This window comes from Camellia sinensis, chromosome 3 (assembly GCF_055761805.1).
Source record: "Camellia sinensis isolate YWXY chromosome 3, ASM5576180v1, whole genome shotgun sequence".
Lineage (NCBI taxonomy): Eukaryota > Viridiplantae > Streptophyta > Magnoliopsida > Ericales > Theaceae > Camellia > Camellia sinensis.
This window is the reverse complement of record NC_138963.1, coordinates 46,169,640-46,241,728: the sequence shown is the minus strand read 5'-3', so window position 1 is coordinate 46,241,728 and position 72,089 is coordinate 46,169,640. Positions and strand designations below refer to the sequence as shown.

At 35.6% G+C, this 72,089-nt stretch overlaps 4 long non-coding RNA genes across 5 annotated transcripts; all 4 read right to left on the bottom strand.

Annotated features, from left to right (window-relative positions):
- Positions 1-29,846: 29,846 nt before the first annotated feature.
- Positions 29,847-30,582, bottom strand: LOC145820978 (uncharacterized). Its single transcript, XR_014363020.1, has 2 exons — positions 30,409-30,582; positions 29,847-30,304 (listed from the first exon to the last, which is right to left on the bottom strand). It is a non-coding gene; the product is annotated as an uncharacterized LOC145820978 (long non-coding RNA).
- Positions 30,583-32,079: 1,497 nt separating this feature from the next.
- LOC145822515 (uncharacterized) lies at positions 32,080-34,814 on the bottom strand. The gene is made up of 5 exons (XR_014363859.1): positions 34,609-34,814; positions 34,275-34,309; positions 34,094-34,159; positions 33,944-33,984; positions 32,080-32,714 (listed from the first exon to the last, which is right to left on the bottom strand). It is a non-coding gene; the product is annotated as an uncharacterized LOC145822515 (long non-coding RNA).
- A 2,575-nt stretch (positions 34,815-37,389) lies between these two features.
- On the bottom strand, positions 37,390-40,653 carry LOC145820977 (uncharacterized). Of its 2 annotated transcripts, none has more exons than XR_014363019.1 (4): positions 40,560-40,653; positions 40,241-40,382; positions 38,318-38,411; positions 37,390-37,977 (listed from the first exon to the last, which is right to left on the bottom strand). It is a non-coding gene; the product is annotated as an uncharacterized LOC145820977 (long non-coding RNA). The 2 variants fall into 2 exon arrangements; XR_014363018.1 differs by having other exon boundaries at positions 38,335-38,411.
- Positions 40,654-59,385: 18,732 nt separating this feature from the next.
- On the bottom strand, positions 59,386-63,682 carry LOC145820976 (uncharacterized). The gene is made up of 5 exons (XR_014363017.1): positions 63,367-63,682; positions 63,242-63,290; positions 63,079-63,168; positions 60,093-60,351; positions 59,386-59,659 (listed from the first exon to the last, which is right to left on the bottom strand). It is a non-coding gene; the product is annotated as an uncharacterized LOC145820976 (long non-coding RNA).
- Between the last annotated feature and the right edge of the window lie 8,407 nt (positions 63,683-72,089).

Genomic DNA, 72,089 nt, shown 5'->3' with positions numbered 1-72,089 from the left:
TTACACTCCAAAACAAAATGGCGTCGCCGAGTGAAAGAATCGAACTGTTGTGGAGATGGCAAGAAGCATGTTACAAGCAAAGGGACTTTCGAACGGATTTTGGGCTGAAGCTGTGGCAACATCAGTTTATTTATTGAATCTTTCTCCCACAAGGGCAGTCATGAATCGAACTCCGATTGAAGCTTGGCGTGGCACAAAACCATCTGTAAGTCACTTAAGAGTTTTTGGGTGTATTGCTTATGCTTTGGTAAATTCTCAATTTCGTCATAAACTTGATGAAAAATCTAAAAAATGTATTTTCATTGGTTACTATACACAATCCAAAGCATATAGATTATATAACCCTCTTAGTGGCAAGTTTTTAATTAGAAGGGATGTAGTATTTGATGAAAATGCAAGTTGGGATTGGCGTGGAAGTGATGAGAAAATGCAACAACAGGTTCCTATGTCCATTGGAATCTCTCCAAATGAAAGTCAAGTGCCAATTCCTACAAGTTCATCCGGTTCCTCTATGGCATCACCAAGTTCACCAACGAGAGACTTTTCGCCCACTCTTGAAGAGTCTTTGGATGAAACACCACCCAGAAAGTTTAGATCCTTGAGAGACATTTATGAGTCTTGCCAATTTGCTCTTACTGTTTCAGATCCTATGACTTATGGAGAAGCAGCTACAAAAGAAGAATGGCAAAGAGCAATGGTGGAAGAATTGGCAGCAATTGAAAAGAACAGAACATGGGAGATGATGGACTTGCCGGAAGGCAAAAATGCAATTGGTTTGAAGTGGGTGTTTAAGACAAAATTTGGTGCAGATGGAAGAATACAAAAGCACAAAGCTCGGCTTGTGGCGAAGGGATACGCACAGCAACATGGCATTGATTTCGAAGAAACTTTTTCTCCAGTAGCTCGGTTTGAAACTGTGAGAATTATTTTCGCATTGGCTGCACAATTACAATGGCCTGTTTATCAACTTGATGTGAAGTCAGCCTTTCTAAATGGAGATCTACAAGAGGAAGTTTATGTAACTCAACCAGAAGGTTTCATGATTGAAGGCAAAGAGACAAAGGTGTACAAGTTGAGAAAGGCTTTGTACGGATTAAAGCAGGCTCCTCGGGCATGGTATAGCAAAATTGATGGATACTTTCAGCAAAATGGATTCTTGAGAAGTGAGAATGAGCCCACTCTCTACGTGAAGAAGGAAGGTAAAAATGATTTCATCATTATTTGTCTTTATGTTGATGATATCATTTATACAAGCTCCTCTAGTTCTCTTGTGGCTGAGTTTAAATCACATATGATGCATGAGTTTGAAATGTCTGATATGGGTTTGCTGCATTATTTTCTTGGCCTTGAGGTCCAACAAGCAGAAGATGGGATTTTTATTTCCCAAAGAAAATATGCCAAGGATCTTCTTAATAAATTTGGCATGCTTAATTGTAAACCAGCAACTACACCCATGAATATCAATGAAAAATTGCAGTGTGAAGATGGGGCAGAAATGGCTGATGCTAGCAAGTTCAGAAGCTTGGTTGGTGGTTTAATTTATCTAACCCACACTCGACCCGATATTGCATTTTCTGTTGGTATGATTTCTAGGTTTATGCAACATCCTTCAAAGCTTCATTTTGGAGTAGCGAAGCGGGTCTTGCGTTACATCGCTGGAACTATGGATTATGGGATTTGGTACTCAAAAGTTTTTAATTTCAAATTATGTGGGTTCACAGACAGCGATTGGGCAAGTTCTTTGGATGATAGGCGGAGTATTTCAGCAAATGTTTTTACTCTTGGATCAGGAGTAATCACATGGAGCTCAAAGAAGCAAGCCACAGTAGCATTGTCGTCCTCAGAAGCTAAGTACGTTGCAGCCACTTCAGCAACTTGTCAAGCCATATGGTTAAGAAGAATGTTGGCTAAACTTCAACAAAGGCAAGAGGGAGCAACGAAGATCTTTTGTGACAACAAGGCAACCATCTTTATGACAAAAAATCCAGCATTTCATAGCAGAACAAAACATATAGATATGCGTCTCCATTTCATTCGTGATTTGGTTGCGAAGGAGGAGGTAACTTTGAAGTACTGTACCACTCATGAGCAGCTGGCTGATATACTGACGAAGTCTTTATCAAAAGAAAAGTTTTTCTACTTCAGAGCTTTCCTTGGCGTTTGCAACTTTGAATCAAGGGGGAGTGTTAAAGAATGATTCAAAGTCTGACTTGGTCTTTTCAGGTTGTTAGTAGTGTCCATATTTTACTGAGTTTGTTTAGTCAATTGGGTAGTTGTTGCTGATATTATGCTTGTGGCTGTAGTGGTCTAAGTTAGTGCCTTAGTGGTACATAAAAATCTGTTTGGTTGTTTTGGTTGTAAGCCTATATATAGGCACATTTGCTTCAGCATTTAAATTAGAAGAAGAGGACCCAACAGTTCAGTTTTTATATATTTCTTCGCCTCTGTTTTTCTGGTTTTTTGCCTCTGTTTTCAGTGTTATTTTTTTTTTATCTCCAACAAATGCTGCACAGGAAAATCAGTGTATTAGAATTGTGCATGACATGCCCAGGACTAGATTCAAATATGAGACACATTTATAAATCAAAATAACAGAACGAGGAACCCCTTTAAATTCAGAGTAACAGCCATATCAGTCGCTTCTCCCTATTTAGATAAGTATTCCTATTTTTTTTTTTTTTACCTTTCTTCTAGGGGCCATTGCTTGGTGCAAAATTAGAATGCTCAGACTGCCAAGCACAAAAATACAAGTCTGAGAGAAATCACTTTGTAGCCAAAGGTTACGTCTGCTCCTCCGAGCACCCTAGACTATTGAGGACTAGTACTGGGAAATGGTACAAGACCAACAAGTGCCCTCCGTCTTTCTCTATCATTTTTTACCATATCTCTCCAACAAAGCCTAAAATAAATATGGCCAGTCTCCACCATACCTCCTTGCACCCCACCACACTGCCATACCACTACTGCACTATCTCATATATATATAGAATTCCTATACATGTATAAACATATATAGTTCACCATGTATACATAACCTCAATCCCATAAGAGTGTCATCACAACTCAATCTCCAACACCCAATTCCAACTATCACCCAACAACCAATACTATCAATCTATTTTGTCATATATATGTATATAAATGTATATTTCTCTATATTTAGACATACAAACCATACATTTACAAGAAAGAGGGAGAGAGATGGAACCCTGGTGGCGTGAACATAAAGTGAAAGTGGAAGCATATTTAGAGAAAAAAAGGAGCCACTGGCTTCCTCAAAACACAATCCAAGAACATGTCTTCCTATTGACTTTTTGAATGAGACAAACAAGGGAAAATTCATTATATTTCAGTTTATAAATTTGCACACACATGTTCATTCTTTGTTAATCTCACTACTGGAACAATTGGCAGACGAAGTCATAGTTAGGGAATGCTCATGTAACTTTCCCTAGAAAAGGCAAAATAAAAAGACGTAATCTGACCAATCTACAAGCTGTATCAACACCAAGCAATAATTTTATAATTAGTATTTGTTTTTCTCCCATTCTTTTGGCAAAATAAAAAGACATAATCTGACAAATCTACAAGCTGCATCAACACCAAGCAATAATTTTAATTTAGTAGCTAAATGTGGTACCTTCACTAACTAAATTAATTTAAGTTGGCATTTTTGTTCGCCGAAATTAATTTAGGAATCCCTCCAAAATTCTAAGTCCCCCTCTAAAACTTTTAATTACAATTGCCGACTAGATTTAGTCGCTAAATAAAAGTAAAATAAATACCGACTAAATAATTTTTAGAAGCTAAAAATTGTAAATTTAGAGACCAAATTTTTTTTTTTAAGATCGGCAAAGAAAATCTTTATTGATGAAAGCATATAAAAGAGATATAGAACATCAATAAAGAGGAACTTGGAGTTAATTGAAGCTCCAAGCTCCAGTTGGTGAGAAACCAACAAAACAAAACAAGAAGAAAAGCATAACAGAATTCAGGCCATGACTGGAAGCCCAGTCTTCACCCTGGTTAGCACACATTTCTGCACCAAAACTGAACAAAATTGGCCAAACCCAATCCAAACCGGCACTCAATCAAAACAACTTCAGTCCAGCAGCATAGTAAACCAGCAAACTAACTCAAGCAGACAACAGAGGGGCAAGCTAACTCAAGCACCAAACATCCCTGCAGCATAGCAGCCTAGCAGCTAAACACCCAACAGCCAGCAGACACCAGCCAGAATTGGTCATTCAACCTACACCGTAAGCATGGTGACCTGGAGCAATCTGATCAGAAAGAGAAACACCAGCTGGGCTTGAAGCTCCATGCCACTCTACCACTTCTGAGAAACTCTACCAAACCCCACACAAGCTCAAAGAACAAACCAGAATTGCAGTCTTTCACCCAGCTAGACACCACAAACTAGACTGCAGACCCAGCCAAAATACTGCTAGCACTAGCATTACATCTCCCTCCGACTAACCACATAGCAGACCACAGATATGCATAACACTCCAGAGCAGACCCCAGCATGCCATATTTGCAGCAAACTCAACACTGAAGCTGGCAGAACAAAACAGCAACCTGCAGATTAATTTGGACTGAGCCGGTTGCTGATGAACTGCCAACCTACAGCAACCCACCACAGAGATACAACACCTAAGCTGATAAACTACCAACCTGCAGCCTAATGTGATGAACCAGCCAAATCCTCTGTTCTGCCTGAGCCTATTGCTGAGAAGACTTCACACAAGCAACCTGATCTGGTATAGGTTAGAAACTATGTCATGGACTGAGTAATCAACCTTGAAAGACCACTTCACCCACAGAGCAATCTGTAGTTTCATCCAGTCACATAATCCTGCAAAATCTGGAGTTTCTCCCTTAAATAAACACTCGTTTCTTGTCTTCCAAACTGACCACAGCACTAATACTGGGACTGCCTGTCGTGCTATATCTGTCCAAGACTTTGCTATACCCCCTGACCATCAATGGAGTAGGCCTTCAACTGTACCAGGGATGACCAGATTCTGATCCCACCAGCTAGCCATGGCTGCCCAGCACTTCCACACCTGAGGACAAAATAGTAACACATGCTCCATTGACTCCTCCCTAGATTGACAGAATACACACTGGATCTGAGCATTGGGAGGTAGAACCCCTATCCTTTGGAGGAAGGAAGATGTCTTAATTCGACCTCTCCAAGCAAGCCAGCAGATAAACCGCATCTTTGGAGGAGCCAAACTTGCCCAGACCCCAGCTGGCACCTTCAAACCAGGGCCTTTATTTACCAACCACCAACTCCACAGAGATGAAACAGAGAACTTCCCAGACTTTGAGATGAGCCAAGAACAAGAGTCTTCCACTTCCTCTCTGAGCACAGGGGATGATTCCAATGCTGCATACAATCTCTGCAGCTTCTCTTCCTCTCATGCCAGTAGCCTTCTTCTAAATTGAAGCTATCACACCCTAAGGCTCTTCTTGGCACTAATTTGCTGCAAGGATTCCTCATTCTCAGTGGATAGACTATATAATCTAGGGAACTCCTCTTTCAGACTTCTCCCATTCATCCAAGTGTCTAACCAAAATTGGATCCTCCTCCCATTACCCACTGCTAGCCTAAAATTCTAATTATAAAACCCACCCAAAGACTGATTAAGTGAGAAAAGCTGCACTATGTCCTTCCATATGGTAGACGCCCCATCTATGTTGTGCAAAGATGGTAACCAACCCCCACCGACACGACCATACCTTGAGCAAACAACTGATTTCCACAAAGCTTTATCCTCTGCACCGAATCTCCACCACCATTTTAACAACATACAATCATTCACCTCACCCAAATCTTTCACACCCAAACCCCCTTGATTTTTATTCTTAGTAACCTCCCCCCAATTAACCAAGTGAACACTCCTCCCATCTTTAGATCCACCCCATAAGAACTTGGCTTGGATTTTCACTAGAGCCTTATCAACCCCTTTAGGCATCTTGAACAAAGATAGAAAGTACAAAGGCAGGTTAGAAAGGACTGATTTTATTAATGTCAAACGCCCAGCGAAAGACAGGAGTTTCCTCTTCCAAGAAGACAGCCTCTTACTCACCTTGTCCAAAATTGGGTTCCAAGTACTCTTTCTCCTCGGGTTGGCCCCAAGAGGCAATCCTAAGAAGTTAAGAGGTAATTTCTTCGATAGACAATTCAATCTATGGGCTAAACCCTCAATTTCATCAACTTGGAAGCCCACCCCACAAACAGCGCTCTTGTGGTAATTTATTTTTAAACCCAACATCACTTCAAAACACCTCAACACCCTTTTGATATTAATCACCTCCTCCTGACCTCCTTCACAAAACACTATGGTGTCATCTGCGAACTGGAGATGAGAGATGCGCAAATCATTACTACCAACTGAGGCTCCTCTGAACAAACCCTTCTCCACTGCCCTTGCTAATAATAGGTTAAGAGCTTCCGCTGCGATTATGAACAGAAAAGGAGAGAGGGGGTCACCCTGCCTTAGCCCCTTCTGTGGCTGGAATTCCTCTGTCGGTGAGCCGTTAACCAACACGGAAACCCTGGCTGAAGAAATGCAATTTCTCATCCAAGCTAACCACTTCTCACCAAAACCCAAGTTTTTCATCATCGACCACAGAAATTCCCAGTTAAGGGAGTCATAAGCTTTTTCGAAATCCAATTTCAGAATTAGACCTCTCTTTCTAGATTTCTTCCATGCATCTACAACTTCATTTGCTATGAGCACACCATCCAAAATTTGCCTACCACTCACAAAAGCAGACTAAACCTCATTGATCACAGAAGGTAACACTCTCCTAAGCCTCCTTGAGAGCAGTTTAGCTAAAATTTTATAGACAGAGTTCACCAAGCTGATAGGTCTATAATCCCCCAAGCCTATGGGGTTGTCCTTCTTGGGTATAAGAACTATGAAAGAGCTGTTAACCCCTCTAGATAGCTTACCATTTTGATGAAACTCATTCACCATACTTAAGATCTCCCCTTTCAATATAGGCCAACACCTTTGGATACAGTTAAGGTTGAAGCCATCTGGGCCTGGTGCTTTGTTCCCATCACAGTCCTGCACTGCTTCCCAAACCTCCTCTTCAGAGAAACCAGCTTCCAGAGTAACAACATCCACTGGATTAATAATAGCAAAAGGGCCCTTAATTATTGGCCTTATTTTCCAATTCTCCGAGAACAACTGACTGAAGTACCTTACTACTTCAAGCTTCACCTGATCCGGATCCTTGACGCACCTACCCGCTACTACAACAGAGTCAATCAGATTCTTCCTCTGCCTTCTGCTGGCCATAATGTGAAAGAACCTAGTATTTTTATCTCCGGAAAGAGCCCACATCTGCCTAGATTTCTGGTGCCATAATCTTTCCTTTCTTCTGCTAAGCTGCCACACCTGGCTCTTAACTTCTCTTTTTCTCTTCAATTCCGCTTCCTGGAGGGGGCTAGACTCTGCCTTCAAATCCCATTCATGGAGCTCCTCCTCTGCCTTCTTTAGCTGAGTATCAATATTTCCAAACACAGCCTTGTTCCACACCCTTAAGTGATTCCTAAGTAAGTTCAACTTTCTCATTACTCTAAACTCTGCCCATCCTTGAACTTGTGCTTCGTCCCACCTCTTCTTTACTTCAGACAAAAATGATGGATGCGATAACCAGGCATTGATAAACTTAAAAGGCTTTGGTCCCCAATCCCTGCCATCTTCCTTTAACAGAATGGGGCAATGATCTGAGATTGACCTTGGGAGGCCCCATTGCTTGAATGAAAATTTTTCCAACCACTTCACATCCAGCAAAAATCTATCAATCCTACTCCACCTATTCCCATCTAGGGCATTGCACCACGTATACTGCCTGCCTAGCAAAGGCATAGCAGTTAATTCCATATTTTCCACAAATTCATTGAAATCCTTCATCCCCCTATCTCTAGAAGAGCAACCCTTCCTCTCTCCCATATATCTAATCTCGTTGAAATCACCTCCCACACACCATGGGTTTGGGAAATGATAATGGATGCTCACTAAAGATTCCCATAACTGTCTCCTCCCAAGAACCTCATTAGGAGCATATATATTCACAAGAGTACACAGAAAGGAGGTACTTGAGATACCTGATAAAATGATGAAGTTTCTGCCACTGCAGCAGCTCTTGAGCTTGAAGATTTGCGGCGTCCATATACACAAAAGGCCTCCAGCACTACCTACTGAATCCACCACCATAAACTCCACCTCTTCAAACGGCCATATTGACTTCACAAAATGATCATCCATGTTACTCCTTTTTGTCTCCTGAAGAAAGAGCACATCTACCTCTCTCTCCCTCACCAATCTCTTAATTTTACCCCTCTTTTCTGGCCTTCCCAGCCCTCGAATATTCCAAGAAACTAACTTCATTCAAACACACAATTAACACCCAGTCCCCCCCGGAACACCAACTAAACTCCCTTTGCCATTTCTCCTCCTCCAATTCTGCTCAAATCCTTCTCTTCCAGCTCCACAATTCTACTTACTACCTCTTCCTCTTTGCCGAGGAAGTCCATTCCAAACTCTGTGCCCACTCTCACAGTGGCCAGAGCCTCATCAAGCAACTGCCTACTTCTTTTCGGTGCTTGACTTTGAGAAGAAGAAGACTTTTGGGAAGCTGCAACTTCGGCAGAAGCTCTGAAGATAGCTCCCTTCTGAAATCCCAATCTGCCAAACACCCATTTCCTGCGATCCATGCCTTTTTTCCACTGCTTTCCCCTTCCCTGTGTTGCTCCTTTCCTTGCAAAGCTCCCAGCTGCAATCCGTTGGGCCTTAAATATTTGTTTTAGGTTTTGTTTTGTTTGGGCTTCAGCTGTTCTACCCGAAGGCTGAGCCAAATCATCACTTAGCTCCGACCCCAGGTCCTGAATTAGTCCACTAGGCTCATGTCCCTGCTGCACACCCTTAATTAAAACCTCCAGATTTATACTGGGCCTTGCCTCTGTTGGCCCACTCAGCTCCCTCAAAAGACCCGTCCTACATAAAACCACATCACTATTTTGAACTCCACTCATGATTACCTGGTGGGAGTTGACTTCTCGCCCCACCCTATTTACCTTAGTACATGCATCTTCCTTGTCATTCCACATACTGCACCCTACTTCATTAGCAAGCTTCTCATCATTAACCCTATCCTGCACCTCTGAGCTGCCCATCACTGTTTCCATTACCCGAGAGGCCACCTCCAGACCTGCACTCTCCATCCCTTGCCTTCCCACAGACACTCCATTGGCTCTCTTGGATGTTCCGCCATTGCCGGACGACTGGTCTACCTCTCCTCTACCATTGGATTGCAAGCTACCTTGAACTTTACCTATGCTCTCTGGAGAACTTGGAAATAAACAATTGGGCAACTCTTCACAAACTCTCACTGGGATATGACTCCCATTGTGCAACAGATAGATTGTTGTGTTAATCCACTCCATACAACTAGTGACCACCCTAACTCTAGTCTGTTGGAAAGATCTAGGATCATTAAAGTCCTCTTCATATTGAACAACCGTCCCCCAGTTGCCGCCTATGCTGTGTACTGTCGTGATACTCCATAAGTTTAAGGGAATGCCAAAACAATACAGCCAGATACACCTCTCTTGCTGTAAAAACTGACCATTGCTCCACTCATTGATTGATACGCACCATTTCTGCCCCCAACCCTGCAGCTCTCTCTTACCTTCCAGCTTTTGATGTTCAGTGGGGAAAGTTAAGAGGACTAACTTGCCTCCCCCTTTTCTTGTAACTACATCTTTCATTCCTCTACTTCTCATTTCCTCTGTGAATGCCTCGAAAGCTAAGAAGCTGCACAGTTGAACAACTAGACTTTCACTACCCCACCCATTCCCTTCCTGAGAAGCCTTTAACACGACCCTATCCATATCCCTGCCTACATCACTCAGTAGTGCTTCTGCATAAGATTTTTGGGCTCCCTTTCCTGTCTACAACTTCTTTTGCACCCACCGGTTCTCTTCACTACCTATATCACCTCTCCTCGGCTCCCTGTTCTTCTGTTGGCCCACAGACTGGGGCTTCTGATACTCAGCGTGCTTCACCCTCAGAGCCTTAGTCCCACACCACAATCCATCTGCCTTCTGTATCGCCACCCGTGCCGCTACCTCACAATTGTATCTAACAAACCCAAATCTGGAATTTGAAGCCTTCCTCCTCTTCCCAGGGATGAACACATCTTTGACTAGACCAAACTTTCGGAAAAGCTGGAACAAACCCTGGGGATCCATCGATTCTGGGATATTATCTATAAAAATTGTAATCAAAGCTCCCTCCCTCGACTCTGCACTTGGATGTCCCCCCCTTCTTCTTTGTATTACTGGGTTCTAACCCCCCCGATCCATTCCCATTCCCATACACTTGGATTCCATTTCCATTTAATAATAATGAATGGCAGTGATAAGTGAAACTGACCTTCGGATTCCTTCAGGAGGACCACAAGCGTGTCTGTGTTTTACACTATCAGGAACTCGTTTGTTTTCTGCTCTCATACCAATTTTTTTTTAATCACCCAACACCCTATTTTTGCTGACTAAAATTCAAGTAGTCGCCAAAAGTAAAATAAATACCGAAAATAATATTTTTTAGTTGCCAAAACTTTGTACATTTAGGGACCAATTTTTTTTTAGCCACCCAAAACCCTATTTTTTAAGAATAAAACTTAGTTAGTGGCCAAAAGTAAAATAAATACTGATTAAATTATTTTTAGTAGCTAAATATTGTACCTTCGCCGACCAAATTTTTTTTTTAGTAACTAAAGTGTGTACCTTTGCTGACCAAATTTTTTTAGTAGCTAAAGATTGTACCTTTGCTGATCAAATTTTTTTTAGTTGGCATTTTTAATCGCCGAATGTGTATTTTCTTGTAGTGACCAAAAAGAATGAAGAGAGAGAAGATGGGGAAAAGACAAACGCACGCCAGAGAGAACTGGTGAAGAAGAATGATTCCACCCTTCAACCAAGTTTGGAGATTTAAACTAGGATTTTGATTTGGGGATTTCCATTGATAAATTAGGGTTTTATTGAGGAACTAAAAAATTAGGTTTTTGTTTTAGGTTCTGAAATTGTTTTTTTTTTTACTTCTTTGAATGTGAGTTGGGAAAAATATCTTGAATGTGAGTTGCTTGTGGTTAAATTAGGTCCTTTAATGGGTTGAAAACAAATTTTTTTTTTTTAATTTGTTAATAATCTAAAAAAATTAGTGCTTTGTTATGAAAATTAGGGTCCTTTAACTTAGAACTTCATCTCATCTTCAAAACCAATTTCACAAAATTCTATGGGAATCCACCCAACAAAATTATGATTTTTTTCCCCTTTTTTTCTAGCACTATACATATTTATATTTTTGGGAGACTTATTTGTATAGGTGGATTTATTGTCCAATAATTCTTTTGAGAATTAATAGCATTTTTCATTAAACATTGTTAAAAAGCGTCACTAATTGTTAATTTTTAGAGACAGTTTGAAAATTTTGTTAAAAAAAAGTCACTAATTATAAGTTTCAGTGACATTTTAAAAAAATCGTCACAAAAAAAGTCATTGATTTTCAACTTTCAGCGACAGTTTAAAAAATTCGTCACAAAAAAGGCACTAATTGTAAATTCTAGTGATAATTTATAAAAACTGTGATAAAAAAAATCACTAATTGTAAATTTTTAGCGACATATGCAAAAAAATCATCACAAAAATTATTTTTAGCGACAATATTACCAGGATTTGATGACAATTAAGTCTAACTATTACGACCTATTGGTATTTTACCATTATTTTTATTGATTGTCAAGTTTTTTTCAGCATTTTCACTTTTTTCTATACTCGAAACAATTGAACTTTATCATTTTTTTTTTTTTTTTGGAGTTCGCTACATTTTGCCCCTTTTACTTTTTGTGTTGATTGCTTTGACAAGACCCCTTTGTTTTTCTTCTTTTCGCAATTGGTTCCCCTTCCATTTTCTTTCTTATCTCCTTCATGTTTTTCTCTTCTTTTCTTTTATTTTTTTGTTGTTGTTTTCCAATGATCAGGTAGAACTTGAATCAAGGGGTTTAATCTTTCATTTATAGATGGTGGTTTTCTTTTGTGTTTTTTCATACCATATTCGATGGTTATTGTTGTGAGATTCTCAAATAAGAACAATGGTGGCAATGTGCCTGCATCTGCGGTGAGGATGAGGAGTCAGAGTACCATAATGCCACAGATGACTTGAATCCACGGATAAAAATATGTCGGGTATACTTTCTTAGTGGAGTTTGGGACCCAATTAGTTTATTAAAAGAATTTGATTTGGTTTAAGATTGGTTATAATATATTTTTTAAGGGAAATGCTAGGTGTCATGAAGAATTTTCATGAAAACTGTCATGAAAATCAACTGCACCGTTAGATCAAGTATGTGTCTCATGATCCAACGGTGCAGACAGTTTTCATGACAGTTTTCATGAAACGTAGCAGGACTCATTTTTTAATATTTATATCTATCTTTTGTAGGCCTAATAGATATTTTATAATCAATTTAGTAGCAATTAGGGTTTTGATATAAAACTCAAGAATTAACAATATTTTAGGTATTGTTTTTGTTGCTCGTCCCGAAGTTGCGCGGCTGCTACATATTGATACATCAATTTGGTGGAATAAAAGTTTGGGTTAGCTTCACTTTTTTGTTGGCAATTTCGGCTGATTTAGTGAAATTGTTTTGAGTGATTATTTTGGGTCTTCCATGAGTATGTGTCGAAGACTTTTGTTTATCTATTTGGTGAGGTTTTTTTCTCTTCTTTATTTGTGATTATTTAGAATTCACCTAAAGGTGGTTTTGTGAAATCATTTGTGTCTCGTTGGTAATCGTTTAGAAACTCTTTGGGTGATAGTGGAATCGGATTTCGATCCCGTAGACGTACCTCATATTGAGTGTTGCTATTAATTTAATTTTTCCGCATTAATTTTTATTCACATTGATTGATTTACTTGTGGGAAAACATATATTTTTTCTAACAACATATTCATTTGAACTTCACTTGCATATGCAGGAAATAATTTTCTCTGCCAAGAAGATGCACCATCAGATTCACCAAAGAGGAAGTTGCTTGCATCAAAAAATTTGTGTCGGTTAAATTTTCCCTCCTTTTTACATTTCCATTTGATGCAATTCACTTATTTTGAACACACACACACACACACACATATATATATATATATATATATATATTGAAACTTGAGAGTTTGCCTAATTAATATGCATTTTGGTTGGGGCTGCTGATCATAGGATATTTTACTTTTAAATCTTACGTCCTCTTATCTAAATGAAACGTTATGAAATTTCATTTTTGCCTAAATTACAAGACATTGGCCAGAGCTGTTTTGTCAAAGTATACTGTTCCATTCCCTCCGTTCTCTTAAAAAATATATTTAAAGTAACATCTTCTACAACGATACTAATTTACTTTGCTTGCCAATGTAATACCATTGACAGATTAAACATGTCTTGTTAGAGCTAACTTTTTTATTGTAAATACATTCAAATATCACATACTTTTGCAAGATTTTTTTTCGTGTCGGATGAAATTCAAGACATTAACAAAAAAGCATTAGACCAAGAACAATCGAAAAATTTGATCACTGGGCATCTTAATGGGCACTAGCGTGCGTGCCCCGCACGCCACCATCTCACTAATTTTTTATTTTTTTTTAATAAAAAGTCAATAAATAAGTAACAGTCTTGCTAACACAAGAAAAAAAAAAAAAAACAAAATATATATCAATCCTAAGTCATTTATTACTAAATTCAATACACTTTTTAAAAACTTTCAAAAATATTTTATAATCTTTTTATAGTTTTTCAATGTACTTTTTCTTATTTTTTTCTAATATTAACAAGTGTCTATGGGAACACTTGTTAGCATTTGTCAATAAGTAAATGTCAAAATAATTATGAGACATAAATGTTATTTTTTTATTAAAAGTGATGGTCCGCGAAATATCTTTTTTTTATTAAAAAATGATGGCTATAAGTGATAATTTATTAGTCGTGTAGAATTATTTTCAGATCAAATGAGAATACCATTTTAAATTTTCTTCTTACCTTTTTTGTTTTAGCCAAATACTTTTATTTTGTAAGAAATTTAATTTTATTATATATAAATATTTTATTGTAATTTTTAAATTAAAAATAATTTCTTAAAAATCATATTTACATTATTTTATGTCATTACAAAATGTAATTTTTTTAATATCAACTTATTCGATGGTCTCTTTCTAAAAGGTGTATTTTTTAAACATAATAGAAATAAAAACTCTATATTGAAAGAACTTAAGCATATTGCTTTTGCTTTTGTTCTTGTTTATTAATATTAAATTTTTAATTAATCTTATTTATTATTTAAAAAATAAATTGGCAAATAATTTTATATATTTGTATATATAATTTTGTTTCGATTGCTTAGATTATTTGATGTCTCTACCTAAGTCCACTCAAATTTATACCAATTTTTGAATTTTACATATATCTTCACTGAATTAAAAATTATGTTGCCCAATCTTTAACAAATTCCAGACTTGACTCGAGTTGTTTGGATTGAACTCGCCTAAGTTTACAACTCTAACAAGAGAGTTGAAAGCTACATGATTGAAGTTGTAATAAATTAAAAATTAATACATAAATTGTGAAACTTAAATTGTAGGTTTCAATATTTTTTTGTTTTCATAATTTATATAAAAAAAAATCTAACTATTTATATTATTTTATAAAAAATATTTTATTAATTTTTTTATATCTCGTGCATAGCACCAAGTTTTAACTAATATACAAAAATGGCACTTCAGTCCGTGAGTAAATTTTTATATTAAATATTTTATATATTATTTCCATGTATGGATAAAAGTAGAGTCCCATTACATCAATATTAAATACAGATTTAGCTACCAATTAACTAGTTACATTAGGTATGCACCTTCAGCATAGAATTTCGGGTGCGGGGCCCCCGTGCGTGATGCACACGACAGTCTACCGTATATAATGTATTTTGTATACATTTTAGGGTTAGAAAGTAAAACAGAGGTTGCTATAGTTTTCAGTGAGTGAAAATGCGAGGAAGAGCCGCTACAAGAAAATACACTTTTGGTGACTAAATTTTTAGTCGCGAAATGTCAAATTTTCACTTTCTCCGACTAAATATTTTAGTCGCCGGTTTTGTCGCCAATACGTGGTCGCGCATACCTTTGGCGACTAAAAAAATGTTAGTCGCCAATAGACAGGTCTTCAGCGACTACATAATTTGTCGCCAATAGTCAATTCCATTTTTGGAAATTATACCTTTGGCGACTAAACTGTTAGTCGCCAATAGTTAATTTTTTTTTTTTATTTATACATTTCCGGACTAAACCTTTCGTCACGAATAGCCCAGCTTTCGGCGACCACTGACTTTAGTCTCTGAAAGCATTTTTAGAAATATTTTTTTTTTGCCTCCGCTGCTACCAAGTTTCGAACCTATGACCACCAACTTCCCAACATTCTCAACCTTTACCAACACTCTCTCCCCACTACGCCACTACAACCTCACACAAATATTAATGCAACATATATTATTTATATACTATATTCGCCGGTATTAATACAAAACTATATATATAAATAATTATTTTTATTTAATGTATTTTATGTAAAAAAATAAAGTATTTACTAAAAAAAAATATGAGAGCACTTTTGGCGACTAAATCTGAATTTTAGTCGCCAATTCTATGCTTTTTGGCTACTAAATGCTGCATTGTCTCTAAAAACATTAATTTCCGTCCCAAAAAACTACTTCCGGCGACTAAACTTACTTTTCGTCGCCAAAACCTGCACTTTTGCCGACTAAACTCAGTTTTAGTCGCCAAATTGTCCACTTTTAGCTACTAAATATTTTTTAGTAGCCAAAAACCTTTACTTTTGGCTACAAAAAATTTGTTTGTCGGTACAACACCTATATTCGGCGACTAAAGTATTTGTTAGTCGCCAAAACCTATAGTTTTGGCTACTAAATGCTTTTAGTCGCCAAAAACCGTGCCTTTTAGCTGTTAAAATTTTTGTAGTCGCTAAAACCCCTATATTCGGCGACTAAACTGACTTTTAGTCGCTAAAACCCCTATATTCAGCGACTAAAGTCCTTTAGTCGGCAAAAGTCATCAATTTTGGCGACTAAATCCATTTTAATCGCCATTTGTGCAACTTTCAGCGACGAAAATCATTTTTTCAGTCGCCATTGGTGCTTTTTGTTGTAGTGAGCGTCTATAATTACATTATCAATATAGTGAAACAGTGTGACTCCCGAAAAAGTAGGCACGATGCCAAACTTCGTAGTGTCTTATCATTTTTTTTTTTTTTTTTTTTTTTGTGATTTATAATTTTCAAAATCCATAAAAATAAATAGATTTTAGAAAAATTGACCAGTAAATTCCGTTTTGTAGATTTGTAATCTATAAGGTCCTAAATATTTTTTTAGTGACTGAGTGGTCCCTTTAATTATTTGTTGACTGTTTTGCCATTGTTAGTACAGTTGGGAGACAAGTAGCGTGGTTATGTATAGGGAAGGTGGTAGAGTATTTGTGTGTCACGTTGTTCGAAAAATACATTAGTAGCTTTTTATAGTTTGGTTGTTTTTAACACGCAGAGTATGGGACGTAAATTCCTTATTAATTGTTTTTTGGCACATGACGTGAAGACACGCAGTAATTCAATCAAATTGGATCTGTCACGTTGGAGTATCACATGTCACGTTTAAGAAGATTACACTACGGAATTTTTAATTTTTTTAGAGTATCATAACATACCTGTCACGTTGTCACATCTACAAAAAGTACACTAATGAGTTTATTTTTTTGGAATGTCCCATCATACATATTACATTGTCACATTTGGAAAAAGTACACTAAAGATGAGTAAAAAATTTGGAGTATCACATCATACCTTTCACGTTGTCATATTTGGAAAAAATACACTAAGGAGTTTTTAATTTTTTTGGAGTGTCCCATCGTTGGAGTGTCACATTAATACCTGTCACATTGGAGTATCGCACCATACCTGTCACACATTTCAAAAAAATAAAAAAACAAACAAACTTCCCCAATTAAGTAATGAGGGTATATCTGTCTAACCAATATTCATCCACGTTTAAAAAGGGATTTACTAGTCACATACTACACTTAATAAAGACTCATTAATCAACTATTTAAAATGTGGAACCAAGTGGTTGTTTGGCATATGCTAAAATAGTGCATACTATTTTTACACATTATCTTATTTAGGTAACAATCATCTTATTTAAGTCGCATCACTTCTCTACTATATCACTTCAAACTCAACTCATATTTCACATTTTTTCATAAAAAGTCAAAAAGTATACTAAGCTAGCACTTCCCAAACAACCCCCAAATGGTACAGAAGTTCCCAAAATAGGACTTTTCAATAAGTTTCCCTAGATTTTAATAACCAACGTAAGGGAAATAGGAATCCATTATGTGCACATTTTAATAATTGTATAGGAGTATGATTTAGGATTCATTTCATTTGCTTACAAATAACGAAATTGAGGCTACTTAAAGTTGTGTTTGGTTTATGAATTTGGATAAAAATTTGAAAAAGAAAAATGAAAAAAATGTGTAAAATTAGGTAAAATATAAATACAATATACTTATATTTTACCTATCTTTTTTATTTTTCTTTCTAAATCTCTCAACAAATCTTTCAACCAAACACCATCTAAGGGAAGTAGGTGTGTGAGATTAAAGGGTATGTAGAGATGTATGGGAGAAGGAAAAGTATTAGGAGTGAGCGGGGTGCGGGTTTGCTTCTGGGCTTAATTACTCTTGAACATGATTGCTTTCGGACTCGTGTTTTTAGTGTCAGGTTTTTGGTCTCAAGATTGTTACCTCTATGGATTATAGTGAATTTGAGTCTCGGCTATAGATGTAGATGGTTTGTAGAGATTTTCACTAATTTATAATTATTTTTTTAAAATTAATAAGATTTAAATTTGCATCTTAAAGATTCTTACCAATTTATAATCTTTTTTCTTCCGGTTAAAGTAGGAGCATATATTAAAATAAAATTAAAGGTACACAATTTTGGGGTCGCTTCTTCATTCAGTTTGTTTACAACAAAAGAAGGAACATGTTGGAAAATTTGTAAACCATTAAGGCCATGTTTGATTCATAACACTAATAGTGAGGTATTAATAATGCTATCAAATTAGTGTGGTATTAACTATCCCACCCCTACCCCATTACTAATAATCCAACAAATTTGTTGGATTAATTATCCATTGGATTAACAATCCTAAACCAAAATGTCAAAACAAACATGGGATGATTGGGCCCACGGATTAATAATCCCAATTCCATGCTTTAATCCTTCAAATCAAACATACCCAAGTACAATAACCATAATTAGCTATAAGATCTACGCATTTGTTGGCTTCCCAATAGATGTAGCTAACTGTTTGAACTCCCAACCTGTTCATTAGGTACCTGCAATAAAAAATGAAACAACAATAATTGAGACCTTTTTTTTTGGAGACCCCCATAACCTCCTTCGAATCTAAATCATTGATGATGTGGGTCTCACACATATATGAATGAGTCCCACACATGTATTAATAGTTGAGGTCCAAAAGGGGTCGTGGGTTTCCAACAAAAAGGGTTCCAAGCATATTTCATTGTTTCATCAACTGCGAATCTGTTTCTATATCAAGATTTGTGAATTTGTCATCCGAACCTATTCTCAACCCATCTCTAGGAGCCCAAAGTTCTATTTCTATGCTAGAAGTTGTGCCACTACCAGTAAACTTGCAAAAGCCCCATGGCCCATGATCCAACAGCCAAGGGTGTCTGAAAATCAGCCCCATTTAATATTTTTCCTAATTCCTAAATAATTTAAGTGTTTGTTAAGAGTCCTAAATAAATAAATAAAAACTATTTTATTATTAGCAATCAACTTGTGTGGTGCTTGTGCATGTAATTTTTTTTTTAAAAGAAGAAATAAATTTTTGATTTAAATAGTTCATATTTTTATTTATTTTTAACATAAATTACGTATGACATAAACGACTCATATGTATATTATATTTATTAATTTTTTAAATAAATTATAAATATATTTCTTGAGATTTATTGAGCCAGGTCTATCTAATAACTAAGAAGTTTGAATGTAAGTAAAGATGAAACGTGACGTGGAGTCAACATAGATGAAGGAAGGGCCAAAGGCTCAATCAAGCAATGACCCATGAGGAGTCTACAGTGGTGATGTTATGTGAGATAAATAAAATTCAAGACGATCACGATGGTCAAACATATTCAAATTCAAAATGTGGGATACCGTACAATAAAATACACAAAGTGCATCCAAATATTGACTCATTTTTTGGGTCGAATGATAGCACATTTGACAGTAAGACCATTTTTCCAGGTAGGAGTATATTCCTCTATACTGAATTCCATGATTCCAACATTTTCCGGTGACATTATAAACTCACCCACGACAATCTCAAACCAGTTTCCTGCCAGATTTTCTTTTAAAATTGCATGGCGTGATAGCCTTTTTACACGTGGCGGAATGATTGTAAGCGTCAACGTGTAGTTGGATATATGTTTTTTTTCGATGTCATCATTTGGATTTTCGTACACCTTTAAGACAAATACAATTTCGTACAGAGCTCCTGGTGAGAGATCAATTGTGTCGATCTTCCCTCTAACTTCTAACCAACATACATCTAGTAACTCTGCCACTTCAATGTCTTCACCACTGCATTCATGCCAAAAAAAAAAAAAAAATTGAAGTTTTCAAACTGTCAATATTTGTAAAACAAGTTTTCATTGGATTGAGATACCACATAAATACTTATTCTCATGTTTGGTTTGGTGAAAGGGAAAGGAAATTTCATTACAAATGAAATTACTATACACTAATTAAGCAGAATGATCATTCTCTTAAGCGGTTAAAGCATAGTCATTTTATATATACTTAAAATCAATACAACAAACCAAACACTATCTATTGAGTAAATATCCTATCTTTGAGAAATTTCACATTGATTGTGTGCCCAGCCAATAGTAAGAGGTTAAAAATAAATATATGACCCTAATAATAAGGAGATGTTGGACAAATTATAACTTTTCATTAGTCGAGCACGTGATGAATACGTGACCTTTCTGACTTACTAGATAATTTCTACTATCAATTGTTAAAAATTAGGAGAATTTTTTTTATGATCCCTGGTATTAAAATTTATAGGATAAAAGATATGCAATATTTTCATAATAATTAGTGTGATGCCTAGGTACATAACCCGTCTTGTTCTCCTGTAATTGTGCTTATCTTTCTGGTCTTGGGGATATCAGAAACCAATTTGAGGTCTCGTTGGCCGTTTAGGTCCATCGTCCTTGGAACCTTTCTCGGACTTGCATCTCTAATTTTGTTCCGGAGTTGAGTTTTTTCTTGTTTCGGAAGTATAGTTGGAGTCGGGGTGGTCATAGCCTTGTTGAGATTGAAAAACCTAGAAGAGTAGTAAAACCGCACATGCGGGGGTAGGAGCCACAAGTGCAGGAAGGGTGCTGCATGTGTAGAAGGGTGTGTTGCACATGCGATGAGGGGGTGTTTTCTGGGTATTCATTATTACTTTAATTGCACGAGCAGAGGGCATGTGCCGGAAGCATGCCGCATGTGCAGGAATGTGCTGTGTCGCAAATTTTCTTCTTTTTCTTCTCATTGGGTTGAGTGTATCTCATTTCTCTTATACCTCTCTCTCTCTCTCTCTCTAAAACCTATTTTTCCTTCCCCTTCTCTCTATAAACACCCAACAACCGCATTAAACTCTTAATTTCTTCAAACCTATTAAAGATTTGACCCAATCTCCTTTATTAATATTGGAGAGTTCATCAAAGGCTATCATTTGTGCGATGGAGATCAGATTTTAACATCATTAACTCTGGGGGTTTTCTCATCTTTTCTCTTTCAAAAATTGAGGTAGGGAGTTTTTTTGAATTATATATATGATTTTGACATGTTTTAGCTTTTCTTGATGAAATCCTTGAGTTTTGAGTTGGGGTTTTGAATGGGTTTTAAAAATATAAATTTCTAATTTCCCTCATGAAATTGGTTTAATTTATGTAGTGTATGACTATTAAAAGTCCATGGATAAGAATACCTCATGAGAATAAATTAAATTCTTTTTGAATGGAAACCTTAGATTTTGAAATTTGAGGAAAAGTTGAAATTGTTGAGAGAAAAACTCATGAGATCGTGAGGTTTTCTCGGAAAAGATAAGGAAAATTATATGTGATTACATTGTTGAAACATCCATTTAAGGGATAAAATTTTGTTGAGGAATTGCCATGGATATTATGGTGGAAATACTTGGAATCATGGAAAAGTTGAAAATTTGTATAATATATATAGGGATTGTGGATTAGGTCTTGTGTCCCATGGGTATGATTATTGATATTCTAATTGAAAGCATTGAGATGTTGAGGATTGTATTGTGTTAAGGTAACATGTTGAGGAACATGAAAATTGTAAAATTGCGTTTACATACATGCATTTGCATTTGCATAGTTTGGAAAATTGATTATTATGGTTATGTTTTAGAAATTTAATGATTATTGATAAAACAATTATAAATCTTGAAAATGTTTAGGGATAAATATGTTTGGTAAATCCGGATAAGATGTGTAGATTGGTATTGTTTAAGTTGACTTGAGTGTCTAGGGTGAAAAACCGAAAACACGCGCAACACGCGCGAAGAAGGTACCACGTGTTTTCCGATTGGTAGTACTTGATATGTCTACTTATAGACACTAGCTTAGGAATTACCTGAGTTGAATTTAACCCCCCGTTTGTACATTTTGAATTAATAAGATAATGACTTTTGATATGAACATTGGCATAAGGTTTTTCAAAAATATGGGTTTTGAAGCATGTATCACATGGCATTTATATTGTGTGATTGCTTAAACGTTTATATTTTGTTAAGAAATTCTTATTGAATTTTGTGCTCACCCTTAGTGGATTTGTGCAGAGAATGATGTAATGATTCCACCTAACTAAAAGCAATGAATATATTTTGAGAAAATGAGGCTCTTTTATATTTTTATTTGTTGTAACTTTTAACAAGCCAAGGGCTTTAATTGTATAGGTTTTTGAATAACCATCTTTTGTATAACGGGCTTAAGTTTCGGAAGTTGTAGCATTTAGGGCATTTTCTTGTGTTAATTCTTTTGGTTTCATCGTCGCATATGTTATGAATTCACACTCTTTGAAGCTTGAACATGTATTGCATGTAAACCCCTCTTGTTAGTCTCTGATATGAATTGAATACAAGTATAGAGATTTGATCTTTTGGAATCGAAATTATTGTAATTGAATGGATTAATTGGATTTATCTTTATGTAAATTATTTGGCGGCATTACAATTAGGGTCCCTCAGACATTTTTTTAGAGAATTTTGATTTAGAAAAACTTCAAAACATAGAGAAATTCGTGATTTGTAAATTTTTTTGGTTTGCTCAATTTCTCTGATTTTCTTTGTGTTTTTAATTTTTTTTTGTATTTTAAAATTTCTCTGATTTACTTACAAATTTCTTTAATTTGCTCACAATTTTCAAAACCACCTCTGTAACAACTTGCTCTACGTCTTGCAAACACATGACGGGAAGTCTTTGTTTCACTTTCTAAGCAACTTTCAGAGGGAGAATATGAGAGAAAAATAATGTATATTACTCTTTCTGTCCCAAAATAATGCCCTTCTTGGGGAATTTAACTGTTTTTGGTAGTACAATTATTGTATTTTAAAAAAGTTGATTTTCCAAAAATACCCTTTGATAGTACATTTTTTTTGGAGAATATCAATGTCATAATTGTACTTTTTGTATTGTTTAATGAAAAATGGAATAAGGGACTAATATTATGAGACGGAGGAAATATAATATTTTGAGAGAAGATTTGGGAATATATTGAAATCTTTGGAGGGGATATATATATATATGTGTGTGTGGAGGCACTTTTCTTGTAGTAGTTTTATAGATGGATCAGTGTGTTAGAGAGAGAGAGATAGAGAGAGAGAGAGAAGGTTCAAATTTTTCCGTGGAAGCGTGGCTGTGTGAGAAGATGTTTCAGATTTTTCAGTCACATGGCTTCCAAAACCGTCATTATAGGCACAGATCTGAGACAACGAAGCTCAAGAAATCGAGATAGTGATTAGGGTTTATATCGTTGGTGATCGGAATTGTACGTCGGCCGAATAAGGGTTTTGCGATGGAAAATCGAAGGGAGAGGAGGGATGGGTTGGCCCGGATGAAGCATGTGACGGGTTGGCTACGGCGGGGAGAAGACGAGAGAGAATAAGAGAGTGGGTGTGATATATGAGTGAGTCGGACACAGACTCATAAATGGGTGAGAGATTTTAGATTACAAAATATTTATATTGTGAATCTCTTCTATTATTAAAAGTTGGAGAAGAATATTAGATTAAATATCCTTAAAAATTAATAAATAAATAAAATTATAAAACCATCCTGACCTCCAATGTGAAGTTTTATTTATTTATTTATTTATTTCAAATCTAAAAAGTATATATGATTTGTCAATTTCAAACAAATGTTCGTTTGAAGAAGTAACTCACACAAATAGGCCTATTTCTGCTTCATTGATTATGTATTTTTTGTTCAAACTTCATTGATTTCAAAGTTACATTATTTGATTGTAAAATCTTTTTCAAATAAAATAGGCAATTTTTTTTTTCTCTCTCTCTCTCTCTCTCAGTCAACCTTTCATTCCAATTCTTGTCTTATTATATTCTTTCTTTCTAAAATTTTATTTATAATTGGTTCATTATTAATTTTTTTGTTATAAAAAATCTTTTGTCATAATGAAAATTAAAAGATGCAAAATAATTTTTGTCTAAAATCATTTCATATGAAAAATATTTACAAAATAAAATGTCCAACACGAAGTTCTTTTAAGTTATATATATTTTACCTGGGCTCCTTCTCTTTGGTCCATTTCCAATATTTAGGATTTTCACCCCAACATATATAAAATTCTCTTGGAAATAGAGCGAAGCAATTCTTGTTTGACTTCTTGTCCACAAAATACTTCTGCAATAAAATTAGTGACAGCATGCATGAATAACAATAATTAATGTTAATAAAATAAAATACCATAATTTTATTTATAACAAACGACAGCTCCATTTGCTGGACCATTTTTTTTTTTTAAGATTCTTAAAAAAAAACAATTTAGGGAATTGATCCACTTTTTAAACTACTTGAAAAATTAACTTGCTTTTTAAAATCTCGTTTTGAAAATGTAGTTTTAAATTGAAAATTACATTTTCAACTTAAAATCGCATATTGAAAATGCAATATATTTTAGTGAAGTCTATGTCATCATAAAATTACATTTTCAATTTAAAATTACATTTTCAAAATGCAATTTCAAAAAGTAAGTTAGTTTTTCAAATAATTTGAAAAGTATGTCAATTCTCCAAATTGTTTTTTTTTTAGAATATTTTTTTTTTTTAAAAAAAAAAAACTGCCATTTGCTGCCCTTAGGACTTAGAAGATGGGTATTGTCATTTTTTAATTTTGATGATATATAGAAAATGATTCATTCCCTTAATTTTGCCTTCCTAATTTCATTCATAATGATATGGAATTAGGAGAGCTAAAGATGTGGAACCCCTTAACATAGATCTTAACCACGTTATTAGGAGTAATTTGGGGTTTCAATTATGGGCAATGCTAGAGACCTCTAATTTAGAGGCTCTAATACACCTCTAATGAGGTGGAAAAGGCCAAAAAAAAAAAAAATCAAGACACAGCACTGATGTGGCAGTGGGTGGGACATCACTAGTGGTACCTCTAATTAGAGGTCCCAAGCATTTTTCTTCAATTATAGGAGGATGTAGCATCTCTCTATATGTTACAACTTTATAATTTAAAATAAAGATTTTCATTTGATCTACAAAATAAAATAGAGAGAATCAATATATCATATCAAACATATAACATGAGATTGTATATCATGTAATATTCTATGTAGGTGCATCATAGATTTTGAAATTTATAATTAAAAAAAATGTACAAATACAAAAATTGATCACATAAGGGTACACAACTTTTTTAACATAGACCTACCTTATATGTAAGAGAATTGTATTTAATTCTAGGATTAATTTTTATTTATTTAACGGAAGGGGTTGACAATCACCATGAAATATAGGGGTGTTTGGAAAGAAAGTTGGTCTAAAATAGCTCACTAAAAGATAAAATAGACTAAAATAATTAATAAGACAAAATATCACATCTAACTCAAAATCATTTCACCTCAACTACAAAAATAAAAATAATAATAACAATAACTAACTTCCAAATGCAACTATTTTAACCAGACTAAAATAGTCAAAAAGTCAAATAACCAATTAAAATAATCAACTTTTCAAACAAGGCCATAAAGAGATTAACTTCTCTCATATGGTCTCATTTGACCCATTGGACGATCACGAGTCTGATTATGATGATTTGAGTTATTTATGTTATAAGTCCCTTTTTTTTTTTTCCAATAGATAAGAGAATAATTACATTATGAAAAATATTTACATGATCAAACAGATCACTAAAACATAATGGTTAGAAAGTTAGCAAAGTCCAACAACCAAATCACCAAACCCACCATGCCAAGCCAACGTCACTAATAATCACATAAATCCCCAACCGCCATAATGGGGAGAAATAAACCGACCACCACAAAGGGTATCAAATTCCTCTCTATATGAATTAAACTTAAGATTTCACACCATAAAAGGTGTTATACAACCACTAAGCCAAATGTTCTGATTCATAGGTTATGTTTATAGATTATTCATATAAAAAAAAAAAACTAGATTAATTTTTATAATTCTAGTAATGTGAATTCGTCATATTTGAATAATAAAAAAAAAACATATTATTCATTTTTTATGATAAATATAATGAAATTATGTGGCTTGTATAATCCAATGAATTAAAATATATACAACTCAAATAATTGAAGTATGATCTATACTGAGCCCAAGAAGCCATCACTACAAAAAATTAAGGTTTTAAATACCAAATTTTAGGGACAAAATTATTTTTTAGGGACCAAATAATTTTGTTGCGAAAAGTGTCGTTATTATATTTTTAGCAACAAAAATTGGACATCAGTGATGAATTATTATCTTTTTGGGACCAAATTTTTTGTCCCAAAAAATAAACCATTTTGAGACCAAATTATTTTGTCTCTAAAAGTCTATTTATTAGTGACATTTTCAAAATTTTGTCGCTAAAATGCCTTGTTTTTGACTTTTTGGAATGACGTTTTAGCGACTATCCTCACGACGTTAGAAATTGGTTCTTAAATGTCTTTTACAACAAAATTTTCACTTTTAGAGACCAAAATATTTAGTCTCTAAAACTTTTATATGTTGTAGTGCATATTGGGCCTCCTATCTATCATGATTACAGTGACATTAGTGATTTTTACTACAGTAACATATGGGTGATTCTGTTTGCACTCAAATAATTTAAAAGTTTAGTTCCTATATTATACCCTAATGTAAATTTACTAATAAAGACAATCCACATTGAACTTTAAAATAATTATTTTTTTTTTCTTTTCATGATACACCCATAGGTGTTCTTCATATTCAACTTTCTTTATCTTCTTCCCAAAATTTCAATTATCTTCTCTTCATCCCTTTCTCCACTCCAAAACTCAAATTTACCCTACCAAAACTTTAAGATCAGTTTAATGGCTTTCCTTAACTTGGGCAGTGAATATTTGAAACCAATCAAAATGTCTTTTGGAAGCCAAAGACAGTTTGTGGAATGCCGCAACAACTACCTTGTGATCAAAACTTAGTGACTCTCTTGCCAAAAAAAAAAACCTTGAGACTGAGTATTGTTAGCTATTTACCATGACCAAGTCTCTTTCGATTATATTTTTGCCTCTGTGCCTCTGTTTCACTTCTTTATTTTTGCATATTTCTAGGAAGTCCCTCTTTTCTCTATTTCATTTCTTTTCACCCAGCTCAAGATATCCCCAGTACAAGAATAAATTGAAACATCAATGGCTACAAGTCATAACATAAAAGAAAATACAATAAATTACCTCTCCAGATAACTGAAAATGATCAATTAAAACAAGCATAAAAAGGGTTTTTAAAAGAGTTTTTCAAAGTGGTGAAATTTAGGGTTTGATTTATTTATTATTTGGGTATATCTTGAGGGGTAATTTTAGAAAAAAAAAAAGGTGTACTGAGGGCAAATTATAATCCTAAATAATTTAATAGGGTGTATTGAGAAGTTGGGCATACTTAATAATTTTTTGAGTATAAATAGAATCCCCCCCGTAACATATGAACATATTCCCACCATCTAAAGCTAACATTAAAACAAAATAGCAACAAAGTTTTTTTTTTTTTTTGGGTGAATTACATTAATGCTCCTTATAGTTTGGGATTTATACTATTTAGATCCTTAATCTTTTAATTGTAATCACTACAAAAAAAACACTATTTTTAGTCGCCAAAAGTCCATTTTTAGTGGCCGAAAGTCGAAATTTTACTTTCCCCGACAAAATTTTTACTTTCCCCGACAAAATTTTTAGTCGCCACATTTGTCGCGTATAGGTGGTCGGTGGAGGTATTGGCGACTAAAATTTTTTTAGTCGCCAAAATAAAAGTCTTTAGCGACCAAAATTTTAGTCGCCAATAGTGTTTTACACTTTTGAAAATCATACATTTACCGACTAATAATTTAGTCGCCAATACTCACTCAATCGCCGACTACACTGTTTAGTCGCCAAAATAAAGACTTTTGGCGACCAATAATTTTAGTCGCCAAAGGTGTCGTCGAAAAAAAAAACCCACTTTTTGTTGCTTTTCCTAAGTTTCGAACCCCAACCGTCCCACATTCCGAACATTTTTGCAACACACTCCCTCCACTATGCCACTACAACATCATATGAATATATATGCAATGTATATTATTTATATAGTAACCGGTATTAATACAAAATAATATATATAAATATAATTTTTTTAATTCAATATAATTTATGTAAAAAATAAATTATTTACTTAAAAAAAATTTAGGCCACTTTTGGCGACTAAATTAAATTTTTAGTCGCCAATTCTATCATTTTTTACTACTAATTATTATTTAGTCGCTAAAAAATTAAGTTCCGCTTAGAAATAAGAGGTTTTGGCGACTAAACCTGTTTTTAGTTGCCAAAAACGTCCCCTTTTGGCTACTAAACTGAATTTTAGTCGGCAATGGACTGTTTTTAGCTACTATTTTTTTTTGTAGCCAAAAAGCTTCATTTTCAGCGACTAAACTGTATTTAGTCGTCAAAATCATCACTTTTGGCTACTAAATCATTTTTAGTCGCCAAAAACCGTGACTTTTGGCTACTAAATCATTTTTAGTCGCTAAAACCCTACATTCGGCGACTAAACTGCCTTTTGGTCGCTAATACCCTCATATTTGGCAACTAAACTCTTTTAGTCGGCAAAAGTTATCAATTTTGGCGGCTAATTCCATTTTAGTCGCCAATTGTACTACTTTTAGCGACGAAAAATGTAATTTTAGTCGCCAAAAGTGCTTTTTGTTGTAGTGAATACATTTAATTATAAATTTTGAATCTCATTTCGAATAAGGACAGTTGAAAATATTATTTACTTTGCAAACGGAAAATATTCCATTTTAAGGGCAAAATTGTCAATTGAATAAAATCTAAACTAGTTCGATAAAAATGAATGTCAAAAAATTATTTTTAAATTTTTAAAAATTATTTCTATCCTCCAAAAGGATAAAATTATATAAAAATGATAAATCACAACGCTCAAATAATACACATTAATGTGTGTTTGGGAGAAAAAAGATTGGGTACACACCTAACCTTTGGTATAGTGCACAAAGTGGTTGTTCCGAGATTTGAATCCATAACTTCAAGATTATAGCCAAGGTTTTATCATTGAACCAATACTCACCTCTATATATATAAACATGATAAATCTTTTATATTTTTATTTTTTTATCAAATTAATTTTTAGTATGTGTTTGGATGATGATCATATAATTAGTGATTGTTTTGTTGATATTTTTTAATGGTTATCATCTAATAGATAGTTGTTTTTGTTATTAATAAATATTTTTGGATGGTTATCACGTACTGGATGGTTATTAGAATTTTGATGTGTAATCGATATGTTTAATATATGAAATGTTTTTAGTTTTGAATTTTTTAGTTTACATAGTGATTTAATAAGATATCAAAGTTGTCTCCATGTTTGACATTTGAAAAAATAGAAATTAATTTAATAAAAATAAATATATATAAAAAATAATTTTAAAAAATTATTTCTACCCTCCCAAAAAATAATATTATATAAAGATGATGTATTTTTAATTTTTTTTTTTAACAAATTTAATTTTTAACTTTTAATTTTTTAGAAAAAATTTCTGAAAATAGATTCTGAAAACAAAACAAAACAGAACTTTATAACCAAAAAAATGTCAACATTATTCATTAAAAATTATATCATTACATTTCAAATAATATATAAGTTAATCAATACAAAATAAGTTGGATGACAACTTTGCTCTTGAAATTGACCATTTGAAAGGAAATATTTTTTATTGTCATTATTTGGAACAAGATTCAAAATTTAGAGTTAAATTTATCATAATTGAAAAATCAAAAACCAAAGACGGTAAAGAAAATCATAATAAAAGATCATGATTGCTCGGAGTCCATACCCATACCAGAAAAAAAGCTCATCTCAAATAAGAAATATGCATGTTTGAATTATTGATTTGGGTACGAATTTAAAACAAAAAAAAAATAAACAGTGAGAGAAATAGAAATGAAATATCTAATTCTCTCAAATTTTTATTTATTTAAATTCTTTCCCAAACATACGATTCAAACGCAGCTTATGAAGTGGGGGAAAATCAGTGAAGAACTTGCCAGAGTATTGGGCTTTAAGTAAACGCCAGCGTAGAGCAGATCGCAGAGCTTGTGAGGGCAAGACATGTCAATTTCTATATTTGCATCTTTCAAAATGGATAAGAAACTAAGTGGAGGCCTTGTTCTTCCACCTTTTCTTGCTGCAATTTCCTTTTCCTTTCCTTTTTTCGTTTCCTTCGCTGATGAGTCTGTCTTATTACTACAGCTTTGTTCAACTTGTTTGATCTCTGAACTCCCATCAGATTCCATCCTAGCCACCATCAAAAAATTGAGAAAACTATAGTAAAACAAAAACAACAACAACAAAAGCTCAATCAAATCATGCAAATGTTATTAATAAGAACAACAACATACAGTCTCATCTGGTTCATGATGTTTAGGATGGCATGGTGGATTTGCATCAAACGCACTCACAGTAGGATCCATAACTAAGTATTTGCCGCATCAATACATAGCTCAGGCGCCTAGAAAAATGGGTCAAGTTTGGCGTGCTGTCTAGCATTTTCTCAAATATTTTGCAACTAAAGTAAGTGGTCTAGCAGTTGATGGGTGGTGCTAATGCCCTCTGTCATTGATTTTTTTATTGTTAATAAAATAGTGATACAGGATCATTAATATTATCATTTAATTTTTTTTAGAATAAAGATTGGGACTCTTTCTCCCACCCCTTTTGACCCCTTTTCTTTTTTGATTAGTCACTTTTTCTTTTTTTTCTCCTCCTCCAATCACCACCCACCACGTGTGTGTGGGGTGGTGGGGGTTGAAGTTTGAGGGGGTCTAAATCACTGCTGTTTTTTTTATTATGTATAACTTTATTTATTATTTGATGGGATTGTTTAGGAGGCCCAACTCATGGCCCAGAAAAGCCCAATCCACCGTTGTCTTAAACTCCCCAAACAATCACATGGATAAAGCCTAACAACAGGCCCAATGAGGAGCAGGAGCAGCTGGTCCTGGTCCAGGCCTGGTAGCATTTGGGCACGTCAGGGAGGGGGTTAGCCGCATGACAGATAAAGACCCTGTAAAGTTATTGACATCACATATCAATTATTAAATGTAATAAGACCTCTCGTTGCAGAAAGGGGGCGAGAAGGCCATGACCGACGGCAAGTAAGTGTAAAGCTTTCGGTCAATGAGACAATATGAATGAACAAAAAAATGATTAACTGTGGATATAAGGAAGCCAAGACAAAACACAATGGGATAACTCTCTCTTTCTCTCTCTAAACCTCCAACTTTCTTTAAGTTACTACCTTGATCACGTTTGTTCTAACGGGATTGTCGGAGGGTTCACAACAAAGAATCACCCCCCATTTTGATACCTTCCCATTGGGCTTCTTGTATGTCAAGTAGAAGGAACCAAGGATCCTTTGCTCATGAAGCACTTAAATTACACTGCTGGAAAATCGACTTTTAGCGGCGTTTTAAAAACGCCGCTATAAGTACTAAAAACGTTGCTAATTCTTTTTGTGACGTTTAGTACCAAACGCCGACGACGCGGCCGTCGCTATAGCTTTATGGCGTTTGAAAAACGTCGTTATATTTTTATAGGCGGCGTTTTTAAAAACGCCGCCAAAAGTCCTACCTAATTGTACTGTGACGTCACTATGACATTTAGCGACGTTTTGAAAACGCCGTTAAAGACATTTATACATTTTAAAAATCTAACCGTTGGAGTGGGGATATAGTGACGTTCAAAAAACGCCGCCATAGCCTTTATTATTATTTTTTTTATTTTTAACGTTGTGCTAATTTTATATGGTTGAAAAAAAACCTGTCATAAACAATTATTAAGAACTAATAATTGATGTTTATTAAAATAATAAATAAACTAAGTTTGAAAACAAAATTAAAAATAAAATAATGAGGCTCTTGACACGTTATTATACCGATTAGTAACATGATTACACTCTCATCTATCCATCACATAACACATTTGGTATAAAGTTCAAAAAAAAAATTATAAATAAATAATAATAGGAGAAGAAGAAAAAGAAGAAATCTGATGCACCAACATTGTATTCAAGCAATCAATATTTTCTTTTTCCTTTTTGAAGACCCATCAAGTAGAGTAGAAAACTATGAAGAATCAATCAACATGCAAGAACCTTCCTTTCGGTTACCTTACAAACCTTAGCTTGTTAGAACATTAACTACATCAACAAAATATGATAGCAACTATTCAATACAAAAGTTTCTAAAGCCATTTTTTAGATAAGTAAAGAGTTTATAGCACCTGAAGCAAGAGCAGTCACTTTCCCTCGGGCCACAAGTAGCATATCAAGAACCACATCCCACATAGTCATCTCTTTCTCTTCTCCAACAAACTGATTCCATCCCATGTCCCCATCAGCGAAGTAGCCCCCACCGAAGGAAAAACCCCTATTCCATTCTTCATGTTCGCTCCCTGACATCGGTGGAACAGAGACAGGTATCCAAACCCCAGTTTCTTCAGAAACTGGCAAGTCATAACAAAAATATTTGCCAACTGTATCATTGCCAGCATTTGAAACATTATGATTCTGCAGATCATCACCCACCATAGTGCCATCAGGTGCCTCGGTTTCATCATCTTTCAGCTGTGCATTTTCTTCATTTACCAAATTATCAGTGGCCGACAAACTACTTTCTTTCCTTTGTTCCTCAACATCTTCAGAAACCTGAACACCAGCACCCAGCAATGCAAATAAACAAGCAGCATTTTAAAAACTGATTTAGAAACAGATGACAGAAAAATGATACCCCTTTTGTCCCAAGTCCTTTTTGTCCATTTTCTTATATTGGAATGTCACACGATAGTTCTTCACTTTAAAAGTGAAGTGTACAAAATTTTGTTACTTTTCTAAACTATCATTTTGAAAGAGTAGCTCTGAAATCCACCACAGAAAATTTTCCCAAGTTTTGGATGCTCATGCTTCCCACTTGAGCATGAACGCGTTAAATGCCTGCCTCTCTAAACAGTTGGAATCCTAAAGGGGCTATGAACAGGGAATGGAGGGAACAACATCTATTGCACCATAAATTTGATCTTTGCACAAGTGAATATATATTGATAAAGCCACATCACATATAAGTTAACCCAAAAGATCATTGACAAACAAGGCCACCAAGTTGGATAAATAAACATGAAGTTGATAACGATGCAATCAACATAAATAGGGAAATATAACTAATGCATGACACGTTAGATGCCCAATGATAACAAGTAATCACCATGAAAGTCCCTAAGAAGATGGGAAAACAAAAAACAGAAGGAAAAAAAAAAAAAAAAACTAAGAGAACTGCAGTTCTGAAGTCTGATTATCGAACTTAATAAAATTAATCATCTATTATAATGCTCAGGGGTACAAATAAGTAGTCAATGCTCTTCAGTTTGTCCCCCCATATTCACTTGATGCTTCGTATATTCATGCCTCTTATAATCAGGAAAAAGAAGAATCATGCTTATTATTAGGGAATGAACAATTTAGTTGAGAATCACACTCATGCTGCAAATAACACACACTTGCAACTTGGTAAGAGCACCCTTTCTAAATTAGAACCTAATAGTGAGTGGTAACTGAAGAAAGTTGTGTGTTTCTCAAAACCTCAATACAATTTTGACAATTTAACATAATTTTCATATTCCATAACCTTTTTTTTACCACATTTAATACATCTGCTTATCATCGACACTGAAATAATAGGGTCATTTTGTGAATTGGCATTAAAATCCCTAAAAAATAAGCCGGAACAAAACATAATAGATGAATCATCTTTGGTTTGGTGAAAATCTTCACTGTACATGAAATACCAATCCTAATTTTTGATAGAATGCAGAATTTCATTCTTTTACTTTATTCTTTAATACTACATACTTATGCGTGGTAATTCTATATGTTAGAAGTACCTGAAACGTACAGATCCATTTGGGCCACCAGATTTTGTGGCCTGCAAAACTCAATTAGAATCATATGAGCTTTCTTGATATGTAATGTTTAGGAATAATATAAATTTCTACTTTCATCTCAAACTGTCAACAAGTAAAACTCTTTCTCACCTTATCATAAGTCATAGCATCATTCATCGCCAAAGTCAATAAGGATGGAACAAGATCTGGGTTTGCCTGAAATCGGCACATCAAGAATCAATGAAGCATTGTAGGTTTTAAATCTGTAAAATCAGGTCTAAATATGCATTACATTAAGATCAATTTCATTAAGCATGATGGCGGGATTTACCTTTATAGCTGTAAAAAGGGTCCCCTTCACACTTGCTGTCAAAGAAAATATGTTAATTCAATAGACACCGTCAATGTTAAATGTACATAACTATTTGGTATCATTTTCATTTTTCATGTTTTCAGAAACAAAAGCAATGAAAAGTTCAAAGTCATCCATCACTTCCAAAATTTTTCTAAAATTTGAAAACAACTATTTGGTGTTTTCCTAAAACTGGGTTGCTTTCAGAACTTTTTTTCTGGAAACACTTTACCTAACAAGTTTTCTGTGTTTTTTGAAAAATGAAAACAAAGAATAGAAAACAAAAATGACACCAACAGTTTGGAGTACTTACACTGAAACTCAGAACGCTGTCTGCGCTGTATTAGATCAGCAGCATTAGCCTCTTCAACAAATGAGCCTGAGCTTGCTATTATTTCCTAGGGAGAGACAACAACTGGCAGAAACTTATCATCACAAATAGCAATCGAAGACAGAAGTCAGCTTAATTGGCAGAAACTTTTTTTTTTTTTTGAAATTGTGCTAATTTTATTTCTTTGGAGTCAGCTTATTCAGTATCCTAAATAGCAATCGAAGACAGAAGTCATGCATAATTGATATGAAATGACATTCAACATATATGCTAACTTTAAAAACAAGAAAAAAAATTCTTCAGCTGCAAACGCCTGTCAACTGACATTCATGAGATTATTAATTTGAGGAATCTGCTTAAAAATCATGGTAACCGTATTCCGCCTAATCAAATATCATCACGATCCTTATTATTATTTTTTTAAATGAAAGGAACCTCTATTGTGTTAAAAGAAAGCTAAATAAGTAACCATAGGATGTTTAACATTGTAACAACCATGTGCATATGGTTTCCCATTTTGTCAAAATTGGATTTCATTCTTCAGCCAAGAGGTAAAATGGGTTAAAAGGGGAATTTGTAGTGCAGAATATCCATGAAGAACCCTTTCAAACATAGATGTTTAAAGAAATAGACAAAAAAGGGAAATAGAAAGGAAACAGGGAGCAGTACTACCCCTTGCAGCTTGACTTGATTGATGTTCAGATCTTGCAGAAAGCAATATTTTGTCCTGCACTTTCTTCTTCTTGTAAACTCCAACATATATGCAAACTGCCAATAACAGCACCCCAGCAACTCTTGCTATGACTCCAGCTGATAATCCTGCTTATATAAATAGCAAAACATTTTTAAATATTAGTAAAGACCCATATTTATCATCTCACATTTACATCTGAGCCAGGAAATTAAAAGTCAACTTTGAACCAATAGCGAAGAAAGCGAGACACCTGTGCAGCAAAAGGAAAAATAATAAATTGGTATTAGATGTTAAAAATTTATAAAAGGTGGCAAAAATGGCAACAAGTAACATGAATCTAGTATATCTAAACATCATAGTTACAAAAGTTACCTGGAGTTCAGGGATGGATATTTTCCATTTTTATCTGCAAAGAATTGGGACATCTATGGACAAAGTCAACCGCTTCAGATTTCAGAGATGCCTCAGAAGATCAGCTTCAGGTCATGTAGATCTAAATCTTTTGATTGGAGATCAAGTCCATCATCTCATTCGAATCAATCTCGCATAAATTTGAATCATGGATAAGATTTCAGCAACTACAAAGGACAGAATATGTCTGATCATGGTGGATTCAGAAATCTTCTGGGTCATAACAGATACCTGCCTCAAGCTTAGGTCTCTTAATATGTTCAGAAATTTAATCAGCAATTGAAGATTGACCAACAAATAAAGATGTGATTTCCCAAAGACAACAATTTAAAACCAGGATACTTTTAACTTCTACTTTCTGATTATCAGTTTTCAGCACAAAGAAGCTGCAACAAACAGGGCCTGATATCACTCACAGTATTAAAGCATTTGGTCAGAATGAAAGGAAACAAGTGTACTACTCAGATAATAAACAGGTTGGTAATTGAATCAGTCCATTTGATTTACATTGAATTTTAACTAACAAAAAAAAAGAGAGTGATATTCTAAGCATAAAAAAAAATTTAGTCATCCAGGGCCCTTATTCTAGAATACCGTTGGGGCAACAATTACGTGCATATTCACTTAAATGCAATTAGGAGGAGAATGGACAAATTCACTGTTATGTAACCAGGAAGAGAATATACATATTCAACTACAATTAAAAGAATAAACGCCACATTAATCCTAATGAAACGGGCAAAAGTTGGGAAGTTAAAGATGCATTCTGACCTTAAGCAGCTTGTGAACGAATTGAATAGCATCACTTGGTCCAAAAACCTGACAGTTGTTAACAACATCAACTTTATAATAGTTTTAAAATGAAGGCAAAAGAGATAGTGGACAGATGATATACCCCCCACAGGCCATCACAGCCAAGAATGATGAAGTGGTCTCGCTCTGTAAGCTTCGATGGAGCTTCGAAATCGGTTCGATCTGGAGCTTCGATGGAGCTTCGAAATTGCTTCGATGGAGCTTCGAATATCTGAATCTTTGATGGAAATCACTGAATCTTCAACGGAGCTTCGAAATCGGTTGGATCTGGAGCTTCGACTATCTGAATCTTCGCTGGAAATCACTGAATCTTCAACGGAGCTTCGAAATCGGTTGGATCTGGAGCTTCGAAATTGCTTCGATGGAGCTTCGAATATCTGAATCTTCGCTGGAAATCACTGAATCTTCAACGGAGCTTCGAAATCGGTTCGATCTAGAGCTTCAATGGAGCTTCGAAATTGCTTCGATGGAGCTTAGAGAGGGTTGAGAGAGAGAGAGAGAGAGAGAGAGAGAGAGGGGGGGCTCAGATAAAATGATGTATGCGTATGGGTTGAGAGAGGGCCAGATACAAAATAAGGATTGAGAAGGGGCGTGCGGTACACCGCATTCGGAGGCGTTTTTCAACGCCTCCTATTATAAAACGGCGCCGTTTTGGTTAAAAGAATATGCGGCGTTTATAAAACGCCGTTAAATGTTAATAACAGTGACGTTTAAAGAAACGTCGTTAAAAAAACGCCACCGTAACCCTTTTTTCCTGTAGTGGAGGTAGATAAGAAAAAGTGTGACGATAGTTTTGCAAGAATGAAGGTACATAATGAGAACTAGTAACAGAATATCTAGAAATATGTTATAAGATTGGAATTTTGCAGAAAATTGTGTTACTCAAAGAACCATAAGCATGTATCAAATGAGCTGAAGGGAAAAAAATATAAGGAAAAAAGAAAAGGATTAAGAAGGTTTTAACTCAAATAACAAAACTAAATAATGTTTGACATTGCTAATAAAAATTAAAATATACCAAATAAATGAGTCAACAAAGAAGCTTCAAGTCAATTGATAATAAAAACAAGGAAATTCTAGTCTAAATAAATAAAGAAAGAAAAAAAATTCAGTTTCGATCATTCATGTTGATAATGCAATGATTGCCGATGTGCATCATATATTTGTTATAGAAGAAACCTCCCTGAATGTAGCAAGGCCACACACCATTTCAAGCATTAGCATACACTAAATGAGTATGTGTGTGATGAGAACCACCAATTTGATCCATTAATGTATATTAACTACAGTGACATGATCTGAGAATTGACCAAAAATATGTAAAGAAGTATTTCTTACCTCGGCAGATGAATGACTCATATTACCCAACAACTCCTCCAGAAGTTTCCTATGGAGCTGTATTTCAACCAATGGCATTCTTGGTAGGGATACTTCTACAAGTGCCACACCACATCCCGTTAGTCAAGCATTAAATCAATTTAGAAGACAAACAGTAGAATCAATTAAAGGACATCAAATCATAAAGTTTCAAGTGATAACTTGTGTAATAGGCATAGCATTCCGCCATGTGTTCACAAGGGGGCATCATTGTTATCAACTAATTCCATTCAAAAGATAATTCATCCACTAGGAAAGATTAGTAGTATCATCTTTTATAACCTAGATAGTCACCATGACAGGAAGTGCAAAACCAAAACATTTTTAAATATAAACATAATTAATTAGCGGTTTTTAGAAGTAAGTTTCTTACATTCATTCAGAATATAAACATACATTTTAGAATTATCAACCTTGGACCAGCTATAAGGATTGAGATGTAATATGGGCAGTTCTCCGTGTCGTTTTCCTGCCTCGTAGTTGAATGGTCCTGTAAGGTTGCACAATAAACATTTTATACACATAACAAATTTTACTTGGCTGATGTAATATGTAAAGCAAATGTGTTAGTAGTACAAGAACTCAAAAATGTCCAAACAACCCATTTCATGTATATCATGACAACATATTGCGGACAAAATGGTAACTCAATCAACCTTGTATTCTAAATAGAATTTAATTTCTCACACATTTGAAAAACAATTTTACAGTCTAATATTTGTGTACAGATACAATAAGTACAGCTATTGTAACAACAGATAAGTTGAGAATTCCAAAATATATAGATGGATTAGATTTTTTAAAAGTAAATTTTACAAGTTTTATAAATCTGAATAATAGGTGAGCCACAGTAGTGAATTGGGTACCTCCTCCGTCCACCTGAATAATAGGTGAGCCACAGTCAATCAAACCAATGGATGGTTGATTAGGTAGTCTACCTAGAGCTCCAGGCTGATGGGAATTTTTTGTTTACCAACCCTTTGGAACATTAGAGGTTCTCAGGACTCATTGGACGTGATTTCTGGCAGGCGGCCAGAAGTGTTCAAAAGGAGATTGCTGATGAGGGTGGTCAGAGGTGGTGGCCAAAAATGGGAGGTGAAACAAAAAATGCTCAAGTGGTAACTAGAATACAAAAAATGAAAACACAACCAAACAATGCCTATCCTCCTAATTTTGGAGAAGCAAAAAAGTTCTAAAATTGTGAAATCTTCTCTCCAATTTACAGCCACTCCATACACTTTCCCTTTCCTTCTTAAGAACAATACAAACAAACAGGGGCTAAATAGTTCAATTGAATGGGCAAAAATACACCTTTTTTCTTTTTTTTTTCTTGAACAATATAAAAGCACACTTCTCAAACCCTTGCCACAATGCCTCTGTATGGATTGGTCTAGAAGTTAAAACATTGCTTTTTGAAAACAAACACGAAGTCAAAAAACAGAGAGAGAGAAACAATTCTAAAAAATGTCACGCAATTACAAGGTCACGTGTCCTTGTTGGGTGAGCTGCCACAAACTGAATTTTCATAGCTTGAAGACCTCACTTGCAAGGTTAAGTGGTACCAAAAACAGAAAATGTGTTAAAATAATGAAATAAAACAAGGTACAAGGTATTAAAATACAAATTACAATAGCAATCAATATTCAATAGTACTTTGTCTTCTAATATTTGCAGGAATTGCTTCAGTTAGACCAAAACCCAAACACATGCAAAGCGAAATGAATAAGAATGTACAACCCATGGTCATGACCAAGTATTTTACATAAAAACCAATGAAATTGCAAGTCCTTTTAAGTGTGATGAATCAGAATCACACAATCATAAAAAAAAAAAAAAAAAAAAAAAAAAAAAAAAAAAAAAAAAACATGTAATGCAAACCTCTTCTTCTTCTTTTTTTATACTTTGGTCCAATTTCTTTTTTTCCTGAGTAAATTACAAATTTCACCGTCAAATTTTGATCCTTTAAATTTTAATTATAACAATTAAAATTTTAAATTTTAATATAAATTCAATGTAATCGTTCTATTTCTTTACGTTTTAAAAATTAATTGAAAATTATTAAAACATAACAAGTTAAAGTAAAAATTGAAAAGTGATGAACTAGTAGAGTGTTCAAATAGATAAAGAAGTTTCAAACTCACTCACCAATCGTTCTATTTCTATACTGTTTTGACATTTTCTATAAGGAAAATGTAATAGAGTGACAAAGATAATGAACTTCAATCAAAAACAGAGAGACAGAGGTCCAAATCTCATAGAGCAATGAAGAGAATATGTGAAATTCGATCGGAGAGATTGAGAAAGTAGATTTGATATTACCATAATAGCAGATCGGAGAGACAAAGAGAGTAGATCTGATTGGATAGAGAGCAGATTTGAGAATAAGATCTACATCTCTACGTCGTTGAGCTTGCTTCGACTCACTGTTGGTAACGATCCAGATCCAACGCTACTTGCTATTCTGTACATGATCAGAGACATTAACACGACACTCAAAACCCTAGAAAAATCGATTTGATAAAAGAAAATGAAAAACAGAAGAAAAGAAATTAGAAATCAACTATAAATCGTTAGTTTAAACCATGAAAGTCTACAGACCTTATGTGAATATAGCAAATCCATATCAAAAAACTCTAACCTTGAGCCCTAGATCGACTTAGATAAGAGGGATTCAAACGATATTACAGACAAACGCTCAAATCAAGTGCAGAACAAGCATTTCCAGATCATACAAACAAAGAATCAATGGAGATCGAAGATCCAAGGCCTTGATTTCTCTTTGCCTCTCTCTCTCTCTCTCTCTCTCTCTCTCAAAAGTAACGCTGTGTTCTCTAAAGTCACGCCTCTCTTTTGATCAGGAAGTCCTGCCTCTTCAATCACAAGTAAATGTTATTTCACAATTTTTTTAATATTGGCGTACAAAACGAGATGAGTAATTTGTTCAAAATGGAAAAAAGTATAGGAGATTTCACGACGTTTTTCAAAAACGTCAGAAAAAAAACGTGGTGATATCCTCTTTTTCTTGTAGTGTTAGTCCGATCCTTCCTCAACGGATCGAATTGCACTATCATTATTAGTTTGTATTATTCCGTTTATGATGTCATCGTGATCCTGAATTTGTATTCCTTGTCATCAGTTTGAAACTAGCCACCTCCAATTCGCTAATGATTCCCTGAGCTGACAACTTTGATTCCTTTGATTACTTTTTAAGAGTCAACTTTTTTATTCTCTTGGCATGCAAAATGTTAAATCTTTTCCTCGAAGGTCATTAGATTTTGGCTTTTTTCCTTGGAGGTCAGGTACTTGATTGGTCAAGCCACTCCTATGGATTAAGCCACTACTATTGAATCATTAAGGAACCACATGGGGAGCATCATAAAGTTATTTTACTGGATTCCCATTAAATTTTGGGTAATGATAAGACCAATAAAAGTAGTGTTTTAAAATAATTATTAATGATGTGATATTTATTTTTTATTTTTTTTAAAAAAAAATAAAAAAATAGATACAATAATATTGTGACAGTGGGTGAAATTTACTGTCACATCATTAGTGGTGACACTAATTAATGCTCTCACTAATTAGTGATTGGTTTAGAACACCACTTTTAGTGGTCTTTACCATTACCCTAAATTTTTTATTCCTTGGAAATCATGTTCGTTTAGGAGTCACGGGGAGCATTAAACTTAGGCAAATTACATATTAATGGCATGCATAAAGTTATTTGCAATTCAGTAGAGAATTTGAGAGCGTCGTGGACGGTTACAAGTTTTATTATAATTTATTTTGTATAATTTTGTGTATCATTAATAAAAAAATTAAGTAAATTTAAATTGTAGTATTTTTATTTTAAGGATGTGTTTGGCATGTTTGATATTTTTGGCAAAAATAGTTAAAAAGTCGAAACATCCAATCACATCACTCTTTTTATTTTTTTATATATATTTTCGTAAAAAATTAAAAAGTCAATTAAAATAAGAGTAAACTACTAATAGGTTCTAATAGTTAGATTTAATTCCCACCAAATTCTATTAAAAATAAGTTCTAGCAAAATCGTTACAAAAATAATTTTTATGACAATTTTTTGTATATATCACTAAAAATTAATAATTAGTGACTTTTTTTTGTCACGAATTTTATAAATTATCTTTAAAATTTACTATTAGTGACCCTTTTTCAATAATGAATTTTTCAAACTAAATATTAATTTATGCATGACTTTCAAGGAAGGAAAGAGAGAGAAGTAAGCGGGTAAGTATAAAGTAAGAGCTTATTTGGAAATTGATTGTTTATAGAGATTTGTGTGTGGATTTTAATAGATAGATTTATTATTGAATAGATTTTATAAGAATTAATGATATTTTTTATTAAATATTATTAAAAAATGTTATTAATTGTTAATTTAGATATTTTTTGAAACAGACAACTAATTTGGATATTTTTTCTTAACCCATTTTCTATAACACATTCAAATCAAAAGGTGATGTACTTACTTCTATAATGCTAATAAAACATCATAAAAGACAAAGAAAAACAAATTCACAACTAGCTTTGTGGTCAAATATTTTCTAAATTTTTAAAAGATATTTGTTCTTGTGATTACTTATTCTTCAACTTCCCATGTCATAAAATTCTTTGAAAAGAACATTAAGATCATTGTATTGATTAGCTTTAATAAAAATCTTGGAAAATCTAGGGGTGTAAAATGGCTTGTGGGTCAACCGAAACCCGTCCGCGGCCTGAGTAGGCTCTGCCCGACCAAGCTTGCCTAGGCCCAAGCCCAGCCTGGGACCCTGACCCGTGTGTTTTGGAGCTCAACCCATTGGCTCGCTCAAGACCCATTCAAAGTTTGGCTTGAGACACGGTTTGCCAGAGACTTAGTGTCATTTTTTATAGAAAAGAATAAAATTTTAGTGAAAAAAATAATAAATAAATAAATAAATCAAGCCCGCCCGAGACCTGAATATCTCCTAGACCTGGACATAATTTTCTAGCTTGTGGGCTGACCTGGCCTGGCCTAAATTTTGGCGGAAGCCCGCGCGGCCCAATATGGACCGGCCCGAGCCCAAGTCTAAGTGGGTCAAGCCAAACCGAGCCGAGCCAAATTTACACTCCTATAGAATCAATCTTTTATCCAAATTTTTAAATGATTGATTGTTCTTTGGGTTACTTATTTTTCAACATAAGGTTCATTTGGGAAGTGTGCTGGCTTTTTGATTGTTTAATTTTTTTGACTATTTTAGTCTGGGACTAAAAAATCTTATTTGGAAAGGACTTTTGATTTTTTTGATTTTTTTAATTTTTTTATGAGAGAAAAAATGTAATGATTATGAGTTAGATACGATATTTTGTTTTTTATGACTAAAAAATTTAAGGTCATGACTACAACAAAAACATACTTTAGTGGCACTACACTAGTGGCATATTTTTAGAAAATGCCACAAAAAATGATATTTAGTGGCACGTTTTTGAAAAATGCCACAAAACGACAAACATAAAAGGCTCTAGTGATATTTCAATGAACAAGTGTCACAAAATTACAACAAAAACATACTTTAGTGGCACTACACTAGTGGCATATTTTTAAAAAATGCCACAAAAATGATATTTAGTGGCACGTTTTTGAAAAATGCCACAAAACGCCAAACATAAAAGGCTCTAGTGACATTTTAATGAACAAGTGTCACAACACTACAATAAAAACATATTTTAGTGACACCATACTAGTGGCATGTTCTTAAAAAATGTCACAAAAAGAATATTTGGTGGCATTTTTCAAAAAAAATGTCATAGAGCCACAAACATACAAGGCTCTAGTGGCATTTCAATTAAAAAAAATGTCACTTCACTACAACAAAAATGTCACTACAACAAATTTACGCTTTAGTGACACTACACTAGTAGTATGTTTTTAGAAAATGCCACAAAAATAAAAATTGGCATTAAATGTTTTAGAAAAATGCCATAGAACCACAAAACATATAAGGCTCTAGTGGCATTTCAATGAAGAAATATCACATCAATTTTATGACATTTTATAAAATAATGACGCAAAAAATTATGTTCGTGACATTTACCAACAGATGCCACTAAACTTTAGTTGCAATGACATTTTTTAAAAAATGTCAGGACATTAGGTAGGTGCAAATTACTTTTTATGGCAGTTAGGTGAAAAGTGTCATAAACAAATATTTTATAGCATTTTGAGAAATGCCACTAAGCCAAAAACTTTCCAAGCTTATAATGACATTTTTGAAAAAATAAAAAATGCCAATTTATTTTCTAAATTTTTAAAATGCAGTAAATGATTACAAATAAATGAATTAAACTCAATATACACTACAAGAAAAAGCATATTCGGCGACTAAATTTCTTGACCAAAAAAATTTGGTCGCTGAAAGTATAGCTTTCAGCGACCAAAACAGCATTAGTTGCCAAAAGTAAAGCTTTTTGGCGACTAAACAATTTTAGTAGCCAAAAGTCTACAATTGGCGACTAAAACTAAGTTTGGTCACTGATTATATGGGTTTTAGTGACTAAAAAATTTTTAGTAGCCCAAAGTAAAGCTTTTTGGCGACTAAAAAAATTTAGTAGCCAAAAGTCTACAATTGGCGACTAAAAATAAGTTTGGTCACTGATTATATGGGTTTTACCGACTAAAAAAATTTTAGTAGCCAAAAGTAAAGCTTTTTGGTGCCAAAAAAATTTTAGTAGCCAAAAGTTTACAATTGGCAACTAAAAAATAAGTTTAGTCACCAAAAGTGGTCATTTTTAGTGCGGGAGAACTAAAATCCTAAGGCGGGAATAAAATTTTTTGGTGACCAAAATTTTGGTAGCTGAAAGTGCATCTTCGGCGACCAAATTCGATTTTGGTCGACAAAAGTTAAGTTTTTTAGCAACTAAAAAACAATTAGTAGCCAAAAGTATAGAATTGGCGACTAAAAAATATTTTTAGTCGCCAAAAGTTGTCTTTTTTTTTTTATTTTGGTAGTAAATAGTTTATTTTACATAAATTATGTTCAATAAAATAATTATGTTTATACATATACTTTTATATTAATATAAATGTATGTACAATATAAATAATATATGTTGCATATATAATCATGTGGTGGTATAAAGGTGTAGTGAGAAGAGTGTGGTGTATAAGGTTTATGGTGCGGAAGGTTGGCGGTTCGAGTCTCCGCAAGAGCGGATCAAATTGTTCTACAACGAATTATCATCATGAATGACACTTAATAGTGTCACGAATAGTGCCTACCATGACATTAAAGTGTCACTGAAAGGTTTTAGTCTTGATGGTGTAATGACACTTACAAGTGTCACTAACTCTTTTTTTAATGGCGCTTGATAGTGCCACAAATAATATCTACCATGACATTAAAATGTCATTAAAAGTTTTCAGCCATGATGGTGCAGTGACACTTGCAAGTATCTACCGTGACACTCGTATCTACCGTGGCACCGATAGAAGTGGCACTTATTCAAAATGCCACAAGACCAAAAAATGTCATTAGAAGAATAATTTTGTGGCACTTTCAAATGTCACTAAACTAAGAAAATGTTGTAGTGTCAATTTTTTTTTCACATTTTTTTGAAGATGGATTGTTTTTTGAATTTTTCTATTCTTCAACTACCATCAAATTACTATTATTTGAAAAGAATGTCTAGGTCATTGAATTGATTAGCTCTAATAAAGACCTTGAAAAATTTGGGATCAAATCTTTCCCAAATTTTGAGAAGATAAGATTGATTGTTCTTTGAATTATTTATTCTTCAACTACCGTATCATTCTTTGAAAATAAAGTTGATTAACTTTAATAAAGTTTTTGAAATTTGTTTACCGTTATTTTAAATTATACTGTCCATGTCATTTTTTTTAATTGTCTTTACATAATAATACAGGATGATTTGACAATTTAATAAAATAGTGAAAAAAAAAATTTATTACTACAAAAAGCCAAGTCCTTCTCATTACTTTTTATATATTTTCCTGGGTTAATTACACTAATAATTACGTCATTTTGATTCTTGACTTTTTAATTGTGATACATTTGATCAAGAATTTTGAATCTTGTTCCAAATACGAACAATTAAAAATGTTATTAGATTTTTCAAGGCTAAAATCGTCAATTTGAAAAAATATAAATTAATTTGACAAAAATAAATGTCAAACAAATATTTTTGAATTTTTAAAAATTATTTCTACCAACTAAATATAAAATTATGTAAAATTGATAAATCTTTTAAACATTTTTTTTTTACCAAATGAATTTTTATTATGTGTTTAGATGATGATCATGTAAAATTAATTTAAAAAAATTAATCATGTAATTTTTATTAATTTTTATCAATTTTACATAATTTTATCATTGGTGAATAAAAATAATTTTTAAAAAGTTAAAAATATTTTTTTGACATTTATTTTTGTCAAATTAGTTTATATTTTATTAAATTGATAGTTTTGCCCTTAAAATTAAACAATGGTATCTTTAATTGTTCTTATTTGGAACAAGATTCAAAATTTAGGATCAAATATGTCATAATTGAAAAGTCAATAACCAAAGTGACACAAACTCCAAACTATAAGAACTATTTATATAATTTGTCCTATTTTTTTTTTTAAAAAAAATCAATAAAAAGGCCAATACCCAAACCACCAAAACACTTTTCAATTTTGTGCATGAACATTGCACAAAATTATCTACACAAATGAAGGCACATCATATTTGTTTCCTTATTACTTAAAAATCTTTTCCTCTTTCTTTTTTTATAAAGAATTTTGTACATTAAAAACTATAAACTATTAGAGTGTACTTGTCTTATTAAAAGACTTTGATTAGTGACTTTTGGTCAGGCTTTGCCCTTTATTTATTTAATATTTTATGAAGTAAAGTAGAGAATGAATCAACCAAACAAAATGCATCTCAATTGGTGATCAAATGTTCAATCACTGTGCATTCCAGATTTCGTACTAGATGAAAATGAATTAGGGCTTCGCATTCAGTTGGACTATCTAAGGATTGAGATTCCTGCCACAAGAAGCACCGTAACAGCTGCCCCGCCGGAGTTGGCCGGATAACCCCTCCGGTGTGGGAATTAGTGATCGGAGAAGAGATGTAGAGAGTTTTGTTTGTAGTAAGTGGGGTTCAGCTTAGATCAGTTCAGTTACCTTCAATGTGAAGTTCATGTAGTATTTATAGGGTTCCTTGCTTGTTGCTAAAGATGGTTTCATGGAACTCAGGTGCTACCAAATTTGTTTTTAGCATTGCCCAAGGTGGGGGACTACCTGGTAGTTGTCATAGAATGCATATACTCATTGTAGTCATGCTGATAACAAACAACATTATTTTGGTTTAACAACTTCCGTGATTCTAGGAGTAGGGGACCAGCTGCGGTGGCATCCTCCATGTGCATGCATTCATAGCTTCCACGTTTCTCTAAGGGGTTTCCTCAGCTCGGTACCGTTGTGCCTTGGTTCGGCCTTTTACAAGATCATTTATAGAGATGGGCTAGTCCATTCGGATATCTTTGTATGGGCTCGGCCCACTTTAGTTCGGCCCATAGATTAGGTCTTGCAACTCGGCCTAGCCCAGCATCGCGGCTGGACTCGCCTTTCCACTGCGGGTTGGGCCCAAGTGCTTGAGGACTTGGGTAGACTGTTGATCATGGAGTTGGGCTCAATTGGCTTGCCCATATATTCATCTAACCCACTTGGATTTGGGCTTTAGTGAATTGGGCTGGCCCAAGGCTTGGATCTGACCCATTTCATATTCAGCCCATTCATTTGCCCCCTAGCTCGCGCTAAGGTTCCCCTTGGGGGGAACTATTGTTCTGCTCTCCAAGCGTAACATTGCTTCAGTTCTGCTTCAGTTCGGCCTTGGTGACGGTTCAATCCTGACACATAACCCCTGCATGCGTCCTTTTGTGGTGACACATGGCGACGTGGGATATGTGTGCAGAGATAGTGCGTCGATTCCATACCGAATGTCGTGCTTCATGTACCTTCACGCGCGGCTGGTGCAATAAATGCTCTGGCTGTCAATCCAAACCCCTTTATTTGCTTTTTCTTTTTTTTAGAGAGTTTCAAAGAAAGAAAGAAGAACCCTTCTCGTTCCTCTAAGCCAGTCTCGTTGGTGCTCTACTCAGACTTTTCATTGCTGGTCTTGCTTCAGCGCCACCTGTTTGCTACCGCTGCTCTGATCTTTTTAAGTCCTCTTGTGATCCTTCTTCTCTTGTCTTTTTCTATTTCAATCATCTTGTCTGGCCCTTGCGCCGTTGTGTTCTCCATCTTGGTATCTGAGTTCTACCCTTGTACCACTAGGTTCAGTTTGATGGGAAAGTTTCACTCATTAGTTGATACTCCTGAGGCCATGGCCATGTTTCGTCGTGATTACAATATCCTTGATGACGTGACCCTTTCACTGGTAAAGGTCGATGCCAAACGTATGGGCACTAGGAATACCGTCATTTTTCCGGTTGCATCCATCGTCGAGGGAGGGGTTCGTTTTCCTCTCGACCCTTTGGTGGGCCAATTTCTACACCAGGTTCAACTCACCCCAATGCAAGTATCTGTTAACTTGTTTCGTGTCGTCTGTGGTGTGTCTGCTCTCAATAAACGGTTGGTCTTGAATCTCGATATTTGGGACGTTTTGGGCTGCTACACTCTTTCTCATAACAAGGATCATAACACGTACTACCTGCGTGTTCGTTCGATCGACTGTCATCTGGTGACTGGTTTGCTTGATTCAGACAAGCACAATGATGATTTTCTGCAAGTTGGTGGCAACTGGGAGTTCCCCACCGGGACCGAATTCCAGTTCGAACGGATGCCCGAAGGATGGCTACCCAGGTTCGAATCATTCCTCCAGTGTCTTTTGTATTTCTTGCCTTTGTTTTGGATGTTGTTTTAATGTGGTACTTCTTTTTTGCAGAGGCCTCTCGTTTTCAGCGAAGGCTGAATCGGGAGAATACTGAGGCCATCAAAGCCGTTCTGAGGTACAAGAAGAGGTTCGCGCCGGAGTTGTTAGATTACCAAGCGACTTATCGCTCCGTCATTTCGAAGAAAGTGAAGCTCGCTGTATCCCTTCTAGATTCTGATACTGAGATTGACACATCCTTTACTCCTCTGGTTACGAATCGCCGTCGAAGCCAGGGTGCATTGCCTGAAAAGACGCCCTCTCCTGCCCCCAGTTTCGTAGGGGGTGGGTCCGTGTCGAAGAGGAGAGTGCTAGTGGATTTGGAGGCTGAGGCTTTTGGTGAGACCCTTTTGTTAAAGGTCGAGGCGAAGAGCCTCATGGATGTAAAATTGGAGGTGGGAGCTTCTGGAACTCACGCTGCTACTGCCGAGCCCTCCGCTTCAGTTATTGCGAGGGGGAGAAATATTGGCAAGGCAATGGTGGGGGAAGCTTCTGAAGATCCTATTGAGGACGAAGCACTTGAGAAATGGGAACCGCCGATGCTGCATCAAGGTAGGCCCATTTCTATATCTGATTCGGTTGTTGCTTCCCAAGATTTTGCTTTTGATTTGACCAAGACTCTGTTGATGCTGGTTGACATAGCTGACCATAATGGGCCCCGCGATATTCCTATTTTGAAGAGGACCCTTCGGATGATGACTGCTGTAAGTGCTTTCTTGTTTTGCTTGCTTTTATGCTGTGTTTGGTTGGGGGATTTGGGGAGGGATTTGGAAAGGGAAAGGGAAAAGGTGTGTGAAACTATGTGAAATATAGGTATATTTTTTTTTACATTTCACCTACCTTTTCCATTTTCCTTTCCAAATCCCTCCTCAAATCCCTCAACCAAACACAGCATTAGTGTTATGCTACTGCTTTCTTTCTTTTAATACTTTGTAATCCGTTGCAGTGTATTCAGAGGATGCATCTGTCCATCACCTGCGCTGAAAAACTAGAAAAGGCCATGCTGAAGGCCGCTATGAACGCTGAGAGACTGATGGTGAGCCTGGAGGCTGATAAAAAAGGACGGCGAATTGACGAAAGGGAGGCATTCCGTTTGAACAAGATTGTTGCTTCAGCTGAAAAATCAAAGGAGGCTGTTGTTGGGGTGCAGGCTCAACTTAAAGGAAAAGTGGCCGAGCTGGAGGCCGTTATCGCGATGATGGCTACCAAGCATTCTGCGTTGGAGGCCAAGCACTGGCAACAAGGTTGGGATGAGGCTGGGGCTGCTTACAAGGAGGAGGTGCTGGTGCTGCGAGACAAGCTCTTCCTGAAGGGTTGGTCGAGCGCTTTAGCTGCTGCCCTGGTTCCTGAAGGCTCTTCCTTGTTTCAGGATGTCCTAGTTCCCTTAAGATCCTTGAGTTCAAAGATTGTCTCCACCCCTGCTGTTCTTTCGGTTGAAGTTTCTTCAAAAATTGATTCTGCAAACAAGACTTAGGACCATGTTGCCATTGAAACGGTGAACATTGAAGAGGGTGGAACCCTGGAGATTGAAGCCATGGGAGACGTGGTTAAGGAAGCTTCCACTTCTCAGGGAGTTGGAGCTGCTTCTACTTTTCCTTCCCAAGACGGCCTGGACAAGATTGTGGACACTGCTCCTGAGGTTCCCTTTGTTAATGAAAGCTGAAGTTTTCTCTACAAGGAATTAAAGTTTTTGCTTTTCTGTTTTGATGTACTATGGCTTGGTCCAAGCTTTCTTTCTACACTTGCCAAGACAATTTTTCTTTTTCTTTTCTTTTCTTTGTTGCTGGCTATGAGGCCATTTGTGCCTTTTGTTGGATAATGGGATTTTCTTTTTGAATTTGCAATCTGATGCTGTTTGGCTTCTATATCTGAATGTTTTCTGTACTGTTTGTCCCGGCCGAGCACTGTTGGGATCTCGGGGCCGAACAGATGCTCGGTCTGGTTCTGTATTGCTTAAAATAGATGCTCCGTCTAGTTCTGTACTGTTTGCCCCTGGCCAAGCACTGTTGGGACCTCAGGGCTAAACAGATGCTCGGTCTGGCTAACGAATATGTTACATAGTTGTGCTTGATTTTGTAAGAGGGTCTTACTTAGGTCCAGGTTGGTTCTAAAAAACAATTGTTTGCCCTTACCTGGAGCTAAGTAAGATTGGTACTGAAGATTGTGCTCTTAGGTAGAACTGCTTAAGTCTGTTACAACTTTGATAGAATAAGTGTATTTGAATGGGATAAAGGCATGAAGATGTGTCTTACTCAGGTCCAAGTTGGTTTGAAAAAATAATTGTTTGCCCCCAGCTGGAGTTGAGTAAGACTAATGCTGGAGGTTTGCTCCCGATAGAACTTAGCTTAGTTTGTTCCAACTCTGTTTGTATGCAGCAGTACTGAAGTGTTGATGTGATGATACTTAAGAGACTTTGTAGACTCAGAGATGTTTACTTAAGATATGTTAATGCGGTTTCCACCACGCAATTCCACTTGGCTAAAGTCCAATTTAGTTACCAAACATAATTCCACCAAGTAGTTCCACTTAACATGTTTGAGTGCTAACTAAATTTTAATTCCGTTCAGTCGTTCTGAAACTAAGTCCATTTGGGTTAAGACCAAAGCTAATTCCGTTTGATAAACATCAAACCTATTCCCGTTTGGTAAGTACCAAAGCTAATTCCGTTTGATAAACATCAAACCTATTCCCGTTTGGTAAGTACCAAAGCTAATTCCGTTTGATAAGCATCAAAGCTAATTCCGTTTGATAAACATCAAAGCTATTTTCGTTTGGTAAGTACCAAAGCTAATTCCATTTGATAAACATCAAAGATAATTTCGTTTGATAAACATCAAAGCTATTTCCGTTTGGTAAGTACCAAAGCTAATTCTATTTGATAAGCATCAAAGCTAATTCCGTTTGGTGAACACCAAAGCTTATTACAAAAATTTGATAGTCTTGAGAGAAGTGGGGAGGCCTCTATATTGGCCAAAAGGTAAATGTCTTTACATCCTAATAAAGAAGTTGGGGTTTAATTCTATTGATAATATTTCTTGAGATTTGCTACATTCCAGGGCCAAGGTATGGTTTTTCCTTTCAGATCCTCTAGGTAGTAAGCTTCATTTCCAATAGCAATTATGACCTTGTACGGACCTTCCCAGTTAGGCCCAAGTTTGCCCTCGCCAGGCACTCTTTTGTGATCCATAACTTTCCTCAAAACCAATTCTCTAGGTGTAAATTGCCTTGGGAAAACTTTTTGGTTGAAACTCTTGATGAGCTACTGCTGATACGCTACAAGTCTGATCAGTGCGGCTTCTCTTTGGCCTTCTGCCATATCCAGTGCTTGTGCAATAGCTTCCTCATTACTGGTGCTTTCAAACAATTCAGACCGAAGGGTTAAGAGACCTACTTCGAGTGGGATGATGGCCTTCATTCCATAAGTTAGAGAGTAAGGTGTTTCCCCTGTTGAGCGCCGTGCTATGGTTCGGTATGTCCATAGTATGTGGCGTAACTCTTCAACCCATTTTCCTTTTGCATGCTCAAGCTGTTTCTTTACTCCACTGATGACGGTTTTGTTTGACGTTTCTACCTGTCCATTACTTTGTGGGTACCCTGGAGAAGAGTTCCTACACTCGATCCTGAGGTCAACACAGAACTTTCTGAAGATCTTTCCATCGAACTGTGTTCCGTTATCCGCAATCAGTATCCGCGGGATGCCGAAACGCACCACCACGTTCCTCATGACAAACCGCTTTGTGTCCGCTTCTTTGATACTTGCCAGCGCCTCGACTTCAACCCACTTAGTGAAATAGTCGATTGTAGGAATGAAGAATCGTCTGTTCCCAGTGCCTTGTGCCAATGGTCCGATAATATCCAGACCCCATTGGCCAAAGGGCCATGGGCTAGTGAGTGGAGTGAGAGTTTTGGCTGGCTGATGAATGAATGGAGCAAACCTCTGACATTTATCACACTTCTGTACATACTGCTGCGCATCTTGTTGCATCCTTGGTCACCAGTACCCGCGAGTGAGGGCTCGGTGCGCCAGTGACCTTCCACCAACATGGCATCCACAAATCCCATCGTGAATTTCGTAGAGAACATTCTCGACCAAGTTTGGATGCACACATAGAAGATAAGGGCCAAGATAGGAGCATCTGTACAGCTTCCCAGATGGTGAGATCCAAAATCAAGCTGACTTATGTCTGACTTTGTTGGCTTCCTTTTTATCTTTGGGGAGAGTACCAGATTTTAGAAAAGCAAGTATCGGATCCATCCAGCTCGGCTCTAGGTTGCTGCAAAGGACTGGAGATGTGATGCTTGGTTCTGACACGAACTCAACCCAAACTTTTCTAACACCTTTGGTATCTACTGATGAGCCGAGGCAAGCCAGAGCATCAGCATCACTGTTTTTGTCCTGACTAATTCATTCCACTCGTATGGATTGAAACTTTTTGAGTAAGTCTTTGGCCTTGCCTACGTACATAGCCATTCTTTCATCTCGTGTTTCATAGACCTCAGAAAGCTGGTTTACCACTAGTTGTGAATTGCTGAAAACAAGAAGCTGTTCTGCACTGAAGTGTTCGGCACTACGTAAGCCAGCCAATAATGCTTCGTACTCTGCCTCATTGTTTGAGAGCCTGCTTCCAGATAAATCCTTCTGGTGAGATAAGTACTACTCCTGCCCCCGAGCCTCGGTTATTGGATGACCCGTCAACATAAAGCTGCCGAATGTTTCCAATAAAGAGTTTCCATGCTTCCAAAGCGCAGTGCTTTCCCTGTTCGGTGGTGCGTAGCACCTGTGCCGAACTGGGATTTCCTGGCTTAGTACTCTGGATAGGAGCAAATTTTGCGACGAAATATACTAAGACCTGGGCTTTGATTGCCGTCGTAGGTTGATATCGAATGTCAAACTCACCAAGTTCTACCGCCATTTTGCTGTTCGGACAGAGAAATCGGCTCGGCTGAATACAGATCTGAGGAGGAATTCAGTGAGGACCTTGATGGTATGCCCCTGGAAGTAGTGTTGTAACTTTCTTGAGGCGATAATGTAATACCCCTGTTCCATAATGTGTTAATTGGTCCTTAATATGAGTATGATTATGTGTTTAATATGATTTTGTGTGCCATTTGTGTGCCATTATGTGGTCTTGGATTTCTATCTGTTCACCGTAGGAATATCTGTTTGAATAATCTGCTTTGGAAATTAAATTGAGGGCCTTATCGGCCACAGAACCCGAAATTGATTACGCCATTGTGATTAGCGTAATTTTTAGAGCCTACGGTGAAATTTAATTGAAAATTTATTCGGGTCAGATTAAACTGATTAAATTGATGAATTGAGTGCCCAATTATTTTATATTAAAATAATATATTAATGGGGCTTGTTGTATGTTAGCACTACACTCTCCTTTAACTCTATTAAACTCAAAATTTGAGTTATAAAATTAAGATTGAGACAGAGACGACTGTTAGAGAGAGAGAGGAAAGAATTGTGCATTTGTGGTTCAAGACTTGGACCTTTTGGAGATTAAGCTCAAGTATTGCTAAATTGGGGAGATTAAAGCTCCTTGGTGAGTGATTCATGCATTTATAGTCATCACCTTGTGAATTCAAGTTTAATAGATGGTCAAGAGCATGAATTAGTTTGAATGTAAGGGAATTGAGTTTCTTGTGTTCAATTGAAGGTTAATGAAGGCATGCATGTATATAATTGTTGTGGAAATGCATAATCTAGCATGTATTGAGTGAACATGGAAATAAAGGTGTTAAATCTTACATGCAAGTATGCTTTTGTTGTATTCCATGAGAATGAACACCATTTGCATTGTTTGGGATGGAAATGAAATCAAGATTAGCATGCATGTTTGAATAATTAAGATATGAGCTTTGAAAGTATGATTTTGTTTGTATTAGAATGAGTGGATGGGGGATTGGGGCATACATGTGAATTAATTATGAATTGGGCTCCATTGTAATGTGCTTTGATGTTTATGGCATGTTAGCATAACTATATTTGAGATTTGAGCCATAACATGCATGTTTTGCCTGTTGAAATTCGAATTGGAGCTCAAGAACTCAATCTGGAAAACCCAGATTTTTTATGTCCGCTCAAGCGGGGGAAGAGCCGCTCGAGCGGGAAAATCGTGCTCCCAGCACTTTTTGCAGAGTTGGATGTCTGTTCGAGCGGTATATATCACGCTCGAGCGGGGAGTTTTTGTAGACAGGCCTTCCGCTCGAGCGCTCTATCCCACGCGCTAGCGTATTTTTCATGCAACCAGTACTTTTGCAAGCCCTATGGGTCCGGTCGAGCGGGGAAGTTGACGCTCGAGCGGGGACCCTGTTCCCTGAAATTTTGTATGCTCGTTCTGTGTTTCGTTTTCCGTTCTCTTTCACTTGTAAGCACTCTTAGGCATATGTTAAGCATTGTAAATGAGTTAATGAGATAAGAATAATGCCTAAAGAGGAATATATGAATCAAAGAACGGATTGAACTGTTAGTGACCCCCTTTGTGTTCATGAAATGTGTAGGGTCAAGCTCCAGGGGAAATCCACAAGCCGATCACTGTGAGTAATATCTTAACAAAAGATGTTTGAATATGTTGTTGTCCTATTGCTTACCTCTATGTAAGTTTGTAAGTTCATTAATTTGAATGGTGGACAATGTTTGATATGAAAATTTGTAATGGGCCAGAGGCCGTTTTGACAAGAAATAATGAATGGATCAGAGGCCGTTTTGATAAGCATGAATAAATGGGCCAGAGGCCGTTTTCGATATGAATGATTGGGCCAAAGGCCAGTTTGACACGAAAGTGTGAATGGGCCAAAGGCCGTTTTGACATAAACGAATGGACCGAAGGTCGTTTTGACACGAACGAACGGACCGAAGGTCGTTTTGAGATAAATGAATGGACCGAAGGTCGTTTTGAGATAAATGAATGGACCGAAGGTCATCTTGACTTAAACGAATGGACCGAAGGTCGTTTTGACACGAACGAACGGATCGAAGGTCGTTTTGAGATAAATGAATGGACCAAAAGTCGTTTTGATATAAATGAATGGACCGAAGGTCGTTTTGACATAAACGAAAGGACCGAAGGTCATTTTGACACGAATGAATGGGCCAGAGGCCGTTTTGACATGAATGGATGGGCCAGAGGCCGTTCTGACATAAATGAAAGTATAAATGGGCCGAAGGGCAGCCTGATATGAACCACGGTCACTCGACTTAAATTGTGTATATATATATGTTAAATAGAAGTATGAATTGGCCCCAAGGCCGTTTGGAGTATGTTGTTCTACATATCGTTTGTATGACTTCTTTGTTTGATATTATTCACTAGGCTATCACTCACGCTCATTCATGTGTTTGTAGGTGAGCCAAGAGAGGTCCAAACCCAGCCTCAATGAAGTTTGTATGGAACAACCAAGGTTTTGAAGAGTCAGCCCTTGTGTCTCATGCATGAGACCCGTTTTCGCCCTTTTGTTATGTATTTACATTTTGTCAGGTTGGCGAAGTTTTGAATACGTCTGTATATAGTTTTCATGGGTTGACTTAGTTTGGATGATCCTGTCTGTATAGAATCTTATGTCATTACACTTTATGTTGTGAGTTATTAACATATGTACATATGGAATGTTATGGTGTGCATATAAGCACAGCTCTATGGACAAAGTTTTAAATTTGCTTCTGTTTGGCCCCTTTTACTCTGATGAGTCTTGTCTTATTTGGTTTGAGGCCGTAGGTAATCTCGTGATTACTGGCCGGTTATGGCCTTAACCCATAGGGGCGGGTTCGGGTCGTGACGGAGTGGTATCAGAGCACGAGTTAATAACTCACACACTTGTCCAAATGAGCAATAAGCGTCTAGAAAAGATCTAGGATGCATTCATGTGATAAATGTGAACTTAGAAGCATCAAGAATATGCTTAATTGTTTCGATATGAACAATTATGTGTTATAAATTCGTGAATTGCTTGCATTGTAAACCATTGGAATATGTATGCTCTCTAGTATATGCATACTTGTGAATCTTTTGTATAAAGTATAATGCAAGTTTAATCAAATGGTGAACTTTAATTATTTTCTGATGATATGAAATGACAAGTTCCCTGAAATGCTATGTTTTGCATAAGTGAATGACTGTTTAAATTTTCTTCAAATGTAATTATGGTATCCTGAGCAGAAGCCCTCGCCCGGGGGAAACAATACTGTGGCTTATGAATGAGATATGTTACCCGGTACTGAAGGTTCCATTATGGAACTTGTTATGCTTGACCAACATGATATGTTACGCTTAAGGAAATACCACACATGATTTGAATATGAGATATGAATTGTTACACTACTGTGTACAATAAAATTTGTTTTGTTATAGTGCACATACATGAACATATGAACCATGAAAAGTTGCTTATGTGCATTCGATTCTGCCAATGGGTGCCTATGTGAAACATGGACATGATTTGAGTATATAATTACTTAGTAAATGTTCAGCATGCGATATTTGATAAGTATGCAATTATCTGTTACGTATGTGATTTATTGCGTACAATATGTGAAATGAGAATATAACAATGTGCCTATGTGCGAATGTACCCATGTGTATCTGTGTTTATTTTTGTATTGGACATCCCAGTAATTGGCAAGGCTTAATAAGAATTTGTGTAGAACGTGGATAAAGTGAGGGCATACGAGTTGGCAGACTCTTTCACAGCCCGACTTAATAGTCCGGAAAGAATAGTATAAGGGATGGCAGAGATTTTGAGACAACAATGTCAATTGTCGCTACAGCAAGAACCTTTGCCACCAAAAGTGTAAGAAACACCGAGGAGTTGTTATCGGATTTTTGGGGTTTGTTATAGGTATGGTAAAATGGACCGTATGGTAAGGAACTGTCCCCGAACTGAACAAATGTGAATAAATCTTCTGTCTGAGTTGGATTCGTACCAATGGTAGGAATTGCTGATCAAGATAGAGTAATTGCACTCGTCCCAGGAAGTACTCAGAATGCTGTAACCGTTATCCTAGGTATCTGCACTGTTATAAACGAATGCTTATGTATTGATTGATTCTGAATTAGTACATGTGTACATCTTTGCTTGGGATATTAATTGATTCAGATTGGCATGTTCTTTCGTATCTGTTGCATGTGTATTTAGATCGGTTAAACCCACAAGATCGAGACCGTATCCTTTAAATGTATATACTCCATTTGAGATATTTGTGAAATACGTATTGGGATATCGATTAACTCTGCACATGCGCATGTACATCTAAACTTATGCTCAGGGCGATTTGTTATACTACTGTCCTCCATGACTAAACCACCAGAATTATGACTTTGTGATTGTGTGACGGAGTTGAGCACCCTAAATGACAAACTCTATAATTGTGAGACCATGCATTTTGATGGGTAGAAAATTGACTGGATTATGTGACTATACTGGGCTCGACTCATAAACCTACATTTTGTGACTAATTTAGAACTTTTGTGTAACAGACCCTATCTTATGTACAACCGAGGAACTCTGTTTAATGTGTTACTGTGCACCATGTTCTTGCATATAAGACTTATTTGAGAACTGCTATACTAATTATGATACGTACCCCCCGATACGAATAACTGCATGCATATGCGACTACCCCCGAGTTTATGTAGACAATACCGTATTGTACCTGATTTGAAACACTTTGATATGAACTATTGTGGTGAATGATTCCGATACACTACAAGAAATTGCATTTTTCACAACGCAACAAAATATGTTGCTAAAAGGGAAAATTCGTTGGCAAAGAGTTTTACCGACACACAAAGCTACGTTGGCAACCCGTAGGCAAAAGTGAGTTGGCAAAAGTTTTTACCGACGAAATTATCATTGCGTTGGTGAAAGTAATGCCTTTAGCGACGAACATAGTCGTCGATAAAAGCCTTCATCCATCGTTGGCAATTTACCTTGCGTCGGTAAAAGTCATTCAAATATGATGATTGTGTGGCACTTTTCGCGACACAAATTTGTATGGGCAAAAAATATACTTTTAGCAACAAAATATGCGTCGGCAAAAATAAACTTTTGGCGACACATTTACGTCGGTAAATGTTGCCATTTACCGATGATTTGTTTGTCGCTAAAGCTTTACTTTTGGCAACGACAAATTGGCATTGGCAAAAAATACACTTCTACCAACACAATGAGTGGGCAAAAGTAAACTTTTAACGACACATTTACGTTGGTAAATGTTGCCATTTTCCAACAATTTGGTTGTCGATAAAGCTTTACTTTTGGCAACGGAAAATTGACATTGGCAAAAAATACACTTTTAGCAACACAATATGAGTGGGCAAAAATAAACTTTTGACTACACATTTACCGACAAGTTGTTTGTCAAGAAAGCTTTACTTTTTGACAACGACAAATTTGTAGCGGCAAAAAAAATTGAAAATCATTTATATTTTTTTATAAGATGTACATATTTACAAGAGGCATCCCTCAGGCCCTATTATTACAAACTAATAATATTGATATTAAATCACCTAAAGTTGATGTGTAGGCCAAAAAACACTGTTGAAAAATATGCTTTTGGAAGCAGTGTATAAAATCTGAACAGGTAAACTCACTAAAATACTCAAATTCATCCAAATTATGAACCCATAGTAAAAACAACAAATAAAAAAATGAAAACATGAAACTAACAACCCAAATTTGCAGCAGACCATCATCTAGTAGCAGCCCGCTTTACAATAACATTGCAGCAGCAGCAGCAGAGCAAAATTCTGCAGCAGCACACCGGCAGCAGTAGCAGTGGACCAACAAGCAACAACCATCAGCCAACAGTGCTCTGAAAAATGAGAGAAGAAAAACAGTTAATCATTGGGGGGGGAATTTGGGGAAATCTGCTAATAATAGCGGGGCAGGGTGGGTTTCCATTGGGTTCGGATTTAATTGCCATCCATAATTCTACCCAAAAGATTCCACAATGAATCTCCTTCATCAACAAAATCAACAGAAAATAACTATCTACTATCTAGACAATTCAACAACCAAAAAGTAGCATGATTTAAAGATGACTGATTAAGTTGCCATTTCTTTGTAGACATCATGTGCATGATTGGGGATTATTTGATATCAAACCAATAACTCATCTTGTGCAAGTCACTGTCTCGAGTACAAATGCAATGTATGTTTTTGGTAATTTCTCTAAGAACGTAATGAAGATGAACTCTTATGATTAGATGGATTAAAAAAATGGATGCATTATTGTTAGAACTTACATTGTTCCTGCCACACAGGTACTGACATGAGTCATGTTGGCTGGGATAAGTTTTGGTAGACCAAAATCTGAAATTTTGGGTGTCAAGTCTTTGTCAAGGAGAATATTGGTAGCTTTGATATCTCGATGAACAATATGTGGTCGCACTTCCTCATGAAGAATGGCAAGTCCCCGTGCAATCCCAACGCAAATTCTAGTTCATGTTCGCCAACTAAACTGGATGCTACTGGAAGATTTAGGTCAACAACCAGCAGATTGGGCTGCAAAGATTGTGAAGATTCAAACAAAAAACACTTCATGAGGAAATGCATCTGTCATGTAAGCCTACATAATTGAATCCTCTACTGCTAATGTCTTTGAGCAAATAACAAGAGAATCTCTGAAGGAAAGAATGTTATAATTAGACAGTTATGGAATTCTCTCACATTTAAAGGCAAAAGCATCATTGCATTGGTATTTTCATGTCCATTTTCTCAATTGAATTCTATTAGCAACACAGAGTACATACAATTTGCTGTCTAATGGTGAATTATGTGAGGAGGTGCTTGCCACTCTGAATTGTTTTCTCTATGGGTATCATTCAATCAAAAAAGTTTCTTAAACAATCAGACTGTTTTAGGTTATTGATTAATGAGCTTGTTCAAACCAATATGGAGACTGGACAAGGCCTCAGCTTGAAAAAATAGAAAATAAAAATAATCAGCCCCCTTGAATATTATTTATAATAGCATGCGTAATTTAGGAAGAAATAAGAGTTTTTTCTAATTCCCCCCCCCCCCCGGCGGTTTGGGAGAAGCTTTGTCTAAAATCAGTGCCAATACAAACAAAATCAAGCAAGATCCCTTTGGAATTATTAGGTTCATGCTTTGTTGTAAAGATCTGTTTATGACTGAACCAGCAGGTAAAAAACTAATATAAGCGATCGATCAAAAAATAGAAGAGATTGAGAATTTACTACTAAAGGGAAATAGTTATTTCAAGTGGACCTTGATTGGTATTTAGCCTTGACTAATCACCCCAGAAATAAAGCAAAAATAAAAAATTTAAAAAATCATATTCAAAGTTAATGTAGCAGAAAAGTGTTGATCATTCATGGGTATAATTGGGAGGACCTCAAACAAGAATCAAACAAAGTCCCATGAAATGGTTAATTATACTGCTTTCAAATCATTGCCAGTGATTTGCCCATTATTTGTTAGCATCCACTACATTTCTCCAAATAGCAAAGAGGACCACTTGAAGAGAATCATCCACATGGGATTTGTGAGGTGTGTCGGGCAAATTGAATCCTCTACTGCTACTGCTAATGTCTTTGAGCAGATTCAGAGTATATCTGCAAGGTTGAGACAGTATGGAAAGATTGAAGGGAAGAATGTGTTTTATTGGTTTCAGAACCATAAAGCTTGAGAGAGGCAGAAGAAGAGGTTCACCACTGATATCCCCATGCAGAGAAGTGGTGTTGGTGGAAATGGAGGAGGAGGAGGTTGGAGATCTGAAGATCCTGTTTATAACAAGTACCCTAACATCAGCCCTGGTAAAGCATCAACAGTCAGCAACCTCTCTCTCTCTCTCTCTCTCTCTCTCTCTCTCTTCATTGTTCATTTCTCCACAATGCTTTTGTAGATGTACTTATGATATGTATATATTTATTGCTTTACATTTGTTACTCCGTTCAAATTATGCTAAAGACTAAGCTGGTTTTTTTATTTTTAATGTGGATCAATTAATAGTTTTATGAAGAACTTAAGTCTAGGTCAAGCAGTTGAGATCCTTGGGTTTTATTTATTTATTTTTTTTTCAAACATTCAAGTGGTTATACTCCTTAATTTCTAAGAAATAAATTGGGGGAGATTCTAAGTTTGAATTTATGATGAAGCATCGAATGTTATTAGTAGTAATTTAACTTACTACTAACTAATTAACTAACCAACTAATTTTGACACCCGGGAAAAAAAATATACGTACTTTCATACCATTTAATTTTTAATTTTTTTTTTAATATTAGTTTGGTGGTGTGTGTTTTTGCAGCAGTTCCATCGCCATCTTCATCTTCATCACCTGGAATGCTTGCTGTAGGGCAGATGGGTAGCTATGGTGGGTATGGATCTGTGACTATGGAGAAAAGTTTTTGGGTAAGTTACGCTATACTATACTACTCTCTAATACTGACTGAATACAGGTTGCTGTCATTATGTAGTTGGGCAGCCAGTGAACACAAAATCATGGTCCAGTTATTGTCTTCCTCTCTCAACCTTGATTCAGAATTGTCTATACATTCCAATCATCTAAAAACTAGCCTTAATTCAAAACCATCCAAAAAGAACTATCCTTAAGTTATAATTGTCCAAAAAGTTATAAACTACCCAAAAACTATATCATATATAAGTTTCTAAACAAGTGTTGTTAAAAAAAATCCTATAGTCAAATAAGTGTTGTTGTTCTGCAGTATACGGAGAAGCCACCATAAAATAAATTAGGATTTGACAGCTGAAACATTTTATAACTAGCATATTCATCTTTATAATTGAACAGAATCATTAACAGATCAGATTAACTAAATCCATGTCTGATCTGTTAACAATCAGACCTATTAGATTCTGATAGTAATTGAATAATTACATTTCAACCACAAATTATTGGATTAGACTCAGCTTAGAATACAATCCATTGATGGGCCTAGTCTCAGGTTTATATTCCTTTTCATTTTAAGACAAATTTTCCAAGGACATCTTGTATTTCTGATTTGCCTCACCGCCACCAACAATGATGCTAATTATAGTTGTATCAGTGACCAATTACGTTGCTTAAAAAGATAAAATCCACATCAGGGACGTTCTTAGTTAGCTCGCAGAAAAATAATCCCAAGTCTACCACTACAAACTCAAGTGTTATGCACAACGTTCATTCAAAATCTTATAGTATGGACTTAGGGCCATATTTTAGTTAAATGAGAGGAAAAGCAGAGGGTAATCAAAATATGAAAATACCTTGTGTATGCTGATATTATTTCATCTTTAGTGAAACTATCTTCTTGTGTGCCAATCTCATGCAAATACAGAATCAGGATTGCTGCAAGACTGCAGCAAAAAAATTTCAATCCTCACCTATAACCAATAGTCTAATTTCCAATCAATAATTCAGAAATCATACCACATTTCTCAGCCAGGCATGACAATACTTTGTGGTTCCAAAGCATGCCCTGCAAAATGAAATCCCAACACCTACATAACAGAATACATAATAGAATATAAATCTTGAATGTAGCCATTTCCCACCTAAATGATCTACCATCCAAGGTAAACCCATGCACTGATTGAATACATCGAACCGCTTCCTCCTCCTTTGAGTAAGTAATATATCTGGGATAGAAATCACGTTTAAGAACAAAACAGTTGTAGTGAAGTCATGGTCTGTCCCTGGCCTCTGTCATCCAAGGCACTCTGCGAAACCGTTTCATTAGAGTAATTCCTAAAAAAATCCATGTTTCCTCTCACATGGGACACACTTCAATTAGACTTTACTATCACTTCTATTTACAAGGAAAGTGCTTCAAATGGAAAGCAGTAAACGATCACTCAATGCAAGAGACTGTTAATTCCTTCATTATCACCTAAAATTCCGTCCAATGTCTGAGCAACAAACAAAATTTAAATTGGATCAGTCAGTGAAAACTCATTAACCACTGTTACAATTCTAAATAAGCAGAAACTACATCTAAATAGGCTTAGGCAATCAAATATGCAAATTGATATTAAATTCTAAGCATTTCATGAACCAAACACTGTATGACATCAAGTGAGATTTGAAATTCAACTGAAACACATAAAAATCTTCACAATACTGATAAATTCAAATAAAATCTAACCCGAAAGGAGTGTTGAAAACAATTCAAATGAGGCAAAGATCTAAACAGGACATTTCTAGCAAAAAACAAAACAAGGTTCAAACACTTTGCTCCCAAAAGTCGAATTTCAAGACAAAACAATCAAAAGATTCAACGAAATCCGATCCACATAATTGAAAAACTTTAAAATGCCAAAAATAAAACCAATTCTACAGTGAAAACAATGGATCGCTCACTAAACTAGCAAAATCTATTGAAAACGATACGAAAACTTTTACCAAAAAAAGCTGAAAGTGGAGTCTAACACTATGGCATCAACATAAGACTCTATATAACTTGCTTTAGTCCATTGAAAAATAAATCCATCAAATGATTAACATTTTCACCTCATCAAATTATGTAATGACAAATGCCAAATAAGAAATAAAGAAATAACTCATAACCAGCATCCAAAAATAGCTAGAGGCATGCACACCAAAAAAAAAAAAACTGCCACAAAATTGGAATAACAGTAGCATATCAACATACAAATGGGATGTTATATATCTTGGAACAGCTTTATGATTTAACTAGGTTTTTATGCGGCCAATCTTTGATTTAAGGAACTCTAGAAGAGTATTATGATGAACACTGAGTGGTCATCCAAGGAAAATTCACCATTCATATCCCTTTCTACCTAATGGGATAAAAATTGAGATCTGATTAGGTTCAAGGCTACATCTGTTCAAATTAGTCTTTAAGCAAACACAATTTTGGGGGCTTTGTCACTGATATTAAAGTTTGGCGGCAAAGAAAATTTATTCACCTTTTCTTTGAGGTGCAACAGAACTTCACCTCTGTTGTGTCCAAACTCGGCCCTTGCAAACTTCCAGGATGCTTGAGCTAGACCATATCCCAATACTCACTCACTCTCTCTCTCTCTCTCTCTCTCTCTCTCTCACAGTAAAGAAAGGAAAATTGAAGATAAGAACATCAATAATAAAATTCAAGTGGATGACCTCCATATTATTTTTAGAATAAACTACAAATATACCTTATGAAATTTGTTTAAAATACATATTGTCTCTTGTAAATTTAGAGATTATAAATATCCCTTGTCAAATTTAATAGAATTAATAAATAAATAACTCAACTAATCTTCTATACAATAAAATCTGAGTTTTTGACAATTATGTATGCATGCATATCAACATTTGCACGTAATGATCCTATCATATGGCATTATAACATGAACTTTGCTGACTCAAAGCCTAATAAAACAGTAGACTCTGTTAACAAACATTTAGTATTTCCATCACATAAATATGAGATTGTTGACTAACTACTTACTCTCTTTTAAAGAAAAATAATGACAGTGATAGCATTAATAGTAATGATAAAAACACCAATAACAAAATCATCATAATAATAAAAATGACAGAAACAATAATAACAATTACAAAAAAAAAAAACATAGCATGCTCACTTCCATCCAGAAGATCATGAACAAAACTGATACTGACTTTGGTATCAATACTTAATGCAATATTTGAAACCAAAACCCACTCAGTAGTTGGACAACCCTGACCATAACCAGTAAAGCTTCATTGAAAACCCCAAAGCTATTTTTCCTTTTTTCTTTTTTTTTTTGGCAAATTAAATAGAATTGTTCAACTGCCAGTTGAAACACTTTGTTTGACCACTTAAAAGGATTGTGTGAATTGAATTGTGTTCAAGCTTTATATATTATTAGTTAACAGGTTTTGAAGTGTTTGCAAATAAAAAAAAATAAAAGACATGCTTTGAAATTTGAAATCTAGAATCATTTGACTGCTTGTTGAATTGGCAACCCTTTTGATTTGTTAACTAGATCAATTTCCATTCTTTCAAGAAAGGCAAGTTCTGCTTATCAGCTCGAACACTTAAAGACCCACATGTGGCAACTGTTTTTCTTTCCAATCACCTTTAAAGGCTCAAATTCATCCAATTCAAATTTTGTTCATCTTCATAGTTTCCTAAATTAACCGCAAAATCACTCTCATTGAACCTTTTTTTTTCTATGCTCTGGTTGCTCGAAGCAGAGACCGATATTACATTCATTTCATTTTTACTCATTTGCATTTTAGGATTATAAAATATAAGAGGGAAAGCCCACCTAGAAGAAATAAAAATAAAAAATGAAGAAGAAGAATAAGATGAAGATGAAGATGAATGCATTGTGTGGGCAGGGGCGGTTATAGCAGATTTAGATGAGGATATGAAAGTGATTTTATCATTATCTGAATGTTTACATGACACGCCATCCATAAGAATATAGATGAAGAATTAGCAAGTAGAACCTCGAGGGTTTGACCTTCTTGAAAGTATGATCGACAATAGTGGAAGTATGATATGGACTCTGATGGATAACCCTTCAAACAATTGATGAACTAGAGTCTCAATGTAGACACCCAAACAAACCCAACACTCAAATAGATCCAACAATCCATAACATTAATCCATCGATCAAAATTCTACAAACCCATAATCAAAATTACAGTTAAAAAAACCAAATAATTGAACAAATATGGAGTGAATGTGTGTGTGTGTGAGAGAGAGAGAGAGAGAGAGAGAGAGAAAGGGAGAGAGAGAGAGAGAATGGTGGAATTCGAACATACCTCAAGAATCGAACTAATATTTTTTCAGATCGAAGAGAAGAGGATGAAACCCTTCCCCTTCGAACCGTCGATCATCGCCGCCGCTCAAGCAGTCTCACCACCGAAGAGAAAGCACAGTTTCCAGGTTGAAATCTCGCCGCTGCGAAGTCCCCTTTTCGAACCCTCCCTTTTTCTGTTTTGCAACTTATACAATTTTCAACGAACCCAAAGAGTTTGTATTTGATTGAAAAATAAAATAAAATAAAATCTTGTAGTGTTAGCTAATAAACAAAAAAAATCGTGAGAAGGCTGTGCAAGAATGAAAGACAAGGGTTTACCCATCCTGAAAAAAAGGAGGGGAATTTTGAGGGGAAACTTTCCACTGCCTCAATTTTTTGAGGCAAAAAAAAAAATTGAAATAAAATAAATATATATATATATATATATATATATATTTGTAAAAATTATAACCAATTTGAAAATTATAAAAATCAAAAATATATTTTTAAAATTTTAAAAATTATTTATGGCCTCCTAAAAGATAAAATTGTACAAAAATAATAAGTATTTTTTTAATTTTTTTACCAATTTTTTTTTTAGTTTTTTAGAAGAAAAAAATTCTGAAACAAGTTTCTGAAAGTAAAACCAAACATATTGAAATTGATAATCTAACCACATTCTTTGGAAAAGTTTAAATTATCTCAAATTAGCCACCTCAACTTAAGAGTGTGTTTGGGCTTGATGGGTTCATTTTGTGATCTAATTTGATAATCACTTTAATTTTACAATTCAATAACTAGAATATTTAAAACTTTTAAAAAGTTATAATAAAAACACAAATCACTAAATCACCTTATTTCACTAGCAAAACTTTTACCAACGATTAGTGTTGTTGTCGCCAAATGTTTTACTCTTTGCCCACGCTAACTTGTCGTCGCCAAAAGTAAGCACACTAATAGCGATGCATATTGTGTTGCTAAAACATAAGCCTCGTAGCTAAATTTTTTTAAATTTTGGCGCCTACCAATTATTTTGCCGCCTAGTGAATGTTATGTTTTTTTAGCAACGGTAATAAATTGCGTCGGTAAAGGTCTACTTTTACCAACGAAATTCATCACTGCGCCGCCAAAAATATAGTTTTGGCTATGAAAAATTGACGTCGTCGCCAAAAGTAGTCGCTAAAAGTGCAATTTCTTGTAGTGATATGACCTTGAGAACTGATAAACTTAGGGTAGTTGAGAAACCTTCACCCATGTACCTAAGCAGACGAAGTATGCCTTATACAACTGAATGTGCCCTATTTGGGAAAATTTTTATCTAATTCGATCTGATAGAACCTTTGCTTATATTGTCTTGATGGAACCCTCATTTGATATAATCTGATAGAACCTTTGTTTGATTTAATTTGGCAAGACCTGTGTCGGGATTGGTTTGATAAGACCCTATATCTAATTTAATTTTGTAAAAAGGGATTGAGGATTGCCTGTAAATAAATAGCCAGAATATTCTTGGCAGAAAAACTGATAGACCCAAAACTTGAATCTGTTTAGAGTACTTGACCTATTTGAAAGACCTTTTGTGGGCTATGACAAATTGATCTAACCATGAACACCATTGAGAACCAACCCCCAACTATCGAGGACATATGCGTTGAAAATGAGCCGAATTGTACAAATCCCGTGATTGGGTGTCTTAAGGAACGATGCTTGTGTATTGTCCCATCCTTGTTGGTTGATGCTATGGGGACCGATGATGGCAGATTGATTTGATTATAAGTAGTACTGAACATTTGTCTTTGACTGATCAGAATATATTTTGTAAGGGAGAGCAGTTGCTTCAATGTTATCAGATTTTAGGAAATCAGGTTAAAGTAAATGGTATTATGCTTGTTTTGATGACATTCTTGGAGCGTCCCTTCGTGCTAGGGGACGTTAAGCCTATGTAGCACCTTTGTTGAGATATCTCTTTTGCCACCGACGGTCTTGTACGGGTGGGTCTGTCTAATCGATCTCGGGCCGGCCACCGACGGTCGTGAACGGGTGTGCTTTGGTCCCGAGGTGATTATTTGTTTGCTTTGTCCCAAATGTCATCTCTTGAGATCATGTAGATGTTATTAACATCCAAAGAAGCTTTGAAAAACCCTGATTATCCGAAAGTGTGTGGATTCAGTACGCCTTGTGTAAATAACTGCTCAGTGCCATTATATTCTGCAATTGGGGCTCTGAGGATGTGTGAATTGTGTTTAACGTGTGTTTGACTATTTTTAATACTACCTTTGACGCCGTGGGGATTAATATGTGAATTGCCTTATGCTTTCGACAACTATCAGATAATATGGAGAGACTTGATGTAACGGGGAATTGAATGAATTGAGAACACGTGTATTGTCTTAAAAGTTGACTGCTTCGATGTTCTTGTGCTTTACAATTGGTGCTATGGGGATATATGAGTTACGTATGTCGTGTGGTGGATTGTTTTGTTGTTATCCTTTGTTGGTTCGGGAATCTATATCTGGATCCACTTTGTGTTCCTGAAAACTTTTGATTGACCTTGGATGACTATGATGAGTCACTAAACTAAGTACTGAATTGGGTTGTAAATTGCGGGATTATTGAAGAACGAATTGAACTTCTGTGACAAGGAAATGAATCGAACTTCTGGGGTAAAGTTAGTTAGCATTAGAAATAAATATGTTGGAGACCTATTGTGAAGAAGAAATTGTTGAATTAGTGTCTAAATGTTTTCGGTGCCAACAAGGCAAAGTTGAATAACAGATATTGGCAGAACTACTGCAATCTCTACCTCTATTTCGGAATGGAAATAGAAATATGTGACTACAAATTTCGTTGTGGGGCTGCCTTGGACGCCCAAGTATAAGTCCTGTTTGGGTTATTGTGTACAGAATTAATAAGTTTGCTCATTTCCTCCCTGTGAAATTTTTGTATGATGCTTATAGACTGACAACTGTTTACGTCAATAAGATTGCTCGTTTGCATGGGATCCTAGTGTATACTGTTTAGACAGGAATCATAAAATGTGTCTGAATTTTGACATGCCTTCAAGAGGCAATGGGAATTGAATTGTGATTCGGCGTTGCTTTCCATTCGAAAATCGAAATGTAACTAGAAAGAACTTTTGGGAGAAATGCTCCAAATACGTGCAACAGATTTTTCAGGGAGTTTGGGAGATCTATCCATTGTTAGCAGACTTTGCTTACAGCCATAGCCTACACTCTAGTTTTGGTGTGACACCATACAAGTCTTGTATGGAGGAAAAGTTGAGTCTTTGACTGATTGAGAACAGAGTGTTGCTTGATTTTGAAACTAAGCAGATAACTTTCAAAAGGATTGGAACCATTGAATAAGAAGGTATTCCGAAGTGTTTTTGGCTTAAGGTAAATTAAGTTTGGAGGACCAAACTTCCTAAAGAGGGGAAGACTGTAATACCCCTGTTTCGTAATGTGTTAATTGGTCCTTAATATGAGTATGATTATGTGTTTAATATGATTTTGTGTGCCATTATGTTGTCTTGGATTTCTATCTGTTCACCGTAGGAATATCTGTTTGAATAATCTGCTTTGGAAATTAAATTGAGGGCCTTATCGGCCACAGAACCCGAAATTGATTACGCCATTGTGATTAGCGTAATTTTTAGAGCCTACGGTGAAATTTAATTGAAAATTTATTTGGGTCAGATTAAACTGCTTAAATTGATGAATTGAGTGCCCAATTATTTTATATTAAAATAATATGTTAATGGGGCTTGTTGTATGTTAGCACTACACTCTCCTTTAACTCTATTGAACTCAAAATCTGAGTTATACAATTGAGATTGAGATAGAGATGGCTGTTAGAGAGAGAGAGAGAGAGGAAAGAATTGTGCATTTGTGGTTCAAGACTTGGACCTTTTGGAGATTAAGCTCAAGTATTGCTAAATTGGGGAGATTAAAGCTCCTTGGTGAGTGATTCATGCATTTATAGTCATCACCTTGTGAATTCAAGTTTAATAGATGGTCAAGAGCATGAATTAGTTTGAATGTAAGGGAATTGAGTTTCTTGTTTTCAATTGAAGGTCAATGAAGGCATGCATGTATATAATTGTTGTGGAAATGCATAATCTAGCATGTATTGAGTGAACATGGAAATAAAGGTGTTAAATCTTACATGGAAGTATGCTTTTGTTGTATTCCATGAGAATGAACACCATTTGCATTGTTTGGGATGGAAATGAAATCAAGATTAGCATGCATGTTTGAATAATTAAGATATGAGCTTTGAAAGTATGATTTTGTTTGTATTAGAATGAGTGGATGGGGGATTGGGGCATACATGTGAATTAATTGTGAATTGGGCTCCATTGTAATGTGTTTTGGTGTTTATGGCATGTTAGCATAACTATATTTGAGATTTGAGCCATAACATGCATGTTTTGTCGGTTGAAATTCGAATTGGAGCTCAAGAACTCAATCTGGAAAACCCAGATTTTTGATGTCCGCTCAAGTAGGAGAAGAGCCGCTCGAGCGGGAAAATCGTGCTCCCAGCACTTTTTGCAGAGTTGGATGTCTGTTCGAGCGGTATATATCATGCTCGAGCAGGGAGTTTTTATAGACAGGCCTTCCGCTCGAGCGCTCTATCCCACGCGCTAGCGTATTTTTCATGCAACCAGTACTTTTGCAGGCCCTAAGGGTCCGGTCGAGCGGGGAAGTTGACGCTCGAGCGGGGACCCTGTTCGCTGAAATTTTGTATGCTCGTTCTGTGTTTCGTTTTCCGTTCTCTTTCACTTGTAAGCACTCTTAGGCATATGTTAAGCATTGTAAATGAGTTAATGAGATAAGAATAATGCCTTAAGAGGAATATGCGAATCAAAGAACGGATTGAACTGTTAGTGACCCCGTTTGTGTTCATGAAATGTGTAGGGTCAAGCTCCAGGGGAAATCCACAAGCCGATCACTGTGAGTAATATCTTAACAAAAGATGTTTGAATATGTTGTTGTCCTATTGCTTACGTCTATGTAAGTCTATAAGTTCATTAATTTGAATGGTGGACAATGTCTGATATGAAAATTTACAATGGGCCAGAGGCCGTTTTGACAAGAAATAATGAATGGGTCAGAGCCCGTTTTGACAAGCATGAATGAATGGCCCAGAGGCCGTTTCGATATGAATGATTGGGCCAAAGGCCAGTTTGACACGAAAGTGTGAATGGGCCAAACGCCGTTTTGACATAAACGAATGGACCGAAGGTCGTTTTGACACAAACGAACGGACCGAAGGTCGTTTTGAGATAAATGAATGGACCGAAGGTCGTTTTGACATAAACGAATGGACCGAAGGTCGTTTTGACACAAACGAACGGACCGAAGGTCGTTTTGAGATAAATGAATGGACCGAAGGTCGTTTTGAGATAAATGAATGGACCAAAGGTTGTCTTGACTTAAACGAATGGACCGAAGGTCGTTTTGACATGAACGAACGGACCGAAGGTCATTTTGAGATAAATGAATGGGCCGAAGGTTGTTTTGAGATAAATGAATGGACCG